The sequence below is a fragment of the Poecilia reticulata genome, linkage group LG21 (assembly GCF_000633615.1).
Source record: "Poecilia reticulata strain Guanapo linkage group LG21, Guppy_female_1.0+MT, whole genome shotgun sequence".
In the NCBI taxonomy this organism is placed as follows: Eukaryota; Metazoa; Chordata; class Actinopteri; order Cyprinodontiformes; family Poeciliidae; genus Poecilia; species Poecilia reticulata.
In genome coordinates, this window is record NC_024351.1 from 13685723 (window position 1) to 13757476 (window position 71754).

The 71754-nt window shown below is 38.9% G+C and overlaps 3 protein-coding genes across 6 annotated transcripts; 1 reads left to right on the plus strand and 2 right to left on the minus strand.

Annotated features, from left to right (window-relative positions):
* Positions 1 to 12050: 12050 nt before the first annotated feature.
* On the minus strand, positions 12051 to 16169 carry aldh8a1 (aldehyde dehydrogenase 8 family, member A1). Its single transcript, XM_008397964.2, has 7 exons — positions 15906 to 16169; positions 14776 to 14923; positions 13966 to 14121; positions 13730 to 13879; positions 13382 to 13638; positions 12789 to 12950; positions 12051 to 12703 (listed from the first exon to the last, which is right to left on the minus strand). Exons 1-7 carry the CDS (start codon positions 16050 to 16052, stop codon positions 12251 to 12253), a joined length of 1473 nt encoding a protein of 490 aa, XP_008396186.1. The 5' UTR covers positions 16053 to 16169; the 3' UTR covers positions 12051 to 12250.
* A 1187-nt stretch (positions 16170 to 17356) lies between these two features.
* Positions 17357 to 42518, minus strand: hbs1l (HBS1-like translational GTPase). 2 transcript variants are annotated; one of them, XM_017302295.1, is made up of 18 exons: positions 42352 to 42505; positions 41678 to 41743; positions 40279 to 40410; positions 39910 to 40161; positions 27738 to 27846; positions 26690 to 26940; positions 25916 to 26081; positions 24538 to 24655; positions 21971 to 22117; positions 21367 to 21441; positions 21124 to 21241; positions 20449 to 20517; positions 20238 to 20342; positions 19880 to 19970; positions 19607 to 19715; positions 19312 to 19412; positions 18518 to 18662; positions 17357 to 18392 (listed from the first exon to the last, which is right to left on the minus strand). In XM_017302295.1, the coding sequence occupies exons 1-18, from the start codon at positions 42392 to 42394 to the stop codon at positions 18381 to 18383; spliced, it is 2109 nt and encodes a 702-aa protein (XP_017157784.1). In that variant the 5' UTR covers positions 42395 to 42505; the 3' UTR covers positions 17357 to 18380. The 2 variants fall into 2 exon arrangements, with proteins under 2 accessions (XP_017157784.1, XP_008396188.1); XM_008397966.1 differs by lacking the exons at positions 17357 to 18392; positions 18518 to 18662; positions 19312 to 19412; ... (9 more) ...; positions 26690 to 26940; positions 27738 to 27846 and adding an exon at positions 35962 to 38321 and having other exon boundaries at positions 42352 to 42518.
* Positions 42519 to 48408: 5890 nt separating this feature from the next.
* On the plus strand, positions 48409 to 58136 carry myb (v-myb avian myeloblastosis viral oncogene homolog). Of its 3 annotated transcripts, none has more exons than XM_008397968.2 (15): positions 48409 to 48554; positions 50372 to 50489; positions 50579 to 50650; positions 51097 to 51189; positions 51775 to 51995; positions 52438 to 52657; positions 52777 to 52845; positions 53763 to 53867; positions 54237 to 54473; positions 54965 to 55080; positions 55167 to 55269; positions 55374 to 55469; positions 55749 to 55847; positions 55963 to 56046; positions 56786 to 58136. In XM_008397968.2, exons 1-15 carry the CDS (start codon positions 48532 to 48534, stop codon positions 56909 to 56911), a joined length of 1782 nt encoding a protein of 593 aa, XP_008396190.1. In that variant the 5' UTR covers positions 48409 to 48531; the 3' UTR covers positions 56912 to 58136. The 3 variants fall into 3 exon arrangements, with proteins under 3 accessions (XP_008396190.1, XP_008396189.1, XP_017157547.1); XM_008397967.2 differs by having other exon boundaries at positions 48410 to 48554; positions 55749 to 55859; XM_017302058.1 differs by having other exon boundaries at positions 48410 to 48554; positions 55749 to 55859; positions 56789 to 58136.
* Positions 58137 to 71754: the final 13618 nt, after the last annotated feature.

Here is a 71754-nt window from a genome sequence, read left to right on the forward strand (position 1 = left end):
GGGGTCTGATCCCCCTCTGAGCATCATCGCTGTTTGGAAGAATGGGACAGCTCCGAACTTCAACAAGACTGGCTACGGATACCGACTCAAGAATGGGGCCACCATATGTCACCTCCTCTACATGGATGGCATTGACTTACTGATCCGCACCACCAGGATCTACAGCACTGACAATGGGATGTCATTTGGACTAGAGAAGTGTGGCAGATGGTTACAAAGAGAGGGAAGGACATAAAAACAGAAGGAGTCTCACTCCCACAAGGAGCAATAGTAGACATAGAGGACAGTTGCAAGTACCTGGGAATACCACAAGCAAATGGCAACCTTGATGAGGTCACAAGGAAAGGAGCCACAGCCAAATACCTCCAACGAATAAGGCAAGTCCTGAGAAGCCAGCTCTAAGGCAAGAACAAGATCCGTGCAACAAATAGCTACGCCTTACCAGTAATCTGGTACCCTGCAGGAATAATTAGCTGGCCAAAGGAGGAGATGAACACCATGGATATAAAGACACTCGGAAACTACTAACCATGCATGGTTAGTAGTCCCACCCCAAATCCAACACCCTGACTAAACACGACCCGCAAGGAAGGTAAATAAGGCAGGTGATTCATTGAGTTTTGGTTTTCTAAACTGAAGGAACCAAACCTTTAAAGAATCCTAAAGACCTTTATCTGAAATAAAGGCCCCTCTTAGAGGATTAAGAGGCAGAGTGACCACAAAGTTGATTTGTTGGATTCTGTAAAAACGTTTGTAGTCTAAAGAGGATAGGCCACCCAATTCAAGAAGAATGGATCTAAGTGGTTCCAGCACACAATCTCCTCCTCAGGGTGAATTGTTTGGAATAAATGCTGAACATAAATCTTTTGATAAATTACAGGCCTTAATATGTTTAATTTTTCTTTTGTGTGTTTGAATAAATAAAATAATTTATTTCTTAAAAGGATCAATCAATTAATTAATTTTATTTATAAGGGACCCTTTCATACTAAAAGCATCTCTAAGAGCTGGATGAACAATCAGCCCTCAAGTTTCTCTGACAAACTGATCCACAAACAGGAGCCATAATACTGGATAGATAATAAATGACTAAAACTATATGATCACATAAAAGGTTAAAATAAGATTCATAAATATAAATGTATATGTATAGAAAACTACAAGGAAAATGACAAAACAAACACTAATCAATTTCTATTTGCCTTTTCTCTTTCCCTCTGTCTGAGCCTCGCGCGGTACCTCTAACCTCAACTCCTCAAACCTGTCCTCCCATGGACCAGATGATGTCCCTTCTACAAAACCAGCCGATGAAAATGATCGAGAAGAACTGGAGGATCAAGAAGACTGAAAAGACCTCCATCACCTCCAGGGGACAACTGTCAGTCTCCTGTTGGGCATTTGGACTGAAAACTGTGTGAGACTGAGCTTTAACAACCTCCGCTGGTCTGCTGTCCAGTATCAGCGTAGAGGAAGAAAAGCTAAACATGCTTCGGAGCTGTGAGAGAAGACGACTCTGAACTGTTGACGCTTGTTTCATCTGTGAACAACATGGACATTTCCTGAGGGACAATCTGGACAACTCAAAGATCCAACGCCAAAACCAGTTGGACTGACAGGAAGCTGGAGGAAAGAGATGGGGGAGGATTTCGCTGCAGCAATGCCGAGACCGAGTGGGGGAGAGGGGCGAGAAGGAAGGAACAACMTGAATCCACATCAACCACTGTGAAGGACGACCTGTCTGTAATGTCCATCTARATCACGACTTTAAATCTGAAACAACAGAGCAACAGAGTGAGCAGCAAAACTTCACTCTACCAAGTATCAAATATTTCAACTTTTGACACCAAAGAGGACAATGTCCAGAGCAACAGCTAGTTTAGATGTTTCTGAAAGACTCTCCACTCTAAGAACTATTGCTGGTCCACTGGCGAGTGACCGAAGAGGAGAGTGAAGATTTACACTTTTCTGACAGGATTTAACAAATCCTTCTGAGCAGGCAGATGATCAGTATTCCTTTTCCTGTATTTTAAGAATATGTAATGTCTTAAAATGTATGGGATAATTTTTCGCTTGTCACCATAAAAATTGTAGAAATGTCCTTTTATATAAGACTTATGTCTTAAAGCACAGGTGTCAAACTCCAGTCCTGGAGGGCCGCTGCCCTGCAACTTTTAGATCTGCCTCTGCTGCACCACACCTGAATAGAATAATTAGCAAGGCTCTGGAAAACGTATCTACACAAGAAGGAGGTAATTAAGCCATTTCATTCCGGTGTTTTGTACCTGTGGCACATATAAAAACTGCAGGACAGCGGCCCTTGAGGACTGGAGTTTGACACCCCTGTCTTAAAGCCTGGCAGAACTTTCCATCCAGAACTGCTTCATGATTGATTGTCCTCTGAGTTTTGCACAATTCATAAATAAACCTGATTGAGTGATTTTACCTGAACAGTGCTTGGTAATAGTTTTTTTTCCACAACAATGGACAAAAATATTAAAGGATCTCAAGTAAAAGGCGTGGCAATTTTAGCTAATGTTGGACCTATGAGCCCATGCTAATATTAGCATATTAGCCTGCAAAGACTTATGTGTCATCTTTTTAAAGAAAAATTAACCTGTAACCATATATGCGAGTAGTAAAGGCATACATGACACATGAAAATATACTCAAGACAAATAACTCACCTTTAAAGAAGCTCTGCTTCTTCCAATGTGCAAATCCACAAATGCTCTGGAAGCTTCCCTCACTTTCCTGCGCAGGCGCACTGCTGAGCTGAAGCATTCACTCCAGTAACAAAAATAGTCAAATCCAGTTTACTCAAAATAACGTAGTCTTGTACTTTTCTCAGGCCAAACATGTACATTACTCACATTACTTGAGTTGAATAAACAATTTAGTGAGACTTGAGTACAGCATACAAACCTAATTTACGTAAGAATAGGTATTGTCTTTTAGAGTGTTCTAGGCACAGCCAAGATACAGCGCAGAGCCCTCAAGGTCGCAGGCCTCTGGTAGAAAACCGAGTTCAGAGGAAGAGAGAGAGCATTAAAAGATTTTACGATGATGGTTCTGGAGGACCCAAAAGAAATGCAGAAGTAGAGCAAGTAAAAAAAAAATTAAACAATACAAAAATAAATGTACAAAAACCAATCCCAAATCCCAAAAATGTAAACTGACAATAATGAAACCAATTAAATCTAAAAATAAATCAGAAGCAGTATCAAGCAGCATAGAGCAGAACAGGCGGATGAACTAGTAATGAACAATGGAAACCGGTGACTTTATACTCTTATATTGAGGGGCTTATAGAATGACATTGAATGCAGATGTGTTAATCAGGGGGATTAGGAGAGCAAACTTGCAGACTATGGGAAAGGCGTGGAACAGAAGTTTTCATGCACCGTTTCGTGTACCAAATGTAAATGCTTGTTTATGTAACTTCAGACATCTGATCGCTGGGTATGTGTGGCATGGAATCAGCAGCCAAACTGAGCCATCTGGTCCTACAGACTGGAACTGACCAGTCAGCAGTTAGCAGGCAGTTCTCGACCTCCCAGCCCCGCTCCCCCCTTCTGCACACTCATATCCACCCACGCACTGACAGACAGGCCTCGGCTCTGTGCGGTCTCCGTGGAGCCCTGATGGCCTTTGTGAGGCTGCCATGCTGGAGGCGACAGGCCTAACGTTCTGTTCCACCCTGACATGCTGGCTTCATTATTTCTCCGTTCAGGGGAGGATTTGGCGTTATCTGTCCTCCTGTGCATAGAAAAAAAATGAGCACTATTCCAGTTAGACAACAATGGCATTAAGCATTTTTTTTTTCTTTTTTCTAAAAATTCTCTAAAATTAATAAGGAGTCATGTATACAGCTCTATGTCGCCATGACATCCAGTTTAAGGCTGGATGAGGACGATAGTCTTTTCTGTTTAGAGCTTGTTATTGTTGACCTACTTGATGTGAGTTTTTTTTTATACTTTTAAAAAAGTTAAAATTCACTTAATTTACATACAGTTGTTGCATCAAAAGTCACAAAAAATGTTTCTCATAATTTAGATGTTTGGAGCTAGCTTTTAATAAACCCCAACAAACTGAATAAGGTGAGATTATAAACAACTATCCTTTCTTTATTTCTTACATATTTCAACCAAGTAGAGTTAATGTTGCACATCATCACACCATTCAACACACCAATATTTAGGGCATTAGAATATAATGAAGAATGTTGTTTAGTAGACAAAAACGGTTTTTCTGCAACGTTTGAATGGTTAAAATGGATTAACCGATGCATATAAACAACGTACTCTAACATTAACAACACAAATGCATGGAGTTTTGCACTTAGTGCTCAAATGGTAAAGTTAAACAGGAACAAAAGTTGTATTTGCTGCTCTATCCGTAAAGCAATTTCATTTTGTTTCCTATTTTTACACCTTCTGTGTCCAATGTTTTGTTTTGTTTTTTCCCCATTACTTTTTGTAGTTTATTAGACCATAAATAACCTTCTAAAAACTCTTTCATTTATTTCTTTGCTGACCTAGTTTCATTTAATTATTTGCTCTGCAGTGGCTGACCCAAGCTTTCAACCTCCTCCCTTGGTTACACAACGCTATGTAAACCTCTCTTACAGCATAAGTTGTCATAATGTCAAATCTCCCAACATTGGAAATCAACGAAGAACTATTAGTAGTCAAAACCTCTAGATCAACAGTGGAGGGGAGCACAAAGCGGATTTTGATACATTTATAATATACAATTCACTCCTTAATCAATTGTGCAGCTTTTCAGAGTTAACACCTCGCTTTCATGCAAACTGCAGCTGCTTATCTAGCTTTTATTTATGGTGACAGTTTGAGATGTAGAGACCATATCTTCTGGGGTTGGTGTGAAGAGCTTCAAACACCAACACCAGAAAGATAACGGGGCAAGGAAATGTTTCGAGGATGCAGGAACTAATTATTCAGGCATGAAACACAGCTGCCTGGGGATCTGAAACGCATTGCTTAAGATGCCAAGTGTGAAATCCTTCTCCCATTAAAATGTCTCATGCTTCTTCAAGAATATTGCAATCGGTGAACCTCTTCTGCATCTGTCGTCAATCCAGCACAAATGCAAAACCCTTTCAAAGGGGTTATGACTTTACATTAATTTAAAATTGATTTGTAAGTACAAATTGTTTGAAAAAAAAATCAAACAAAAAAACATTTTTACAATCAGAAAAAACAGCTTTTATCCAGACGTTCATCCATTTTCCGTACTTGCCTAATCTTTAGAGTTTTGTGGCAGGATCAGTGGTCTCTAAAGGAGAAGCAAGCCTTGGGCATGTCACTAGACAGTTACAGTAAATGATCATTTTCAAACAAATGCTGTATTTGATCATCTATAATATGGTTTCCAACACTACAATAGCACAAATAGCATACTTAATAAGCATCTCAATGGCTTATATGTAAGAAGTATCACTCACATCCACCTATATCTGCCTTTAAACCCAGTTCACCTTGATATATACAGCAATACTGGCCATTTTTTGTTGTTTTTTTCAGATCCAGTTATTAATTGGTTGATCATTTATAATTCATATTTTCTTCCTTGTAGTTCTATGTCATTTTGATACTGCCAAAGCAAACACAATAAGATGCATGATTCATGTTTGTCCATATGCATACCTTGCATGTGTTTCTTCACATTTTTGCTCTTTCAGCTGTTAAAAAGTTTTTGTGTGAGAGTTTTGTTTTGTAGTATAACATTGTGTTACTCATGAAAAGTTATATATATATATATATGAATATATAAACGGATTTTGACACATTTATTTTCAGACTGCTGGGTACATTGCACCTTGAAGAGACTGACATCTAGATGAAAACATTTGGGCTACTGTAGCTAAGTAACTCTCTCCGCCCATACTCCTCTCTCTCCCACTGTCTCCTTGCACACTTGGGGTTTTATTGGCTGAGTTTGCTTAACCTGCCTGAACTGCGGTATTTTCTCAGGACTTAGCTTCATCTGGGGGGGGCTTATCTACAGCGAAATCCAGGCTGAAGCGCTGTGGAAAATTCCCCAAACCAAAACGTGACAGAGTTTTTAGAAATGGGAGCATGGTGAGAGAAGCAGTGGGCACTGCTAGTTCAACACATCACTGACGCAGAGTCCAGGAGAAAAGAAAGGGCCCCGAGAAAGCACTCGTGACGTCACGGCCGTGAAGTTTTAATACATCTTATTGTCCTCTAAAGGCCTCGGAGGTTTGTTTGAGAACATTAGAGATCAAAAAGAACTATGAAGAACTAAAACCACAACAAACGGGTCAGAGAGAAAGCTGTGGAGAAGTTTAACTAATGGTTTGCTTATGAAGCAAGATCGCGAGCTTTTAAAGAACTCGCAAAAGTCTTTTATAATCCATCATCCAAAAATGGAATGAGTAAGCAAACCAAACAAAACATGACCATGTTGTCCTAGTACTAACAGACAACTATGGATCACGAATCTGACTTTTGTGGAAGAGTGTCACAAAGAAAGCTATTGACCATTCGCAGTTTGTTGCAAGCTGTGTGAGAAATACATCAAGCATAAAAAAATTTTTTCTGATGAGATCAAAATTTACATGTTTGGTGTTAATGCAGCAAGCAACATGCAGCGAAAAGGCAACATTACCCTTTGAACATTCCAACCTCACTTTAAAAAAATAGTCATGGCTGCTTCATGCTGTGGGATATTTATTTATTTTTTTATCACTTAGAGCAGGGACGTTGGTCAGACTTGACAGGAAAAAGGGTTGATCCGATCACATGGGATCCCCTTTACTTACTTAACGGAACCTTTCTATCTATTTGGCTTTTCACAGTATTTTAGATAAACATTAACAAGCAAACCCAATGATTAAAACACTTTATTGACTTGCTGCTCTGAATTTTGCTCTACAAAGCCCCAAAAAACAGCAGTGACTTTGCAGAAAAAGGGGCCTTTCACATCCCCGCATGAATACAGCTTGTTTACATTGACTACTGGTCCAAATTTTCCTGTTTACCCACGGATATAAAGCGGAAAGATGCGCTATCGTTACTCTTCAGAGAGCGTGCTAATTAAGGGTACGTTTACACGCTCGGTTGGGCTGAAATCACGGCCTCGAAGTCACGTACAGCCGGGCGAGACCTCCTTCAGCGAGGCTTTTCCGTCTCACTTAAAAGGTCCGCGAGAGGGGAGATGTGAGATAAAACCAGAAAAGTCACAGAAATGGAGGAAACCAAAACAACACCGAGGGAATGTGGCCCTGTTCTGTACAGAAAGTGGGTCGGCACACAATAAAACACGTAGCTGACAAAGCTTCTCGGGTTGTATCGATTTTATAACATGCTGTGTTCTAAGAAGGCATATCACTGTGCGTGCGTGTGCAATCAAGCGGCGTGACACAGTACAATACCCATTCCCTAGCCAAAACACAGAGGGTGGGACGCACTCTGGGCTCCGTGGTGAACCTTGCAAAGAGCTCACCAGTGGACGTGATTTTACACACTAGCTTATCAGACGGGGCACTTCCCCTCGGGTGCCCTTTTTTCCTGAAGCAGGCACGTCTGATCTCTAGTGAGGCACAGTACAGTATGTCCCAGTCTGCTTGCAGAAGCAGCCACTGTCCGTCTCAGATGACATGATAGGATCAGATTTATAAAGAACTTACACGATAAAATAACAGGTGCTACAAAAGGGGAGTGCTTATAAAGGATGATGCTGCAAAACAGTCCATGCAGTTGCAGTATTCTTGCGATTTTAAATCTATGCTTTTTATTAAAAACTGCTTCCTTAGTGGATTTCAGAGGCTTACACAGACTTACTGAGAAGCCCTAGGTTAGTGTTTTATTGCATCAAATGCTGTTTTCTGTTAAAGTTTTAATCCAGAAGGTCTACTCTCACCCAATACTTTTTTACATTTAATCTGGAATGTCTTGCAGAAGTATTCAAACCCATGGAACTAATCTAACACTCTGTCACATTGCAATCACAAACGTCAATATTTGCCTTTTTTTTTTTTTTACTTTTAATTCACCAGGAAATCCCACTCAGCCTCTTCTACAAGGGAAACCTGGTCAAGGAATCTGCCAAGTATCAAGTAAATTCAGGGACATTCCTTCTTTGCTACCTGTTTTATAATAATCTTGAATAATTACTTATCGTATATTTTTTTTTAGTCTCCAGAAAATATACTCAAAGCCATAGGAACACTGAAGAACGACCTCTTGCATTTTTTTTCCCAATTGGTAATGTTTAGCAGTGACGTATGTATTGCATACACATTATGAAGCTTCCCGGAAATTCTGTGCGCTGCAAACATCCCAAATGCTGAGTGACACGTGCCGAGCCCAACAAGGCCGCTGTTAATGTTAATTCAATATTTGGAAGAAGGGCCCACATGGACTCAACGACTTTGTTCACCTTCCACCACTATACAATTCTAAAACAAAGTGCAAAAACTCACAACCTCTCCTTCTGGTCCCTGATTGGCCCGGTAAAATTTCAACCACAGAAATAAGAAAAACATTTTCAAAACCACATATCATGCCATTTCATATTTACTGTATGACATTTAGTTGGTTTGTCATTTAAAGTCCTACTAAAATATACTAAATTTTAGAGTTATGACAAAATGTGAACATGTTCAAGGCGTATGAATACTAATACTAAAAAAATCCCTTATATTACACATATAACTCAAACACAAGATAATGCAACTTTAGAGCAACCTTTTATATACACTTACCCTGCAGAGTGAAAAAATATAACTGTTAGAGTTGACTTGCTGAGTTAGAGTCTGACACTAACCGGTCCTGGCTGTTGTTTTTACACTGAAACCGAGGTCACGTCAGATGATATATTACCTCTACAAACAGGAACCTGCTGAGGAAAAGTAGGCAGGAGGGAAGATTTTATTACAAGAAGATTTACAGATTCCATTTAAAGTCAGAGTAGCATGAACCGGTCATGTTTAATTGGATTTTTGGAGTTGATAAGCAACTAGAGGGCCTCATTTCCAGCAGCAAACAGAAACTACCGAATGTCGTAGTTTAGTTTATGTTTTCTTAGCTCTTAAAGAATGAGCTGCACTTAGAACTAAAAGTTCTGAAACGTTGTTGTTGTTGTTGTTGTTTTTTCTCCAAACAATGGCCTAAATCTTACTTACTTACTGGTTTTGGAGCGCTTAGCATCACCTTAGTTCACTTATGATTTGGGCTGGCTCTGCAGGCCAGATGTATAACATTTAAAACTATGCTGAATATATAATTTAGCAGGAAACTTTCACCACTATACTTGATTCATCTCTGACAAACCGCAGTTTTTTTTTTTTTTTTTGTAGATAGATTGTAAATTTCAGAAAGCCATTTATTAAGTTTATTTCTTATTAGCTGTTGTTCTACCCTTTGGTTCACCCTTCATGCGTCAGCATGTCTGACACGAGGATAAGTCAGTTTGAAACCGTTACTTGTAGGTACATACTGTAAAGTTTGGATGACGCACAAACCCCCACAGACTTTGGCCGTGTATGTCGTCACCTTTGAGAAACTTCCAAGTGGCTGCAACGGTGTGAGTCTTGTTTATTGTTGTCCCAAATTAAAATGTAACATTTCAGTTGGATTAAATAGAAGCTTTACACGTTGAGAATTGTGTTTTGGACACATTCTCTTTGTTTATTATATATCCTTACTGAACCTTTTGCTTGTTTCCATCGCCAGTTTCACACAGACCAGAAGGCTATGACGTTGTTTTTGTTTGTTTTTTTTATCCTCTTCATTGGGCGCTTAGATTTGATTGCTATAACTTCACATATTTCTGTATGTCCACTGCGAACTTTGCATAAACAAAATCAGCAATTTATGGGATCAAGCACTAGGCTTCACATATTTTAATCTGGGATTTTGCTATTTTTGTTGCTCTATAAAAAAGCTTTGAAATAATGAAATGAAACCACAACAGAATATCATGCCTTTCTCTGACGCAAACCTTTTTGTTAAATGTGTTGAACAGCAGCATATGAAAAGAGGTATAAAAAATAACAGCACTGACACTTTGTCGCTCATCTTCTCTGAGTGCTCTTCGGAGTTTTCGTTTTTGTTTCCTGCAAAGTGATGGAGCGTCAGTCTTTCACTTCTCTTAGATGCGCAGAAATGTGTCCTGAAACTCAGAATGTGAGAGTAAATTCTCTTTTCCCATTTGCATTTAACTGGTACACAGGCAGAAGTAAACAAGGAAGTTACGTCGAGCGAGAAAGCGGTTTCCAGCTACCAACAAAATAATCAATGTGAACTATGATCGCCATCATGTGGGGAAAACGTGGAACTACACCCTTTGGAGCCAACGACATTTTTAAATTTAACAGACAGTTGGTTTCTTTTGTTGATCTCTGTCGAAAACCAAGGATAATGCGCCCATTGTAGACAGAAATAAATTTTTAGCAACAAAAGATTTCCACAGAACTACTGAAAATCAGTAGATGATTGAATATTACAGCTCCTGTGTCTGGTCTTTCGTGAAATCCATTTCCTTTTTCTTAAGACGTGAATGTCAAATACTGTTCCTGATGTTGCTACAGGGTTAACATTTCATTTTGTCTTTGTGTTTTTACTTTCTTCATGTTTTAAGAGTTCACGGCACAATGCATCTCGGTCACTCAGGAGCAGAGACGCATAAACATGCACTAGATTATTCTACAATCAAGACTTATTGCTTCTATGATGATAAATGTAATTAAAAAGATTTTGTTGAGATTCTATTTTTGACACTTAAGAGAAACCTAATTCTAACTACCACGATATTTAAAGAATGATTTCAGCACGTGGGTCTGCTTTTGTGCATCAGAATGTAACAAAAAGCCAACAAAACATGTTAAGTTGCATCTGTTTCATAGCCCATTGTGAAAGGCATACTATTGTGCAAGTGTGTGCAAGGCAGCAGCGTGACTCAGCACAATACCCATTATCTAACCATAACACAAAGGGTGGAACACACACCGGCCTTTATGGTAAATCTTACACAGCTCACCACCTCGTGTAATTTTACACACTACGGATGTACCACACGCACACCCACGTGTGTGCCCTGTTTTTATGTATCTGGCACACTGGCCCAAGGAAGATCCAGTACAGCATGTTCCAATCTGTAAGCATAAAGTCTCATGTGACATTACAGGATCACATTTATCACCAAGCAATACAATGAGAAGGTTCCTGGGTTTAAATTTAGCTACAGAGGGCTGTATTATTTTTGGAGAATTGGGAGATCCATGCAACAATTTTACCAACTTTATTCCATCTTAAAAAATAAAATACAAAAATCACAGTGTGTCATCAGACAAACTCCAGCCATCAGCCATTTGAAAATTGCTGACCCAATTATATCTTTGCAAGACACAAACAAAACCAACTCATTTTTATTTTTTCTCCTCATACTATTTACCAAAAGATCCTGGTAGCTCAAAACTTTGCTCTTTTTTAAATCAGATCAAAGCATCTCTCACAGAGCTCTGGGTGATTTAAGCAAGGTTTAAAGGGCTTTTTTTTTCTTTTTTTTGGGACTTGTTAGTCCAGAAAATGAGAAAAATTATTGTTGTCATATGTTGAACACAACCAGTACTAAACTGAACATTCTGCAGCTATTTCAGTGCTGCTGTCTGCCTCTTGGCAGTGTCCATGCTCATTTTCAGTGTACGCAATATCATGGTTTCCTCTAATTAACTGCAGCTTTCACTGTTGCAGCGTATACAAAGAGAGGCAATTGGTACACTTGGTGACACATTTGACTGAAAAATGTTGCGCAAATAGAATCAGATTCAGAATCAACTTTAGTTGCCAAATACGCAAAAAAGGAACTGGCTCAAATATATGACTTTTGTAAAAACCCAAAAGTTTTTACAAAAACACATGCCTACTCTCTGAGATTGGGTAGCTCTCCCACACTTCTGAAAACACCCGGTCCAAAACTTACTTTAAAAAAAAGAGAGAGAGAAAAAATAATAATTAAAATTAAATAAATAAAAAAACTTCTACCTTTTAAAACAAAATTATTTATTTTCTTTTCATTAGACATTAACATGTTACAGTGTACATTTCTGTAGTTTCAACATAAGACCTCAATCTTCAACTGATTTGATCGGATTGAAGGTTCTAGAAAAGAAGCTCACAAAAGCTGATCTACACAAAGAAAAAGAATAAAATATCTCCCTGTTTCTACAAACCACATCTTATGCAAACACCCCATGTATTCTTACTTAGTGTTTGATGGTAATGCTTTTCACCTCTGTGAAGAAGTGATAGGAATCTTTCCCTCCCTCCCTGCCCACACCGGAGTGTTTCATTCCTCCAAATGGCAGATTCAGATCTCTCACCAACCAGCAGTTGGTCCACACTAACCCAGCTTGAAGCCTCTGGGCCAAACGGTGAACTCTTCCCACATCCCTGGACCACACAGTGGCTGACAGGCCATAGCGGACCCCGTTTCCCCTGGCAACAGCCTCATCCTCTGTGTCAAAGGGGCAAACGCAAGTGACGGGGCCGAAGATCTCCTCCTGCATGACCCGGGAGCTGTCAGGGATGCCAGAGATGACCGTAGGAGGCATAAAGTAGCCGGACTTGTTGACTTTGGGAAGGTCTAGGTGATTGACTCCTTCGCCACAGTGGATTACGGCTCCTTCTGATTTGGCAAGTGCCACAAAGCTCCGAACCTTGTGAGCAAAAGAGAAAAAAAAAATGTTTCATAATAAAGCACGCAGACAAAAAAAAAATACAGAAAAGAAATGAACAGCTCACCTTCTCTAGGTGCTCTTTGCTGATGAGAGCTCCGTTGTTGTTGCTTGGGTCAGATGGAGCGCCGGTCTTCCACTTCCTAGCTGCAGCTACAAATTTCTCCAGAAATTCAGAGTAAATGCTCCTCTCTACATAAATTCTACTAGTGCACAAGCAAATTTCTCCCTAGGATTAGAGAATGACAGAGAAAGTGAAGAATTTCATTTTTATCAACCCACAGTATTACTAAATGTGAGCTCTCAAGTTTGGACACTCGTACAGCAAAATAATTACAACCCGTTTTTGGTGTAAACTGCATTTGGTATGAGACAGTAACATTACAATCGGCCAGAGGGTATTTCAGAACAAGCGAGTTCTCGCCTTAAACCAACAGTGATGCAAGATTATTTTTACAGTAATGTTCAGGAATGACTGAAAGCATCAATTATTAGTTTTCCCGAAACAAATGAATTACACTGTTCTGGGATGTTTTCTGAATCCGTATTTTGAACTTGTATAAATCCTCCATACACTTCTAGGTTCAAAGTACATGGAGAACATCGCACAAACAAAAATATTTGAGTGTCTTAAGCCCGTCTTCGTCGTGATTGCCTCACCTGATTGGAGAAGCTGGAGCGAATGGTTGTCTCGACGCACTGCTCCAGGTCTGCGTCAGCGAAAATAATGGCTGGATTTTTGCCCCCCAACTCCAGGGAGATCTTTTTACAGTAGGGGGCGCTCCGCTCTGTGATGCGTTGAGCAGTTGCAGTGGAGCCGGTGAAGGAGATCAGCGGGACATCTGGGTGCCCAACAAGGGCGTCTCCTGCTCTCTGACCGGTGCCAAACACGACGTTGACCACACCTGGAGGGACGCCTGCAGAACAGAAAGCAGAAATAATAATAATAACAACAAAAAAAAAGTATTTTACATGAGAACATCTTAAGTTTATCACGTGCAGTCCTACCAGCTTCCTCCAACAGCTTGCACATCATCCACGCGGTCACAGAGGTCATCTCGCTCGGTTTGGCCACCACCGTGTTGCCCGTGGCGATTGCCGGTGCAATTTTCCACGTCAGGAGGTACAGAGGGAGGTTCCAGGGACTGATCAGGCCAGCTAAGCACACAACAATTACGATCTAATACACCCACGAGTCAAGCTAAAGCTCTGTGAGCTTTGAGGGAAACAAGCCAAACTCTCACCAACTCCAACTGGGCAGCGTATGGTGTAGTTCAGGCAGCCCATGTGGTCCATCTGGCTGCAGTCGGTGGTGTGGTGGAGCACAGACGATGCAAAGAAGCGAAAGTTGTACGCAGACCTGGGTATGTCCACAGTCCGAGCAAATGTCACAGTTTTACCTGCAGAGTTGAAGTAAAACTCATCACCAGTACTCGCTTCCGAACACAAATCGAATCCTGATAACCCAAATTGTGCGAGAAACATCACTATCAGTTTATCCAAAAAACTTAATGTCGCATGCTCAATATTGTATGCTATAATACAGCACTAGATGTTTGAAATAAGTTTCAAACATTCTGTTTACATACGTCATTATTAGTGTAATTTTATATGTTATTCTTGCATCTGGCTCAAGACAAGTATTTTGTCTTTGCTTTAGTTATCAATTATATATATTTTAACCTTTGGCCATACTGTGATCATGTAGTTAGGAGGTGAATGAACAATTTGAAAATAGGGGCTAATATATGCAGTCAATTGCACAAACCTCCTCCACCAGTTGCTCAATAAAGACACCCCAAGCATTATATTGTCAAACTTGCAATTACCATATGCTAAATTATGTAGCACAATCTCAATACATCTGATCTTTAACATGGTGCTGGCTACAGCTGCTCCTGGGAGGATTGGGAATGTGTTCTTGGAAATATGTCATCAATTTTCCTGGAGAGAATTTGATTATAATTAGTTTTAAACATTTAACATATAATGAAGGTTTTAAAATGGTATGACTTGATTCGTGTTGATAAAATGATGACACCACTATAAGTCACCTTGGTCCTTTGACTCGGCTTGAACGAGATCCTCCATGTTGGCTTCGATTAGATCGGCGAGCTTGTTGAGGACGTCTCCTCGCTGCTGTGGACTACGAGCTGACCAATGAGGGAAGGCTTCTTTAGCCGCTGCCACGGCCGCATCTACCTGCAGCCAAAAGACGGGCAGAGAAATGGTTAAAGATTAAAGGTTCCATTATCGGCTGCACATACAGTACAGCAGATTTTCTAGTAGGCTACTTGGTAAAATTAGAGATTGTTAGGATTTTTACTCATATTGCCTGACAAAACTAAAGTGAGTAAGTTAGTTTTTATGGTTCTGAAATCAGGGCTTTGTGTTCTTAAACTTGTTGTAGTTCATTTTGGAGTTTGTGTAGTTTAGTTTATTGTTCATTAAACCTCTTTGGTTTCTAAATGTATCTATAAAGATTTGATACAAAGACATTTTGGACGCTGCTTTCAAAGACTGAGTTGTGTGTGTGTGTGTGTGTGTGTGTGTGTGTGTGTGTGTGTGTGTGTGTGTGTGTGTGTGTGTGTGTGTGTGTGTGTTGAAGAGAGACCTAAGAAAACAACTTTCCTGTAGCTCCCTGCTATTGAGAGAGCCCTATTGGATTTTACAGACACTGCAAAAGCAAGTAAGAAAATACCTCAGTTGAATATTTTCTTACTCAAATATGAAAAGCTTTGTTTTCAAAACAGTCGACGAAGCAACAACGGAGAGCACCCTTCAACATTCCCACCCAGGGGGGCAGAAAAGTCAGCGTTTACTGACATGGGTGTTTAATGATTACTTTTGCGTCAACTCTGCAAAGAGCAAAGGTGCATCTTGCACCCTCGTTTTACAATGTCTGACATGTTTTACAGCCGATGTCTGAATTAATCTGCTCTTATGGTCAAAATGGTTCTGTTTAACAAGTTTCAGCTATCTTATTAAATATCATTAGCAACATTTACGATGAGGTCAAATTATTACAATTATAAATATACAAATGATGCTAAAAGAGGAATATTTTTACAGTTATTCATACATGTGGAAAAGAAAAAAAAATAATAGGATATTGCACCTGGAGAACGAAATGCATGTTAGACACACTAAAATACATCATGATCTTTATGTGACACTTTCCTACCTCTTCTTTGCCGCTGTCTGGTACTTTGCAGTAAACCTCACCGGTGGAAGGGTCATAGGAGTCGATGTGATTTCCACAGGACACAAACTTTCCCCCAATGTAGTTCTCCAGAACCAAATAAGAGCGCGGTTCCGAGCTTTTCGGCATGGTTGTCGTCAAAAGAATGCTTCCAAAAGTTAACTGCAAAAATGACAACAGGCTGCAACGGACTGGAGCCTCAGAGGCAAGTTTTACCTGAGCAGGGCATGTGCTGACCCTCCCACAGAGCAGCTTTATCTCTCGCCAGAGAGAGTCGTGTTCGCCAACATGACTAATGATTCTTCAAAGTCAAAACAATGGTGAGCGATTAACAACGAAGCTGCTAGCGCAATACGTAAAAAAATAGGAAAGCTACAGGTTTTTCCAAAACAGATCCATATGAATTAAGAGGCTACTGATGTCGCCTGAATAGAACAGAGTAGAAAACATAAACCCATTTTACAGACTGCCAAGATTCAACCAAATTCAAATTAATGGATGGGCAACTCAATAGAAAGCAATTCTAAACAATTTGGAGTTTTGTTGCAGAAAGAGAGTGACGTTTAACCAGCAGGATTCGAAAAAAATAATAATAATAATCTTAGTTGGCCTCACTGATCTTGACCTTGTGATAACAGAGGAAAACAGCCCCAAACTTTTAGATAATGTTTAGTGTCTGACTAGCAAAGCAAACACTAAACATTAGCTGCAGCCATTGGAGCTGCAGCTGAGAATATATAACAGGAAAAAACACTGAGAATTAAAAATAATTTTTCTGTCTTCTCCTCCAAACATTTAAAGAAAAAAAAAAGTGCTAGCAAATCATGTATGTATTAGGGCATCGTGGCTGCAAAGTGGCACAGTTGGTAGCACTGTTGGCTTGCAGCAAGAAGGTCCTGGGTTCAATTCCCAGCCCAGGTTCTTCCTATGCATGTGTAGGTACTCTGGCTTTCCTCCCACTGTCCAAAAGTAATGACCTTCAGGTTGATTGATGGATCTCTCTAAAGTCTCTGTAGGTGTGTTTCCGTAATTGTTTGTTCTGTTGCTCTATGATGGACTGACCTCTCACCTGTTTACTGCTGGAGATGGGTACCAGCAACCCCACCAGGGATAAGCATGTTAGATAATGGATGGATGAAATACTGCATCACAAGAAATGATACAAAGCACCATCATTTAAATACTACTCTAATTATAGTTTCTTTTATTATAAAGTCCTGGGTTTGGAGTTCTTGCAGCTGAAAGGCCCTGTGAAGACATTCTGGAAGCAATGTACAAAAAAAACAAACAAAAAAACTAATGGATAAGTGATTGACTCTTTAGACAATGTGTAGACCTTTTTTTTATATAATGAAACCAACTTAAATCTTAGTTTTTTATATCTGCATCTGCAGACCAACAGAGAAAAAAAAAACAAGTAGACAGGAATCAAAAAAATTAGACATGTTGAAATTTATTTTACCCTGGAAATACATAAGCCTGTTGAATTTTCTGGACGTTGTTGGTGGTAGCTCTGATGACTGGTTTCCAGTTCAGTGAAGGAAGGCAAGCGGCAAAACCCAGCATATTTCCAAGTGCTGAACATATTTATTCAAATAAGAGTCTGAAACTGACTTTTATGCCTTTTTTTTGTTTGTGACAGCAAAACCTCTGATGCCCTTATTCTGTTGCCATTTCATAGTAGGTTCAGTCTTTAAATCGAAACATTAACCACAAGCAGCTGATGCAGAGTTCATTTCACGTCGTTTCCGACTAAAATAATTTAACCTCCAAAGGTAAAAACGAAAACAAAAAGCCCTTTAAGTTGATGCCTTACTGTTCATTTAAATAAGCATTTGAATTATCGTGTGTCTTCTTCTTTTAGATAACCCTTTTTTCTTTAAATTAAAAACCATTCAAATGCTTGTTCGCCACCCGCACCCCCCTGAGCAAACTTGATATGCAAACAAATTTTTAGCATAAGAAACTGTTGTTTTTTTTGGGTTTTTTCCCCCATCATTTCCAAGATGATGTATTTTGAACCTTGACATTCATTTTTGAATAGAAAAACCTAAAAACAAACAAAAAAAAAAAAAACAGCTGCTGTAAACTGAATTATATTCAAATACGGAGATACTTTTGGACTTGTTCATGAAGCTGCATAAAGGAGAAGACCACATCAGTCAGGGTTAATAATCAGCTGCAGCTCCTTCAGTGTGAATACCTCAAGTCGAATTGGTCTGATTACTTATTACTGTATTAACTTTATTAGAAAGGTGCTTGCTGGGTGAAGTTAGTGTTGATCGCGATGGTCGGGGTCAAGCAGCCGCCGCAGCGATATATATGGGAGCACAGGATGGGTAAAAATGGTTCTCTGACTCAGAGAGTGGCATCTCTTGGAAGAACTGCTCAGTGTCTCTGTTTGCAGCAATGCTGTCGAGCACGATCTGAATGGCTCTTTGTTCGTGGAAACGACCTTCATTCTTTGATCTGTGGTGAAGAGAAAATCCCAACGGAACAGATGAGACTTTGTCTCAAAATGGAAATGATCTGTATGCAATCTGAGGTGTGCAAGACACAAATAAGTTTACGGCGCCAGAATAGCTCCATCTTACCTCTGTGACGACACCTGCAGCGATGGTGGAGCCGACGTATCTCAACATGAAGCGGCCCAGTTCTTTGTAGTCCTTGTACAGCTCCAATGACACCGGCCTCTGGGTCTGAATCTCCACAATCGCATTCATGCCCTTACTCAAACACCTGAGCGAGAAACACGAGCAGGAGACTTTCTAACCTGTTTGGACGTGTGTGTATTTAACATAAAGTTTGACAATATGGGGAAAAAAATAACCACATAACTAAAATTGAAGCCTTTGTTTATGTAAAACGTAATGAAAACTAAGGAGAAGCAAACATTTGTTGCCACTTAAAATGGCTAAAGATCACAACAGGCCTGTTGCAAAGAAGGCGACACCAGCAGATAGGGGCTGGAGTGTCGGATAGAATACACCTTTTTGATTCCCTCTTTTGTTTAATGAATAAAACTAGATTACATCTAATGAAACAAAATTCTTTTCCAGAGATATATGAAAAAAAACACTATTAAACATCAATATGGCAACATTTGTTTAGAAGAACTGAATAATTGATAGATGTCATATTTTTCTGACTATAAATCTAATTCAATGTTTTATACAAAACATAGAATTTACATAATTTAAGAACCAAAATAATATATACCGATGAATTATTTTAACCAATACAAATCAACCTTAACACACGCACTAACGCACACGATTATGTTGTGGTCTTAAATGTACGAGAAGCAGAATCAAAGTAACTCTCAGTGACTGAACTTTACATTAATAAATGTAAAAGAAATGCAGTGACACTCTTCCCAGAAACTCACTTTGGCTTCTTCTTTAGGACTTCACCACTGCTCTTGTGCAGAACGCTGATTAGTTTCTTAATAGTGGCCGGCTCGCTGACTGTCTGGTAATGCAACAGTACCTGTGCAAAAAACACAAAAACAAAACAAAACACAAAAACTCATTTTTAAGATGCTCGCACAAACTGTCATCAATGCCTTCCAGAGAGGAGAAGAACACAATGTCTCTATGAAAACAAAAAACAAAACAAAAAAAAAACCCATACACATTCATCGCCAGATTAAGAATAAGCTGTGAATGTTTTGTGACACTTACTGGAAAGCCTTGTGTGATGGGAACCTCGATATTGAAGAGCAGGATTCTGGCTCTGAATCGAGTACAGACTCGAATCGCCTCCTTGGGGTCACAGAACACACAGCCGACACTGTATGGAAGCAGAACAACAAGCAGGCATAATGCTTCGAGTTAAGAACATACATGTGGCTCTGTAAGGCACCACATACACCCAAAAAGTGATGCTCTGTAGGTGGATTAATCATAAAAATTAAACAACTTTTGTTTAATAAAAAAAATCTTCTGTAGGTTTACTTAATCTTGATGATGTCCATTCCAGTCACTGTGAGGCTGACGTGGTCTCCGGCTACGGCCCAGTCCAGCGCCTCATCGTGAAGAGTGATTCCTGCAGCACAAATACACAGAGCGCAAGTCAGTCGGTGGCCACAGGGTGGCAGTGTTTATCTTCAGAAACTCAGTCGCAAAACAGACAAATGAACAAAATCGAAGCTCAATAAGTCGTGTGAAATTAATTGAATTTCCTGCTTCCAAACAGAAATGTACTTCTAACGTATGAGAAATTTTAAAAAGGACTAACTGATACAGATTCTGAGGGAACACGTTTTGGTTAAATAAACAGAGTTCAAGAGGAAAAATATGACACGGTGCTTACCTTTAACTGTGCAGGTTTCATTGGGAGGCATTGCCAGTATTTTGTCTCCTGTCTGAATAAAACCAGCCTCAATCTTCCCTGTAACACAGAAGCCTGATCCCTGGTCTGCAAATAGATTCACACGTATAAGGACATGCATGTAAAAATATGAAAAGAAAGAGACATCTGCAACATTTTTAACACGCAAAAGTGATATTTTTAATTTTTTTACCTTTGAACACATCTGAGACGCATAGTCTGAAAGGTTTGTCTATTGACCGCTGAGGGGCTTTGAATGCATCTTGAGGGCAAAAACAGCAGACAGAAAAGGAGGAAGTCAAAACCATCAGTAGTAGGAAGAAGACTGGTAAATATTATGAGAAGTCTGATAACATATGGCACTGAATCATTTTCTGTGGTTCCAGACAGAGTCTGAATGGTCAGCACTTTGACGGACACAACTCAGTAAACAAGCACGCAAAACTCGAAAGAAACCAGACTTGATATATCACTAAATTTAGCAATGTGCTCGGACGAAACAGTAGGCTGGTTTCTGTTTACTCAGTTAAAAAAATAATCAAATTTGCTTGCAAATTTGTAGTTTGCGATGTTATTTGACAAAATAGAGATGTATTAAAACCCTTCTAGACCGGAACGTGTCTCTGACGACACGGCCAAATTTGCAGTACCGTAATTCTGCCACACGTAGAATTACAAGAAAATAACTTGCTGGATATTGAAAGTTCCAGTTGTTATGGATACATGGGTAAATATATCATCTCACAGGACATTTAAAGAACTACTTACAATTAAAATAAGGAAGAAATATATAGGTAGACATTTGAAACTTAGGCGTAAAAGGGTTTAAAGTGCCAAACTGCTTTATAAGCCATTGAGTGTGGATTACCAATCTGCTCCAGCAGGCTGTGTCCGCTGTACCAAGACTTCAGCTCTGATACTGTGCTTCTTGCAGTGAGATTTTCTCCTGAGAGGCCGCTGGTGGGGACGAAGAAAACATCGGACTCCTGGAGAAACACAGGTCCGGGATGAAACCAAACAAGGACCGAAAAGCACTTTTTTTCCCAGCTCATTGTTTATAGCAGCATTGGAGCAGTAACACCGGGTGACACAGGTTTGGTTCAAACCCCACCTTGAATCCCGCCTGCTTCAGAAAATGGCCAAGTTTTGAGCTGATTTCTTGGAAACGCTCCTGTTGCCAGTTTACCTAAATCAGAGACACACACAAAGGAAATAAAACAAGAAGAAAGTTTCCCTGTCAGCAAAGCGGTGAAATTGAAATTCGTCAGCAACATACCGGAGATTGTAGGAAACAAAAAAACACAAATGCAGTTTCATAATGCTGCTTTTGCATCGGATAGAAACACGTCAGTGTAAAACTGATTGTGCTGAAACTCAAAAAATATATTTTGTCAACTGCAATTGTAATACAAATGCCAAATTAGATCTTTTGCTACCTTGTGTTTTCTTCCTGCAGAAATAATAATAAAAAAGAATATACAGTAATTACTAGAAAGCCTAAAAATCTAAGTGAAAAAGCATTTTTTTGCTTTGTACAGCTATTGAAATTTCAGCATCCCAAACATCCATCTGTAAATATAAATCAATGTTAGCCTTACAAGAGCAGACGTCTCGCCAGTTTTCACAAACTGTAACATAAAAAAAAAACAAAAAAAAACATAGAACTATTCCATGAACTCGTTCAAATGTAGCTCCGTTAGAGCAGCAGATGTTACCTGGTCCATCTTGTTGACAGCTACGGCCAGCTGAGTGACACCCAGCGAACGCACCAGCAGGGCGTGCTCTCTGGTCTGACCGCCTGCTTCAAAGCCCGCCTCGAACTCTCCTCTGCTGGCGTCCACCACGAGCACCGCGACGTCGGCCTGGAGGAAGAGACGGCGACGGCCATGAGAAACATAAGAGGCTGCAAAACGTGACAGTGTTGCGTTTGGCTTTAACTCCTCAGAGGCCTTTACAAAACAGGTTAAATTACACACACAGGTGGATTCTACTCACTAACAATGTTACCTCTACTTGTTTGTAATTGATTTTTATTTGGGGGTGTCAGACTAAAGACGGCTGAACATAAATGCAGACCATACGTGCAGGCTTTGATTTGTAAGAAATTTGGAAAACCCATGTCTCCTTTTCGTTCCACTTCATAATTATGTGACACTGTGGTGGTATTTGATAAAAAAAAAAAAAATTTAAACTCATGTAAAACATCAAGGGATACAAATACTTTTTACTCTCTCTTAACAAAAAGACAGCACAGATGTGCAATATTAAGTTCAAACCAACAATAAATTCTAATATTTAATTGTAGTGTTTAAAAATGACAGTGGTGATTTTTGATTGTTCTCCAAATTCAATCACAGCCTATGGTTATCAGGATTATTTATCCACCAAATTAAAATAGCTGTGAGAATATGAATGTAAACAGGCATAAAGAACAATAACATCTGTTTGCAGGTGAAAATAATAATAATAATAAAAAACAATAACAACACCTCAAAATTGCATTTTATTATCTGTGCTCTCTATGATTTCCTTGGCATTTGTTTTGGAAGAAGTTCATGTTTTGGTGTCAGATGCCATATTTCGCAGCTGACTTTTTTTATTTCTTGATAACATGAAAAGTGTTGCACGTTTTGCTGCTACACCTCATTCTTTGTGGACGTAGCTTTCGCGCACTCATTTTTTGAGCCATGAGTTGCTGTGATGCATTGTGGGATATGTGCAGTGTGATTGGTGTGACTGCAATCTTAATAACTGGTGGGGGTCATTAAAAAAAAAAAGACTTGAAACTATCTAATGGGTCAGATCATCGTCAGCAGCAGCAGCTTTATTTATAAAGAGCTTTAATAACGGCTTCAGCTGAACAGAGCCAATAGCATGGGAGATCAATATGAGAAAAGGAAACATCAAATAAACCTGTACCAATAAAAGCTGAGTAAAATCAAGTTTCAGTTGGGTTAAAGGCTGATGAATAATATTAAGATGTAGCTTCAGCGTGACTCAGCGTGTAAAACTAAACCATTTCCTGGTACTGGCAAAAAAAACAATTAATATAAAAGCATAGTGAGGCTGCTGCAGAATTTTGGTAGCTGTGTATCAAAGTATTCTGGTGGTTAATGTCGAACAGCTAAAGTTTCCTTTAAACGAGGTCGTGAAGCAGGACGATAATCCCAAACTTGTACGCAAATCTAAACTGGAATGTCTGAAAAAAAAAATAAATGAACAAGGGCGATTACTCACAGTCTGACTTCTGATGTCAACCCAAATAAAATGCTGTGAACTGAAAAGTGTGTGCAAACAAGCTCCAAAAAGCACTCAATGAATAAAGGCCCCGCCGTAGAGAGGTAAAATCCCCAGATAATGTTGTGAAAGACTGATAAGATCTTGCAGAAGTTGATTAGTTCAATGTCATTCAGATGGTTTTATAAGCTACTGAATCATGCGGTCGTGTTTTCCACACACTATTTCTGCATGTAAACACATATCGCAGTTAAAATATATGTTCTCAAAGTAAATTCGTAAATTCAACCCCTATATTGGCTGCAAAAACTGACATTTACCCAAGAATTTATAAACAAACATATAGGACACAATAAACGTCTTCTGAGGCCCACATATCATGGACGTGATCATGACTAAGGAGTTTGTCTGAAACAGAAACCCCTTACTCACTACAGAAAGAGGCTAAACGTGAGGACAGTCATACAGAAAAAAGAGAAATTACACAAATTCTTCACGAAAAGAGACAGGAGACAAGCACACCCATGCCTGCAAAGACACCTGGTGACACAGCAGCAAAAACCGCAGAAATGATGCTGACGGGTGTGGCAAGATGTTGGTGAACGGAGCACATGGGAGGGGCAGAAAAGATTCAAATCAAGAGGCTTGTTGAGATATGAGAGGAGTCATAAAACAAATTCTCTTGTAAAAAAAATATCCCAGGTTATTTAGCTAACAGTTAGTATCCTAAGTAACCCATAAACACCTAAACATTCTAGTAAGACGTTCATGCACTAGAAGCAGACATTTATTGTAAAGACATATGTATAATAGTTGCTAATAATCCAAAATTCATTAAAAATGCTACTAGTGAAATTGACAGAATAATCAAAAAAGAGTAAACTGTTGTATATGCTATTCTTCTGAATGTCTGCTGTCACTATCACAAAAAAAAAAAAAAAAGATTCAATGTTTTTTTTCCCCAGTGTTCTCCAGTAACAGCAGTGAGTTAATGGCTTCATTTATATGTAGCGTGCAGGCTGCTTTGGAGTTTGGCCGGGTGTACCTGTGCAGCGCCTGTGATCATGTTGGGAATGAAGTCTTTGTGTCCCGGAGCGTCCATTAGAGTCACCACCTTAGAGTTTGTCTCAAACTTCGTCATGCCCACATCCATTGTCACCCCTCTGGAGTAAAACGGCAAAAAAAAAAAAACAATGCAGAGGCATTTCAACCATCTGTTCTTATCAGATTAAAAATAAATACATGTACATGCGTATCAGGTGTAAAAAGTGCATAAACAAGGAAATCCTGCTATCAGATTGCTGAGTCGTCCAAAAACCTTTTGATGCAGATTTAAAACTAGGCGTGGCTCTCCGATATTGTGCGTCTACTTCAGATGTTACTGGTGAGTACGGATGTATTCCCACCCATGTCACTTTCTGTTTCTGAAAATATTTCGCTTCTGTTTTGCTCTCATCATAAAAACAGAGACGCCGAGCGAGGACATGCAGCGGCTCACAAAAGTATTCACGCCCCTTGGACCTTTTCGCATTTTGTCAAGTCACAAATGCAAACTTTATTGTACTTTATTTGCATTTCACACGATAAACCTGGTTTTTAACACGTTTTAGAAATAAAAAATAAATTTAAAGCATGACGCGCAGTGGTATTCAAAGTACTCGGCTGCAGAGTCAAAACTTTTAAGAGCCAAATTTTCCTGCAGTTACTTTTGCAGGTTTCTTGGGGTGCACATCAATAGACTATTTGCTTGAGCTGGATGTTTATTTGCTGAATGGAGAGAAAGAGTAATGCATTCATCAACTGTCAAATCAGTCACAGGCTCTGAACTAGGTTCAGGTCAGGGGCATCTTTATGGTCACCTGTTTCCCATCCTCAAAGTCTTTTGCATCAACAAAAAAGCTTTTCTTACAATTACCCTAATATTTAGCTCTCTCCACAGATCTCTTGCAGTGTCACTCGAAAATATCGAAATTATTTCTAGACAAAGAAAGCATTGCTTCTCAGATTTTACAAGTAAGAAAATACGGAATCCCATGCATCTTTTTCTTCCACTTCACAATAATGTGCTGGTCTATCACACCAAATCCCAACTTTATGCAATCAGTTTTGTGACCAACGTGACAAAATGCAAAAACGTTCAGTGGGTATGAAATATTTTGCAAGACATTTTATTTTCATATATTAACTGTTATTACAACATGTTGTCTTTGTAATAATTGTTTTGCTGGGTCTGTTCGATGAACAGGGTGACCCTTTGTCTGCTGTGGATCAAAGAGAAGTTAGACGGCAATATTTTTTACAGCATTGAGTCATGCTGGGCCCTGTTCACGATCATCAAAACTATCTGTGTGCGTCTCAACTTTTTTTTTTTGCAGCTTTTACTCAGCTTTGTTGGGCCGTTTTAACAATCAAACGGTAGCTACCTGTCCCTCTCCTCGCCGGTTTCATCCAGAACCCAGGCGTAGGCAAAGGAGGCCTTTCCAGCCTTTCTCGACTCCTGTTCGTACTTGTGCATGGTGCGCTTGTTGACGTTCCCCAGCAGATAAAGCATGTGGCCCATCAGGGTGCTCTTACCTGCGTCCACATGACCTGCAGAGAAGAGAGACAACAGATGAGGCAAGGTAGTTCTGAAACAAAGCTGAAAATGCTGAGTGGATGCTGAGTGGATGCAGGGCGGTGAGGACAGATAAAGAAAGGAGGAAGAATGTGCTAATAATGATAAGCTAGGTAGCAGAAGGGAGAAGATAAAGCATGGCAAAGAGAAACCACAGGCGGGAGAAGGAAACAGAAGAGTTGTGCAAGTGGAGAGAGGCAGACAGAAATGGGAACAAGGATGGAGGGTGACAGGGGGAGGGGGGCCGTGGTAACACGAATGGTTTCATTCTCTATGGGAAACTAGAATCATCTGCACTTCTGAAACTACCAAGTCACTTTTTCTGGTGTAACTGAGAATGAAAAGATGATTGAGCAACTGTGCTGGTCTGAAGTCAACACATCCATGCACACCAAACATGGGCAAAACTAAAACAGCAACACTGATAATAAAGGTGCAACTAATCTTCCTCGACTTTATTGCTCAGCTTCTTGCACAAAAAACAACTACATCTGTACTAAAGGACTTTTTTTTTTTGTAACTCTTGTGTTTAAAGATATTCGCTCCCAAGTTACTTTTCCAAACAACTGTGCTTTCATCCTACCTATTACTACTAAATTTAACAGAGGTTTGCCCCCTTGTCTCCTCTCCAGCTCTGCCTTGATGTTGATCGCCTGCCGCGTCTTTCCGGAGGAGCGTCCTGGCGTAGCAGCGGCGGAGACTTCGTCTCCATTTGACGCTTTGGATGGAGTCTCGGGTCGTTTGGGTGTGACCTCGGGGACCAGAGTCGCCTTGGTGTTTTCGGGGCTGTCACCTCGCCGTGCTGGGCTGGCGACAACGCCGTTTTCCCCTGAGCTGAGGAGAACATTTCATGTTTTGTCAGTGTAAAACAATGAATAGTCTGATCTGAGTCACAAATATGAGATCACAGCATGTAAAAAAAGAATCTTGTTTAACAAGAATATCATTGAAAAGTTCATGTTTAGTAATTCAGTTCATAAGGTGAGACTCCAGGTATTACATAAAAGGTTTCACAGCAGTCTTGATAGTGTTGCAAAGCAAAGCTCATTCAAGAGTTTGAAGGACATTCACCAGGCAAGGACTTGTTGCTGAAGTTAGTCCTCCAAGAGCTGGATAGTCTTCATGTCCAACTAACTATCTAGGACATGAAAAAATTGTCACATCGCTTTCTAAAGCAAGAATCCAAGATGTGTGAGGTTCATATTATGGTTTGCCAAAGTCACTGATGATTTGGGGAGTGATGTCTTCACCTGGTGTTTGGTCTCCTGGTTTTTGTCAAGTCCAAAATCAGCTCAGCCATCTGCCATCTGGACATTTGTTTATAAAGATGCTGCTTCCTTTGCCAGCAAGACTTGGTATCCGTTCAAGAAGACACCAGGCCTATCCATTTAGGAAAGCTAAAGCCCAGCTATACCAAGCTGGGCTTCTATTACACCTTAACAGAGTGACAGGGTGATCACTTCTTTGCCACGTTGCATTAACGCAGGAATTCAAGCAAATTGAAGCCTAAACATGAACATAGTGAGCAATATGAGTTTTACATTTGGAATAGAATTACTGATCTTAACCTTTTGAGAGTAGTCTGCTTTACTAATTTATACCTGCTTGAGAGGGAAAAGGGTTTAGTATACCTGGGAACATCGAAGCCCATAGTCTGCTTCTTGCCAGAGACGGTCATTCTGGCCACTTTGGGAACCACTTCGGAGTCCAGTTTATCGGGAGCCGCATCTCTGCTTTTAGCTACGAGAGTAACGAGCAAACAGAAGCAACCATGATTTACCTGCAACAAAGAATACAACTGGGAGTAGACTGCAACTGAGAGCGAGCTGCAGTGCATGCTTCTCTCTGTTCACTTTGTCAGTTGAAATCAGTGAGGAATCCATTTGTATGGATTCAGAAAACTGCACACTAACATAACCTAGATAATTTAAGTCAGATGTAAAGCCCTGGGGCTGAGACTTGATAACGTTGATAACTGTACCGGTCACAGTTGCACATAGGCGTGTATGGTAGATATTTGAGAGAAGTGAGAGTGCACCTTGGAACCTGCTGTGCTGTGAATCTCCCGTCTATCAGATTGGAAGCTCATATTGTGCAGCAGAGAGACTCGTTGAGGTCATTGCTTTGTCATCCCAGTCCCGAATGGCCACCGGTCCCACTCATATCAACAGGTTTCTGATTCATTCAGACTGGGTTGCACAGCCAAGCCTACTGCACACTGTGTTCATGTGTGTGACATCCTGGCTCAGAAAGGGTTAATTTCAGAAGTGGCCGTTGCCTCCCGTCTCTACGTAAATAGATCAGCGTGACGCAGCATTTCACAGAATGAATCCTTCTGAAAAGGTGTCACCTCAGCAAGTGCAGAAACGGAGGTGAAAGCATTTTTTTTTTTTTTTACTCACTACTGATTAAAAGACAAATCTAGTCAGTTAGTTTCTATTTTAAAAAGCAGCCAGAAAATATATTTCTCCTTTCATATATTTTTTTCAGTAAAGCCATCAACGGTAAAGAAGCAGCCTTTAGCTGTGACTTGTTATCTTATTCATACTGTAGATTTAATTAAACACACACATCAGTAAAATACCCCTAGGGAAAATAAGAGGAGTGATTCAACAGAATATTAATGGACTTTCTCTAACCAAGCAGTCTCTGAATGACTTGTCCTGAATTAAAGAAAAAGTCCCTTTCTTTCTGAGAGATAGATATGCAACTCGCTGCACTCTGATGAGGACTTTTTTCCCCTTCATAAAGAAGGAGCACATCTATGGCCACAAACTGAACCTTATCAGTATGTAAAAGAAATCATTATTTTGAGCACAAAAGGCTTAAGATATTTTATTTTTAATTATTTTAAATAACACTTTAAGGGTGATGAATGTCACTACATCTCATGTTTCATCTCCCCTCGAATGTGTAACATGACACAGAAAAAAGTTCACTGGGGAATTTCACTACTTCCTGCAGCTGGGTTTTTTTTTCTTGTCCATACAAACTAAAACTTCAGATGTTTCCATAACCTCCAATAAAAAGAACAGTAGCGAGTCCACATGTTCAGTCCTGTGAAAGGTTTTTGTCTAATTTTAGATCAAACTAAGAAAAGGTTTAAGAAAAACTTAGAGTACACACAGCTTACTAAATACTGTAGCTGTATGTGTGGAGTTTGTTCCGAGTTAATCTGGGGTCTCCTGCATGTGTCATTGTTACGCTCTGAGTAAATTTGGTAGACTGGCCACTCCTGGGAAGGTTCTCCAGTCTTCCATGATTTCTACCTGTGACTTGGTGGGGTCCCAAAGCCTCAAAAATTGTTTCGTAACCCTCATCAGTGACTTTGATTCTCATACCTTAGTGATTTTCTTTAGCTAAAACCATAATGTACTGCCACATAGAATCTGTTGGCCCTCTTCTTTTTGTCAGTCAGATTTTATTTAAGAGACTCTAAGTGACATTAACATTTGTTTGGATTTTTTTGAAACATGCATGCATGACAAAATCTGTTAGACAGTAAATACATTTTTACAGCATTTTTACATTTGAAAAATATTGGAAACTATCTGAGGTACAAAGAATTATCAGCTAAAAACTTATTTTTGACAGAACTTAATTTAACATTCTTTCTTGTCCGTCTGATGCCATGCTATCTTCCCCAGTATCTTAAGAAATAAGAAACCTTCTCCATGACCAACGAACATTTTGATCTGTGAAAACGTGATAATGCTTTAGTAAACAATGAAGCACTAAGTTTTTTTTTGTTTGTTTTTTTTTCAGCAGCTTGCCTAAGGGCAACATTAACTGCTCAGTATCTTAAAAAGAAAAAACGCTCGTATACATATCCAACCTTTGACGCTTGGAGCAGGATCTCTTTTCACTGTTTGGACTGTGAAGTAGACATTTGGCATGCTCCCATCCAGGATTTCTTTAGAAAAGGGGACCCTTGCAGTGAGTCATCTGCACACTTGGCCTGAGGGCCAAACTTTAGCAGCATAAAAGGAGTCCGCCCAGGATATGCAAACACTGAGCATCCCTTCCCCCCTCAAATAAACACAAGAGTGCATATAAAAGTTACAAGAGGCAGAAGTAAATTGGTGAGAAAATGTGTAGACACGAAGCTACAGATGTAAAATATGTAAGGAGGGATATATATATATATATATATATATATATGGTGAAAGATATAAAAGTAAGAAATTAACAATATCCTACATTGTATGTTTATGTGCATGTAATACTAAAATCAACTCCATGATGTTCTTAAATTCAACATTTGAACATTTTAAATCTCTTAAGTTTGCTTTCAACTGTATTTTTGTCTTAATAGAAAGGTAGGAGAAAGGAGAATTCAAAAGATGGACTGGGCTTACCACTGGAGGCCGCTAAAGACTTTGTAAGACAGGAACTGATAAAATATGAGTCTTTTCAAAAGGGGAAAACATGTGGGGACAGAAAGGGGGAAAACACCCAAATCAATATGTGTACTGAAAACTTGATGTTTTCACTACATAAGAAAAGTTTATTTTCTTACTTTCCAACCTTTCAAATCACACTAAAACTTTATTGCTGTACAGCAGTTATGATTATCCACAATGTCTGTACTTTCGATCATTTTTATTTGCTTTTTTTCAAAGTCTGAAATGTATTTACACACACCAAGATCCCTATGCCTAACCACAGTTTGGAAAAGCCCAGATGATTACATCATAGTTTTATAAGCTTAATTAAAGAGATGCAGAAGCACAAGTATGGATGTGTTTTCAGGCAACACCCCAAGAATACCAGATCCTGGTGTGACATTATGAAAAATAAATAAATGAATCAGAAATATAAACCTCAACATCTTTAATTCATATCTGATACAATTTACCAGATACCTGAAGGTGCCACATTGATCTGTTCAAACAATTATAAACAAGCATAAACACCACTGGAATGTCCAGGCAGTATGCAGATCAGAGAAACACCGGTTCCATTCCCCAGAGATGAATGTGTTTCAATGCAAAATGTGGGCATCAATTACAGAACAAAAGACCATGTCAAGATACAGGCTGACCCTGGTAAAGGTCATCGTCCAGAGTAAAATGACCTATATGGACATGGGTTGAAAGGCAGCTCAAAGTTAATGAAGCTAGAACTCAAAAAGCAACATGAAATGACAGATTAGTTCTTGGAAGATGTCTGATAGGAACTAAGCTTTAAGAGTTTTACAATAACGATCTTTCTTTTCCCATTTGGAGGAAGAAGAGAAAACTTGCAACCATGAGAACACCAAAAACTAATGGCATCATAAGGAAAGAACATAATTTGGAAATATTGAAGCAATATCTAAACATACCAGCCAGAAGGTGTGGAAGCCTGGGTGCAAATTAGTCTTCCAAATGAACATTTAGCACACTATCACATTGTAAATGAAATGGATTAAGGACAACAAAGTCAATGATTGGGAGTGGCAATCACAAAGCCCTGATCTCAGTCCCTTATGTGGGCAGAGCTGAAAAGGCATGTGCCGGCAAGGCAGTCTATAAACCGGACTCAGTTGTGCAAGTTCTTTCTGTAGGAATGGGCAAAAATTCCAGCAAGATGTTGTGAGAAGCTTAAGATAGGACACTCAAAAAAAAAAACTTGACCAAAGTCAGAGCATATTAGGGGAATACTATCAAATACTCAAGGAATCCATGTAAACTTGGGCACCCTAAGAAATGTATTAAAAGTTCTCTAAAACTCTAAAATATGTACTTGAATCATCTTTGCCATTTAGCAAAATTACATATTTTTGATAATCTCGACGGGGGAAACAAAAAAGATTATATGCCTTTTTATAAAGTCCATGTAAATATCTGGTTTCAGCTGTACAGTAATGAAATTAATCTAATTCCTTGCTTGTTTTGTTGACATCGATGTACTTCTTGAAGCAAAGATATTAGAGAATCTGTGACATCGCCTGGGAATTCAATTTCATTCATACTGAAATACTGAAGGCATGAATGAAAATGATTGCTAAGGAAATGAGACTGGTACCTGAGGAAAAAAGCTTTGACAGGGCCTGTGTGACCCCTTTTCAAAATGAGTCACCCAAAAGACATAACCATCTGTGAACATGTCAGGGGTTATCTTAACATCCCCGGCTCCCACCTACTTGGCACACACTCATCTTTGAGTCATAGCAACTTCTTTAAAACTCACACCTACTGCTTTTAAATGTGTAAATAAAACTTAAATGAAAGTGCTGCTCCAAAACAGCGCTTTCATGTACAATGTCCCCCACCCCAACGTGTACAATGTCAAGGCACAGTTTTATTTATGTTTACAAATAACACAAAAGGCTTTGAACGGGATTCTAATCAGCTACTTTCTGCTATGACCTTTCAACTTTTAGACTACCACAAGTGGAGGCCTATCTCTTTCTGAAGATTTGCAAAAGAAGCTATTTTTTTCCACCTTGGTAAACTCTTTAGCAACGACATCCCAACACTCCCAACAGCATTAGAAAGAAAGAAAAAAAAAACACAAGCATTTATTTTCTGAGCTAGAGAACCAACACTGACCAACACATTTAATCCTTCTTCCATAAAATTTGATTCACGGACAGTTTAATTACAAAGATGACACTTTCCATATTTTCATCCTTCCAAACTCCTCTCTTAACATCTGTCTTACTCATAAGCTGAATTTAGAAGTTCTATTTTAAACAACCAGAAGAACTGATAAACTCTCTTTACCATTTTGATCAGAATTTCTGGTATCGAGTCTGAGTTTATAAACGGCACAAGAGTTCTCCGCTGTGTTCCAAGCGCGATTTATAAAAATTAAATGGCAATGTTAAAACACAGCACAGTAATAAATGTAGTATGTGCAGCCGCTTTTGCTATTGCATTGCTTATCCAACATTTTATTCATAAAAGGTCAGCGTTTTCATCGTAAATTAAGCAACCAATAGGAGAAACTAGTGACACACTATACTTGGAAATAACCCCAGCTGAAGGTGGAGTTCTACACTGGAAAGTCAGATGTTTCCAACCGAGTTCAACCCTTCTTATATCTGTTCCCACTTTTGTGACAAAGAGGACACAACACGACTCCAGAGATTTAAACAACAGGGCAAAAATATTGTAACAGAGCAGAAAAAAAAATCCGCTTTTAACGAGTCTTTGAAACTATTGCTTTGGCACCAATGCTTAGATCCAAGGCGAGCACTGACCCAGCATTGGCACCCTTCTTTCTAATTTATTTTCAGAAAACTCCTCAATAGGAAAGATACTTACTTACTTAGAATAATGCTGTTGAATTCATTTATCTTACGTACTCTCTGTATGACAATGAGAAGTTACAGAAAGTATTTAGTGCCAACAAATCTCTGTTGTTTAAGAGGTCGGCCTGACATTATTGATGCCAACTAAGGACAGCAAGACAAAATAAAAGAAGTAATTAGGTCTTAATTTTGCATAACTGAGTTGGTTAAGCTGCATTAAAATAGTTGGACAAATCTAACCACAATCTCATATTTTCCATATAGTTTGCGTCGCCATGCTCATTTTCCACTATGATGATTTAAACTGCTCCTTTCACAGTTCTCATATACTAGCATTTCATTTGTGATTTAGACCGTGGCATAAATTATGAATTGAGCTGGAAAGCTAAATACCCCTGCACATCCGCGAGATTTTTTTGATCTAAAAACAGCAACACACAAAAACATAAAAGGTGTCTTGCTAAAGCCTCTAACCTAGAACTACCAGCAGCATCAGTTGAACAGAGAAAGACATCTAATATTTTGTCAAACATGGCTGTGAAAGCTCCTACTGCATAAAATTACTCTTTACACAATAACCCTAGATTTTTTCCTGACAATATATAAGATTTTTGAAGACTATTGGTATTCAAGCATCTCTTTTTCCATGTAAGTCAAAGCCCATGTTTCCCTCTTAGTCAATTTGTCCTTTTGCATCATGCACCACAATAAAGTAGCAGCACTGCTGACATGTAAGCAAAAATGCACCTGCATTCCTTTGACCACTTGCTGAGAGTAAAAATGGTATTTTCCAGTGTTGGCACCACTTCACAAACAGTGTTTGTGCAACAGATACGCCTTGCAGAAATGCAGAGCCTGTAAAGACGCTAAATGATTTGATCTGCCATAGCCTTTGTCAAAGCTGTGAAAGTCGAGAGACATGATCAGATTTTCCTACGTAGGTGGTGTAAAAGAGACACGCACACACATAAAGCAGGCTGATCGGCTGCTGTGCGGAGCCGACGTGCACTCGGGGTGACATTTTCTCCAAGACTGCAGCTTCCTGCACAAACCCACACACCGACTTGCCTTCAGACTAAAGGACAGAGCACTTGCTGGACACACCCACTTATTAATGAGGTACTTGCTCATTTCTAGATTGCCGATGATAAAAATGGTAAAACAGACCCACCCTTACTCACTAAACAGACTTTATCTACCATCAAAATGACTTCTTTCCAAACCTTGACCCCACCACCTCCCTACCCCCTCACATGGTTACACTGTTCTTTGAAAAAAAACCTGTTTGACAAGTCATTTTTGCCCCCATAAACACTTGAATGTGTTTATTTTTTTCCTTGGCCTCACTAGTCTCAGTCTGACATCCTGAGGGTTGATTACACTCAGATTACTTCTCATTCTAAAAAAATAAAAAATTACATACGCTAAAGTACACCTGATCTTCTTTATCCAAATACAGTTTTCTTGGTGCAAGAAAAGTTTGACATTAGCCTCCATCTTCATAGCAGACCAAAGAATAAGGGAGATGGGAATAAAGTGGATAAAGTTGAAACGGTGTTAGATTCACAATCTGAAAAAGAAAAAGTATGGCACAACAGAAAACCTACAAAGTCATGACTATCCACCAAAACTGACCGGAAAGGCAAAGAATGTGTTTACTGGAGAAGAAGCTAAGAGGCCAATAATAACTACAAAGGAGCTTTGGAGAAATACTGCTTAGGTTGGAGAATCAGTTGAAACCACAATGGTTAGTCATGTTCTCCAGAAATCTTAACTATTATGGAAGAATATGTGCCAACGTGTTTGGCAAAAGGTGATCTCTTGAGTCGAGACAAAAATAAAAAAAAAACTTTTTTGTCTCTAAATGTCATGTATAGTATGCTTCACATAATTCTAAACACACCAACCCCACGGTGCTACGTGACAGTACCACTATGCTGCATGAATGCTTTCATTCAACAGAGACAGGAAAGTAGTCAGAGTTGATGGGAGGATGGATGAAGTTAAATACAGGCCAATCCTGGAAGAAAACCTACTAGAGTTGAGACGAGAGAGATTCAGCCTTCAGGTAGAGAATCCCGATTAAAAAAACAACAACAAAAAACAACCAGAGCTATATTATAATAGTTTAGATCAAAGCACATTCAGGTGTTGCAAAAGCCCAAAGTCTAGCCCTAAATCCAATTACAAATGTGTGGCAAATCATAGAAAATCTGGAGGGTTGAGTACAAATGCATGCCACACTTTGAAGCCTTTGTCTTTAAAAAAAAAACCAAAAAAACTTGCACTTAACAATATCTATCACTTTGTGTTGATTTGTCAAATTAAATTCCAACAGAATACACTGAAGTTTGTATTTGTGACAATATGCATTTCTGAAGAGAGAAAATGGTAGTAAAACTTCTGCAAACCCTCGTGTTGGTGCATTATGTTTATTTTAGTAGTCTTGTGTCTTGTTTCAACTGACCGGTACGGCGTGTTTCTATACACTATTTTGTTTATTTCCATTATAAATAGCTTTTTTTTGGTTATGTAGATAAAGATATGTTTTGGCATACTCCAAACTGCAAATACAGAAAGATGTGTGTTAGGCATGAACAAAACTACAAGACATGTCTAGGTAGGCATGTTTAGGCAACATGCAATTCTTGATCTTTATTTCAAAATTGGCATAGTTAATCAAGTGGTAAATGAGAGAACACCCAGTGCACATCACAGTAATTGTCTTTAAAAGGCATCAGTTTTGCTCGACAGTGTCTACATTCCAAATGAAATCCGTCTTTCAAACTAAACACTTAAAGGCATTCGCTTGTCTGTTCCAATATCTGTATGCACGTGTGCTTGAGTGTCTGCGTTCTTGTTTGCTCATGGGAAAATCTCCAGGTGTCCCCTAAACCAAAAAGTCAACCTCATGATCTCGAACGCAGGCAGTAGTAAACCAGCACAATGGTTAACTGATCCATATTCCAATCGCTGCAGCACACCTGCAAACAAAGCCAGCCCCTTCTTTCCCCTTTTCAGAGTTTACGCAGGCTAGAAAAAGGGTTTGTACTAGAAGAGAAAAGCTTTAGTTTTCACTTGCAAGGATTAAACGTTTTGCAGTCCTACAAAAATTAAAAAGCCATATGTCACCAAAAAAAGTATAAAAGTAAGATTTAGCTTTTAAATCACTGAAAAACAAAGGCTGCCATAGGAAAGTACTGAAAACGACTAAAGGTCTTTTAAAAGATGTGGCTACACAAACTTCATGCACAAAAAGCTGCCACCGTTTTCAAATTTAGTTAGCATTTCTGTTCTGTATGCTAATACTATAAAAAATTACATAGTACAATTTTAAGTTTCGTCTGTTCAAATTAAGTTTTTCATCCTTTTGGTCCCAAAGGTGAAACTCTAGCTGCTATGCTTATGCAACATTTTAAAAAAAGTTTGTGAGAGCTAAACTTTGTCTTTTGGTACTTTTTACCATAAAAAAAAAACAGTAATGTTCACCATTAAAAATAGGCTAATTTAGCACCGACTCAAGTCTTTCCATGAGTCTACCGTGTGAAAGCTTTGCTTTGATTAGCTCGAACAATATCGTCAGGTGAAGGAGAATCAAAACGGAAAGGTACAATAGGAAAAAGTGGGGGGCAATGCTCTTTGGACTTGTTTTGTGGTTTGAGAAGGAAGGACTGATAAGCACTTTTTGTCTTCTGGCCTTGTATTTTTCCTTTTATTAGCTTTCTCCTCGTCCTCCTTTGCCTGTAACTCTGAAACGACAAAGCGATCGCAAATACTGAAGGTTTTGCAAAAACAGACAAATCTTGTCCCAAGCCAAAAGTTGGAGTCGGAGACGACGGTGAGGAGAAGTCGCAGTCGAGGTGATGAGGGCTCATTCTGTTGGCCTGCTCCATGAGTCTGCTCAAATCGATAGCTTGACCTGGCTTAGATGGGCTGAAGACCTGCTGGGGTGGTTTGTGGTCAGGCTTGCGCTCAGTTCCACCCTCTTTAGTACTTTGTGCCAACACATCAGCCCTCTCTGGTTTTGCTGGTGACACAAGGGAGCTGAGGGTGCCTAGCGACCCATTTGAGGTGGTTGAGGTTTCGCCTTTATGTTCAGATAGTAAATGTGACGAAGAAAGCAGCTCCGAGAGGCCAGGTGCTTGTTTCAGTGCACTTGCTCGAGATTCAGTGCCGGCGGCCAGAAAGGAGGCAGAGGCACAGTTGGTTTCATGCTGCTGGGCTAGATCTGACAGTGTGACAGTACCACCCAGATGAAACGGGGAAGAGTTCGTGTTTGGTGATCTTCCAGTGCCTTGAGATTCAGAGTGAATCCCTCTTTTTTGATGCTGAAAAGCTAGGTCAGACAAGGAGGGTGCAGCATTCCCCTGGTTAGCAGGGGTGAGCAGTGAGCTTTGCAAAGTTGGACTGCGGTTCGAGTGTTCTTGGATTAAATCGGCCAAAGATGGGCCTCCTTTAGGGTCTACAACTGAGAGCGGACTGTAATTCCTGACAGAACTGAGGCTTCCGAACCCAGGAGGAGGAGCCAGAGTGGAGCTTGCTGTAGACACGTTTGGACTGTTTAGCGACAGATTACCGAGCGAGACAAAAAGGATGGAGGGAGTCGGTTTTTGTGGCGTTGAAGTTGTTTGTAAAGATGTCAGTGTTCCAAGTGAAAAGCCACTCCGACTAGACGCAGTTGTCATTTGGCAATTAGATGCTAATGGTAAAGTGCTCAAAGATGAAACAGCCAACCCTTGCCTTGTATCACTAACTCCTGTTTTACTCTTGTGCTCATGCTCAGACATGAGCTGAGCCAAACTGGTACCACAACTGATGCCTAAACGATCACTTTCAGGGTGAATGTTTTCCTTGACAGAGCTGCTGTTCGCCGGGTCAGGTTTATGTTGCAATAAGACGTTCTGCATATTGACTTCACTTGGTTGTGTAGCTTTGTGTGCCCTGGGTGTGTTGTCTGTGTGAAACAAGCAGGCTCCTTACCTTACAAAAGCCAAGTAGAGAAAGGACAAGAGGGATCACAACGCAGAAGGCATCGACGAGGAGGGAAACAAGAAGAAGGCAATTCGTTAATCAATTGCATGATTTAAATGCATCATCACCTGAGCCTATGCTGACAAGTTTCTAAAAACCACTAAACCAATGATTGTCTGAAAGCTTTTTCTATGCATCTGAATACATTTTAGCCTCTGAAATATCAAAACAAGAAACATATCAATTCACTTTTGTGTATTTAATAATATAATTGATAACAGAAACAGGAAAATTCTTTAGTTACACATAAAAATCTTAACATGCTGCAGCAACATATGAATTAGTAGAGACGTAAGAGATTGACTGGCGGTGAGAAACTGGTGATTTTCAGCTTTACTGCAGACACTCTAATATCTGGTCTCCAGTACAATATACTCATTTCAGAAAGTGAAACTCATATTTTATTCCACACAAAGAGAATATTTTCACGGTGTCCTCTGCTGAGGTTTTATATAAATGTTGATTTCATTTGCAAAAACTGTACCAAAAGCTCTCCTACAATGACCAAAGTGTTACTGTGCTTAACTGGCCAGCAAATCGGCCTGAGTGCAACCCAGTACAGAGTATTATCAAAAGGAAGATGAGAGACCAGACTCAATAATGCACATGACCTGAAGGCTGCCATCAAAGCAACCTGGGCTTCTTACACAGAACCACTGGTTGATTGCCCCCATGCAGTAATTCACCCAAAACCAAGTACTGAGTGCACAGAAATTAATATAATTTTAAGAAGCTGATGTTTTTGTTTAAAACATTATTTTTTATTGATATTATGTAATATTATACATTTCTTAGACACTGAATTTTGGGCTTTCATTATGTATAATGAACATCACTTTCTGAAAATAGTTTAACTTTTTCACAATATTCTAATTTTGGGAGCTGCATTATAATTAAGAGCTACCAGGTCACACTAAGCATAGTCCTTAGCCTGAAAGAAATAATAGTAGAAGTGAACACATTTTGCTATTTTCAGAAGACATGTGAAGAGAGATGAAACACATTAGCTATAAGCAGCTTTTTCCTGAGAAAACTATTTTTCACTGTATTTTCTCAGGAGGCTATTCAGACTGCAAAAAATCGACAGCCAACATAGACTGGTACTGATCATTTTGATTTTTTTTAACATTTTTAACAACTATTGGGTATGATGAATATGCCAAGGGACATAAATTCATATCCGACCTGAGGGATGTTTTCACAGATTAACAATGGGGTGACTTCAGAACACACCAAACAGGCCAATCAAGTTGCTCTGTTTTTATTCCTCTGAGCTCTCTAGTAACCGTCTTCCATCTAGCACACTGGATTTGGAAGCCCTGACAGCTTTTCAAAAATACCAGATTTATTGTAAGGATCTGCAATCCCTGTGGAACACTCACAGAAACCGATGTGGCTGCAGTTTGTAATGTTAAGCAACGAGTACTAATCACTAACATAAGATGCTAATTTATCAACTTCAAATAATTTTGTGTTCGTAACAGTCATATTTTGAACACAGAATTTCAGATTTTGATCCAGTACCGGCGTACCTTTCTCAGCGACGGCCTCCTGCTTGGTTCTCTGTGGAAGAGGCGTCTGCTCTTGTGCAACTCGGCCCACCGGCGTCATGTCTTCAGCTGCACTTCTGGTAACCGGTGCTGTTTTACTGTCTTCAGACAGCACTGCGTCCAGAGCCCTCTGTGGATCAAATCCGTGTTTCATGGCAGCCTGGGTCAGGACGGAGTCGGGCACTGCATCTCCCAGTACTGCTCGCATGTGGTCCAGACAGGAGAACAGCTTCGCTAAGAAACGAGGGAGACGAGACAAATGTAGAAAAAAATAACAGTATAAAGATTATGACAATATAATTCATTTATGTCAATAATAGTTGGCTACAGGTTATTTTTTTTTATGAATACCTTGATTAAGAGGGTCAAGGTTGAAGTCAACACAAGGGGACATGGGAACATCCTCATCTTCAAATTCTTCCTCCTCCAGAGGCTCCTCTTTAGGTGCTTGAAGCTCTCGGCGTGAATAGATGAACTGATTGGCTAAATAAACAGAATAAACAGAAATACCTTCACTTAAAGGCTGATATACCTTTTTTACGGTACACGACAATCAATCATCAATGATTCAATGGAAATCTCTCTCCACTGTTGGACATACTGTGAACTGGACTTGTTTTATAAAACGACTTTAGGTGACATTTTTATACTGAATATATATTAGCAATTCTTCAAATACAGTCAGAAAATTAAAACAGCTGTAAAATATGAAACAAACAATGCAAACAACGTCATTACTTTCTTTGCTTTGTATTTGAAACATCAAAATAAGAAACCTGAAAGTACAAGGTGCAAGTCAGAAAACAGTGAAACTTGGTAAAAGGATGTCAAAGAAAAAGTAGGATGATTGGAAAGTCCCTGCAATGAATCACAAACAGCTTAAATCCATCACTTTCATTAATGTAACTCTTTTTTTGTTTTTTGTTAGTAGAGCTGGGAAGCCAAGTGTGTTATTGCTGTAAGTAGGCTGATTGCAAGATGGCAACCCCAGCACCTGGTCCAGCTTAGGTGTTGAACTCCCAGAGCACAATGACAAAAATGAATATTCTGTGCCACGTTTCCATAAAACTGTTAACAATTCAACTGAAGTGTGTTCTACATTTTTCATATCTTCTACCACTAAACATTTGTTTTTAAAAAAAATCACTTGCAACTAAAGTATGATTGAAACTGAAGCAGAATTTAATACTTGAATTTCCAAAGTAACTTCAACTGAAATTCATTGGAAAATCAATGTGATGAGTAGTTTAAACAGTGACTGTTAGCACACTCAGTTGTGTTCTCTCACTTGCTCAATATGCAAAGATGTCTCAAACTCAAAACACCAAAGAAATGTCATTAATTATTATTATTATTATTATTATTATTATTATTATTATCATCATCATTATTATTACTAGTGTTTCAGCAGCTATAATAGACATTGATTATCTGTTTAAAATACAAGTGAAATTATCATGTTTCCATGTTTCATTTTAAATCTGTGTGTACATATCATGGTCCTTTGAAAATGTAGCATTTTTATACTCAAGTTTATCACACTAAGAGAATCGTACCAGTTTATGACAACTTTACAACTAGTAATCTTTAAAATATTTTACCAGAATAATAGATTTCTAAAAGTCTTCTCATCTTGAAAGTAACAAGCAGTTTTTGTTTTTCTACATAGCTCTTTGCTTCTACATGTGAATAGATGATGTGGCTTATACAAATATTGCGTATAAAATCCCCCTGATTATTTAAAACCAACCTGTTGCTGGTGAAATGCAGTAGTCATCCTCCACAGACTGTCCATACACGTCGTCATCTTCAAAGTCTAGACACATAAAAAAAAAATACAGTTAAAAATTGTTTTGTTTTTTTATCATTTTAATTTTGCTTCACAATATACTTGTTTATTGACAAAAGCTGTTGTCTTATCTGACAGCTGTCACTGCTTTGTCAGCAGTTCTTAAAAATCCTCAACATACTGTAGCCCAGGATTATGGATGTTTACTTTCATCAGCCATAATAGCCACATATTGGTTTCAGCCAACATACTCAGAAGATTTCTAACCTAAAAGACGAATCTACACAACAATAAATAAGTGAATCCAGGCGTCTTTTACAAAATATTCAATAGTTAGCAGCTGTTAGCAGCGTTTGCAGTGTTATCATTTGTTGAGTCCTCATGATTGCAGGTTTTATGATACCTTAGTTTTAAACCATCTTTATAATTTGGTGGAAAAGCATATTCTAAATGAGCTGCATTTCCTACCAGGTAACACGACAGCAACAATATTTTGGCAGCTGCATAAGCTAGTGTTAGCTGTTAGCAACGCAATTGTAAACAGTAAAGTTTAGCTTAGCGGCTAGCATGCTTAGCATGACGAGGCCCGGCATTTAGCTTAAAATATGAACCATTTCTGTGTGAAAGGTCTCTACCTTCATCGTAGTTGTAACCTCGAACATTTCTGTGGCGAGACATTTTGCCTGTGAGTCCCCCCTATCTGCCCCGGAGTGAAAGTTATTCAGCTCGAAGACATGTGCATCACCGCACCGACTGCCATTGGAGGTCCTTTCAGTGCAGCAAAATATATCGGTCTTAATTTGGCAACTTTAAAAGTAAAGAAATTATACATAAAACTCCTATTTATTTTACAACATTAACACATTTAAAGTTTTCTTATCAGGTAAAATAGCTTATTTTTATTTTAAAAAGTAAAATTTTATTTTTATTTTTTATTTTTTTCAATTACTGACGTAACTTCCTCTTACAGCGACGTGGCCTGGAATCAGTTTTAGTTGAACAGCTTCACAATAATCCATACAGTTTATGGCGTTTTTCATACTGATCTCCAGTCAGAATCTGTTTTGCAGAGCCTAAGTATAAACTAAGATAAATAAAGAAACATCAAATATATAGGAGAGGGATGTAATAATTCCAAATATACCATACATAAGTATGCAATATCCTTCATTTGTATGTACAAGAAATAAATAATAACTAAATAAATAAATACTATTTTAATTTTTGAAAACGGTTTCAACAATGCTCTGTTATATATCTACAGTACGGAATATTGTTATATAATCCAACATTTATTTACCCTTCTCTGCAGCTCTACTCTTGACTAATCTGGAGTATTCTTTGGTCACTATGATGGTGTTTAATAATGTTCTCCAACAAACATCTGAGGCCCTTCAAAGGTCATTGTCACAATACACTCATTTGCTAATTAATGATTCGTGAAGACATTGAAGACACTGGCTTTCCTTCAAGTGTAAGGAAGACTGTATACATGCAAAACCAACACTTTTCAGATTTTCCTTTATAGATCTCATTGAAATCAGCCTCTTTCATCCACTTCATGGTTATGCACTACTTTGTGCTAATCTCTATAACAATTCTTAAACTGTTATAGAGTTGAATTGAATTGTATAGTTGTAATGTGAGAAAGTTCTATCTGTATGAATGCTTTTGCAAGGTGCTAGAAACACTGCCAGTTCAAGAGGTCATGAGTGCTGAAACAAGTTGAGAAACACCACCTGCATGCAACACTCTTATTAAGCCACTACGATTTTGGGGTGTGAATGTCTCAACCATTTTGCCAAAGGTTATGCCCTCTGGTTAGAGACCAGCCCATCTGAGCTCACTCTACACCTTGTACACAAACAAGTCAGAGTGACATCATTTTTTTTCAGCTATCTTTGCACTAAAAGAAACATAAAGCCTGCTTACCACAAAAGGAAGAAAATGGGCTGATAGTATAGTAAGATAATTGCATGCACTTGTTTCACTACTATTCTAGCATTTTACAGTCACAATTTATTGGAACAGAGATGGATGTGTAATTAGAGAAATTAAAATGTATTTATCCGCAGTAGCTTACATGTGGTGATAAATCAAGTAGAAAACGTCATAGAATAACATGATATGATCAGTGCTGCAGGTGAGATATGCTCCTGCACATCTGCACTGTGACATGGAATATGAAGCTTGGCGTGTCTCCCTAAACTAAAAATAGAGCACAAAGAAAAGAAGGCAGGCTTTTAGTGAGATAACTGTGAATAACCTCACAATCTACAGCTTTTGTCTGAAAGGTTCGGATGGCAGCTTGACAAACGGCACATTTGACCGACTTAGTTCACCAGGAGGTAACTATTATAGGAGGATCATTCATACCAAGAGAGGCCGCTGGCTGAGGTGTTTACTATGTGTTGTGCACAGTTCACCTTTGGTTAAGAGAGCATGTGCGCGTGCGTGATCACCCTCTAGGTGGGTGGAGGTTTCCCCTCTCAAAATTCCACTTCCTGCTCTTTTGAAGATGCACATCTACATGTGAAAATAAACAACTGCTCTTGCATATATGGAGCACATGCATACAATTAAATCAGACACCAGCCTTGCTCACTTTACAGGGTCACACAGGTGACACGACGGGGAGAAGTCTTCCTTGTGCATAAGCAAAATGTTTCTGGGGCATTTCAAAACACCAACTGCATGAGAGAGAACTTCATAGGATATGGAACATATTTCCATATATATAAAAAAATGTAAACACTGAATTTATAGAGCTGTTTGTAGCTTTAATCTCAAGTTGTGTTGTAAAAATCACAATTGAGCAAACAAAACCCAACAAAAAGCACAAGGCAGGATGAAAAATATGTCCATTTTATTTAAATGCTTTCGGGATTACTTTGAAGTCTCTTATGGGACGATAAATGAAAACATGCAATGATTTTGTACGCCGTGCGCTGCAACGAGGCAGAGGTGTGATTTTTCACACCTACGTTCATCTGAACATTTGTTTCCCTTTGAACAGTTCTGAAACGGTATCTGGTCAAATCTGTGCTGCAGACGTGGCCACAGAGTTCAGGGAAAGCCTTATCAATGAATCAGTGGTAGGAGAAGAAGAATTCCTGAAAAAAAACAATAATGCGATGATGAATTGGATTAAACAGATGGAACAACAGCTTGCTAGAAGAATGAGCGGATCAGTGGCATATTCCAGTGTATTGTTTCACTTGTAGAAACGTTTCTAAGCTGGCTGTTTAAGTGGCACACCAACAATTTTATTTTCCCATGAATTTTAGAGGTATTTTTTTAGGGGTACAATTATTATCAACAGAATCAAGTGAAAGCAGAAGAAAATGCAAATCCGTCCACAACAGCATGTAAATTTGATCATGCATTAATCCTGTTGCACTAGCAGAAAACAAAGCTACTGTGCATGCAGTGGGTGAGGGGTAAAGTCTGTCTAAAGAGCTAGCACTGGATATGAGATAATGTTTTACATAATTTGCAAGGGGCAGCAGGCATTATGGGAAGTCTTTGACAGGAACTCACCCAAAGGAAAATGCAAAACAAGCTCTACTGGTAGTCAGGTTCTGACAACTATTCATTGAAGGAAAAAAATATGAGGCACTCAAGGTTGCAAGTAATAAAATTAAATGCATAATCATGTACTTTGAAAAGAATCCTCATAAGCTTTCAACTTTTCCATGTTTTGTGAAGACTTCACCAAAAAGGTGAGGAATAAAATTGTGTAGAAGTTTAAAGCGTTAGTTGTAAAACAATACTGCAAAATTAAAAGGAGCTCTGGGTATACGGCCACACATTGAAAGAAGATGAAACTTTTGCAAATCTACCAGGAGATAGCTGCCCACCTAAACCGACTGGCCAGCCAAGTGGAGTAAATTAGAAAACTAGCCAGCCATAGTATCTCAGAAAAACCTGCAGAGAGTAACAACTCAGGTAGGACACTCTATATAGAAATCTTGGTCATGGACTCCACAGCGGCTGATGTTTTTGAAAGAGTTGCAAGAAGAAAGCCAAGTAGTATTCACAGTTTGCTACGGGCCATTTATGGAACATGGCAAACATATGAAAGAAGGTGATTTTATGGGTAAAGATCTAAATTCTACTTTTTGATCTGCATGAAAAATGCTTGCGCTTGATATCTTCCTGAACACACCATCATCATTGTAAAACATGGTGGTGGTAGCATAATGCTTTGGGGTTGCATTTTTTTTTACTATAAGCACAGAGAGGAAGCAGGTTTATGTGGGATAAATACAACAAAATTCGCACAGCTGTTTTCAGGTTTTTTTTGGGACAAAATTTGAAAACAGTGGACTTCTCTCCTTTCATTTCCTGTTTTTGAACTGGCTTGCTTGTCTGTCATCTAAAATCCTGACACAGTACATTATAGTTTTTGTGGCAATAACAACAAAATGTGGAAAACATTTGGAGGTTATGATCACTTTTGGAAGGCACTGTAAACAATTAAAGTTATGATATTTGTATGCGTTATGTTTTTGCAAAAAGCTATTTGGCCTAATAATAGTGGGGATGATGTTAGCTGCTGAGAACTAATAAACATCTAATCTATTAGTAGTCTTTCATTAACACTTATCAGACAGAAAGTTGATCTTTTTAACCTCACAACGACGCACAATCACATCTACCAGCTGTTTGACTTGGAACGAGCCTTCTTTCAGTGCCCTATTTCACGTACACATACAGGTAAGCATATGGCATAAACGCAACCAACAAGGAGTATGTTTTGCTGTCCCAGCTCTGGATTTCAAAGCTAGATGGGATGATATCTCCGGAGGCAAGGAGTTGTCATTAAAATCATTCAAATGAGCCAACCTGTGCACACAAGGCTTTGCAAAGTGGTCAGCCATTATAATGCCTGCCATCAACCTGTCCAATCGCGCCTATGCAAATGTCCCAGGCTGAAACTTCAATGGGTCTGAGGGCTTCCTGTTTGACCTACTACGAGCAATTTGCATAGCCTCGTTCTCTTGTCTCAATTTGGTTTCAGATAACTATGTGCAGTTTGAAAATATTACCCTCGAGGGAAAGGTAGTATTATGTGAATATGGGGGTTTGTTCAAATTTATAGAGATAGTCACGTGAGTCAATTAAAAACAGGATTAAAAGTTGGTAAAAGTGGGATTTAACTAATTTTGACCTTACATGCTGAACCACTTTATCAGACCCACTTTATTTTATATGTGGGGAATTTTGCATTGCGATCTCACATACCTACTAATAAGGAATTTGAATGCAATAGAAATACCACCTCCTCGAGGCACAGGTGGTAATGCATGCACACACAGGTGTGCATAGGAATTGAAACCTAGAAGTGATTGCATCTAGGCAACAGTGATGCATTACATCATGGATCTGTGATGATAATCATTGGAAATAAAAATCTGAGCCAAACCTTTAGAGAGCAACTGTGGATTAGTAAGCACATTTTATGTCTTTAATTTGTAAGTAATAACTTGGCGTAATAATTTGACTGAGTTTATTACAAGTACAGTGTTTGTTGTTGTGCGTAAAAGTGAGACTTTCTATCCATGGCAACATGTACAAGTGCATGTGTGTACCCCATTGTCAGCCCCCTATTATAATAGTTTATCCTGGGACAATAGACTGTTCTGGGGTGATGGTAATTACAAGTGACCAGGACAATACGGTCGCGTATGGAGGAACTAATACAATGAGAAGACACATTTATACAAATAAAGCATTAAGCCCCCTCCTTCCTGCAATGAATGCTTGAGTAAGGACAGTTTTGGCACATGGAGAATTCAAAAACAACACAAAAATAATCAGAACAAAAAACGAGCCTTGCTCTGGAAAAAAAGAGAGAGAGGAAAAAAATACAAGTTATGCAAGATCATTATTTTCTTACTCATCCTCTTGAGAATAGCTGCAGAAAAACAGGCTGAACTTGCTCCGTTTTGTTATATGGGTCATATGCAATATTTGAGAAAGAAGAACTCAAAAAGAAACTGTAGGAATAGCTCAGGGAACATGAAAGCACCAGAGCTATGAATTACACGAGCAATAAATTTCCACAAATAGTTTTAGTGCTACTGGATTTCTTTAACTTTGTTTGTGTAGGCGGGTTTTGTCGCGGCATGATAAGACAAGGTTTTGTTGCGAGTTTTATCACAGGAAAACATCTGCAACAACACCAGCGGGGGCACTCCGCTGAGCAGGTGGCTGAACGCTGGAAATACTCTCAACTTAATTTTCCTGGAGTGCAAACCTATTCTTGTTGGTCCAAAGACTTCTTTTCCCCTCTTTTTTTCTTTTTTTTTTTTACGGGAAAAGAAGAAGCAAGTAAATTCGCACAAAAAAAGTTTAGCGCTGATGATAAGACAGAGAGCGCCTGAAACAAGGCTGTAGCGTAATGAGCACTTCAGTAACACTTTGTAAATATGAAAATATCTACTTTTCGTGCATTAAAACTACAAGTTAAAACACAAAATGTAACTGCGAAGATATATATAATTTTTATTAGAGCCAAATAAACATTTTAAAACAATAAAATTGTATGTCTTATGCGTATTTAAAGTCAGTCGGAAAATAGTCTGACTGCAAGTGAAGTGTACATCATTGTGAACATGCGCAGTGGAGCGAAAGCGCCGAGGAGCGCCAAATTGACCGGGATGAGAAAGGGAGGGGAGGAGCCCCCCTGCGAGTCCGCAGCAGTTTAAATTAATGTCAGCCTGCCTGATCGCAGTGAGAACAAACACGGGGTAGATAGCGAAAGTACACGCTCGGCGCAACCTGCTGCAAGCCCCTGGCTACACTTTACCATGACTCGGCGGCCGAAAAACAGGTAAAAAGCAGATAAACTATTACGAACTCTCGCTTCTACTCACAATTTTCCTTGTTATGTGCAAGTTGTTCTCCTCCATTTATTGCTGTTATTTCTGTGTGAAACCAGAGCGTTTAAAGCGGCATCTTTTCTACAGCGCTCACATGGCTTTTTTTTTTTTTAAAGCTAAATTATCTGCTTTTTGTGCGACTTATGTGTGAAAGCCTCTGTGTTTTCTTGGCATTTGTTGATGGTGAGGTTGTCGCGCTCGCGCCAATGACAGGTGGTGGTCATCTGGCATGTGCGCTCCTCACTGCTGTCAGTGACACACACACACGCTCGCGAGTTAACGCCACGCTGTGAGCGAGATGGTGCGTGGACACCGGTGGAGCTGCGCTGAATAATCGCCTAATACACTTAATTAAAACAGCCTGCTTGTCAATATGTCATTATTTGAACGGCAGAAGCCCCTTTCGGATCTCATGTTTAATTAAAAGAAAAAGTTTTGAAGTGCAGTCATTGTTAAGCGCCTCACGGTCTGCTGGGCACTGGTCAGCGGTTTTACGAAAACTGTTACTTTCGTTTTTATGTTTTTCTTTCTGTAAATTACATTAGTATCTACATAAGATGGCATTTCTAAACCCGGTTTGATTCAGTTTGCAAGTATTACGCAGCATCTCTGAATGTGTGGAGCGCACTCAGCTATTTTGGAAACTGCGCTTTCACAGCGTCCTCTGCAGTACCTGCGCTACTTTTTTTTCACGTATTACCCTATTCTATTTATAGATAAATCATTTTTCATAAATTGAATTGAATAGTTGTATAGAGTTTTCCCACATATTTATGCTGATTAACGTATGTTACACTTGCATATGGAGAGTTTTTGTTCTGTTTTACAAGGTTCTTTGGTTTAGAATATTAACGTGAAAGCTGCATAGTTTAATTTAAACGGAATTGCAAAGATCGATTTTTTTTTTATCAGCTTTACTCATTCTATTGTGAATTGTCAACTAGCTCTATTATGCAATGCTCTTAAATGACACAGAAGTTTGTATTTATTGCTTCAAACAAAATCATAAACTGTAGTTAATCTTTAGGGTTTATTTGTGTACTTCTCAATAATGTTAATGCTGTATTGACAAGCATTCAGTCACACCTTATACATTATGAAAAAAAAGAAGTGGAACGAGGAAGATAATGCACAATAAATACCCCCCTCTCTCTCTTTCTCTCTCTCTCTCGCGCACACACACACACACACAGTGGGATGTCTGTTCACCTGTTGCTCTTTTCCAAGCACCCTACCTGACTTCCACGTTAACACTGTTCATCAATCTGATTGGCTAACCAGTTCCTTGTGAGTGAGTGAGTGTGTGCGCGCGTGTGTGTGCATGCGTGCAAGATTGTGATGTACAATGCCGCACAGGTCTGAACATGTTGGGGTCACAAAATGATGATCACACATGCCAATCCCAGTATCTGTGGAAACCAAAAACACTGGAACCTGTTCATCCTTCTCCGTTTCTCATTCCCTCCCTTTCTCCCTCCCTCCCTTCAGCTTACTGTTCTTCCCTCTTTCTTTTTTTTTTCTTTCTTTGCTTGTGAGTGTCTTGGCACAAAGCCTGCACCCAAACCTTCAAGAATGACTGGTTCTCTGTTTTTGACACCTGATGAATACAGACTGGGTTTTCCTTTTTCTTTTTATTAACTCTCCAACGTGATGATTAGAGAGAGGCATGTTCATTCTTCCAGTATTTGCCTAATCTAATTTCTTACACGAATGCTTTTTACACTGATTAAACTGGGTTACATTTTTTTTTCTGTGTGTACATTCACAGTGTTTACAGTAGTGAGGAAGATGAGGAGGAGACAGATGTTTACGAACATGACTACGACGGAACTCTTGCCAAAGTAGGGAAACGCCACCTCGGAAAAACGCGCTGGACTCGAGAAGAGGTATGCAAAAAAAAGTTTAAAATTCCTATTTTTAGACAAAACTAGTGTCTGATTATTGCAGTGACAATCATATTTTGCCTTTTATTCAGGATGAGAAGCTGAAGAAACTGGTTGAACTTCACGGATCAGAAGATTGGAAACTAATTGCAAGTCTATTAGCTGTAAGTTATAGATTGGGATGGAGGGCGGTAGAGGGCATGCACAGGTAAAACATTTAAAGAAAAGACGTCTAAATAAGAAGAGTCAGCATAGATCGGCCCTAACCTTGAGTAAAAATAGTATTACAATTACTACAGTGATTTTCACCTAACTGGTTACCAGTTATCAGCAACAAGTGGGGGAGGGGCCATGGTGCTATGTCCTCAATACATCTAAGGAAAATCCGGTCATGCCGACAATCTCCCATTTATCTAATTTTAGGGCTTTAATTGGATAAATTAAAGCTTTTGTTGGGGGAAAAAAAAAAAGAATGATTCTTGACTAATTTTAGTTGAGTGTTGGTAAAACGACATTTTTCTTCAATACTCGGCTTGATTTGATTAACATGTGCAAGTTACCCTATTGCAACAGTAAAATGATGATGGCATTTTCTCTCCAAAATTCCCAGAATCGAACAGATGTGCAGTGCCAACACCGATGGCAGAAGGTTCTCAACCCAGAACTGATTAAGGGGCCCTGGACCAAAGAAGAGGACCAGAGGGTAAGAAAACACAGCATTTTATGAGACGTATTTAGCATTAAGGTCTGTTTGAAGTGAACAGTTTTTTACTCACAGGAAACGCGCTGTAAGAATCAAAAACAATTACTTTATGTTCCTGAGTGATTATAGCAACTACTCTGAAGCAATTCAGCCATCTGCTGTTGCACGTTTAAAAGGTGCTATTACACAACAAATAACTTGGTTGGTCTTAATCGGTGGCATGTATCAAAGGAGTTATATATCCACCCACATGCTGTCAGGGTGATGATTAGCAGACAAGCTAAAGTTCCACTGGAAAATCCCTCACTGCTCAACAGCAGGTGCTCCCAGTCACCCCCACTGGTTAAATAGAAACAATGAATTGTTTACTTTCAAAGAGTTAAAGTAATTTCTCCTTTTTGTGTTTTCTCCCTCCCTCTGCCTATCATATCTTTACCTTTACTTCTCCCTCTGTTCCCTGTGGTTACTCCATCCTTCCCCTTTCCCCATGCCCATCCTCTACTATTGACTTCCTTTTCACGTTGTTCCTCCTCCTCTTGTTGGCTTTGCACTCTTTCTTTTTTTTTTCTCCCTCAAACACCAAAGGTGATCGAGCTGGTCCAGAAGTACGGAGCCAAGCGCTGGTCGGTGATCGCCAAGCACCTGAAGGGACGCATCGGCAAGCAGTGCCGCGAGCGCTGGCACAACCACCTGAACCCAGAGGTCAAGAAGACCTCGTGGACCGAGGAGGAGGACAGAATCATCTACCAAGCCCACGAGAAGCTGGGAAACCGCTGGGCAGAAATCGCCAAGCTGCTTCCTGGCAGGTGAGGCGGAGAACGAAGAAGGCTTTGGGGGAGCGGGAGGAAAAAGAGAAGCTGGATGAATCACGGAGCCCTTGCTGGTTAGCTGCGCAACGCTGCGGTTAGGAGGCCGAAATAGGATACTTGAGAAGGCAACGCAAAATGAGAAATAGGCATTGACTGTAGGGTAGGTTGACTTTTATTGAAACAAATGTGTAGAAAAGAATATCAACAGATAAAGAGAAAGCTCTAAGATTATTGTAATTGCTGTGCTCTGATAACTTTATCAACTACACGCATGGGCTTGTGTGTTTGACTGAGACTTTGCTTATCTGTGTCAGCCCGCATGTGTCTGTGTTGATAATATGTTTGGAGCACAACTCTTTCGGACACGGGTCTCAGTAGGTCATGGGTGTGTTGAATAAAACATCTCTCATTTAATCTGTGTTTTCCTTGCAACCTGCAGGACTGACAACGCCATAAAGAACCACTGGAACTCCACGATGAGGCGAAAGGTTGAACAAGAGGGCTACCTTCAGAACACATCGAAGAACAGCAACTCCTCGCTGTCCATGAGCCACGGCTACATCAAGACCACCAATCACGTCATGAGCTTCCCCCACCACTCACCGAGCCATGCACAGCTGCCTCCTGTGACCTACAACTACATATCTGAAACACACAGAGTGAGTAAACTTAAAATCTTGGAGCAAATATATATCAAACGGCCAAAAAAACAAAAAAAAAAACGAAAGTGACATCCTGAAATAAAATAATAACGTAATGTCTTTCCTTGATTCAACAGCTGCCGTTCCCGATGGCTCTGCATTTAAACATCCTGAACATTCCCCAGCACGGGACTGCTGCTATACAAGTAAGAACTTTAAACAACCTATGATAACAATTTTCATTAATATCTTAAAGCAACATGTCTCATATGGTGGTCATTTTCTCATTAAGTTGCCTGTATAAAATAAAATCTACGATTTTATATAAAGATTAAAAAAAAAATTAAATCTTTGAAATTGTTTGAAGCATCTAAATCTGTAAAAGGTTTGCCTTAATAGCCGAAAAGTGTAACAGTCTTCTTTCAGCCAGTCGACTGGCATTGCCCAGCAACATGGCTGTTCTAGTCTGCGGAGAAAACACAAGTCACGCCAGAACATTTGCAGGCATCTCATTAGAAGCACATAAGGTGTAAAATTCAGCCGTTTTGAAACTTTAACTCCTTTAAACCAGTCCATGTTTATCTGCCAGTCCTCTTGCAGTTTAGTTCAATTTGATTCAATTAATTTCATTTATAAAACCCCTATTTTATGGTCATCTACACTCCAAGACAAACTAGTCAACTTCAATAGTATCAGATATTATAGAACCCAAGTGAATCCAAATTCACAAAATATTCACCTAAATATTTTGTCTCATGTAATCCAATTAAACACAACAATTATACTAGTAAAATTAGGTCATGTTTTTCACATTAAAATAGTGCTATATTACCTAACAGTATAAAAAACTGTTTTAATAATGTGTTTTTGTTGTTCATCTGATTGAAATGTGAAGAAAATAATATCAAATTAACTCCCTGCTGCTGTGTATGTCCCATTAAAAAAAAAAACAACATCTGCAGCACTTCATCTGTGTCTGATGCGTATTTGTCACATTTCCACATAAGCAAAAGACCTGGGAATTTGTAACTTACACATGCCACCAGCGTGTTCGCTTACTATCACTGCAGTCTGAAATATAGGAATGTTCTAATTTGCTCCCCCAATGCCAACTTCTTTCTAGAGACACTATGGTGACGAGGATCCTGAGAAAGAGCAGAGAGTAAAAGAGATCGAACGGCTGCTCATGGCGACGGAGAATGAGCTGAAAATCCAGCCGTCCCTATCAGTAAGTCAAGACGTCTGTCTGGGTGTGAAATTGTGACAGCACGATTTATGCGTGTGTATTTTTGACCCTGTCTTTGAGGACAGTGGTCGGACGTGTGTATTTGCGTGAATAAGGAGGAGGAAACATCTGGGGGGTCTGTTTCTGCAAAAGTGACGAAACAGGACCTTATCACCATTTCTCTACTGTGTGTGTGACCCCTTGTGCAACCTTCTTCTGCTCAACACTTCTGTTGCTTTTTAATTTAAAGTTCCCTTTCTTCTTCTCTTTTTTTCCCCTTATTTGTTAAGCACTTATTCACATTTGATTTCCATGCATTTTTTTATCCCTCAACATCACATTTTATTTATTTATTTTTTTCCACTTCTCCAGATGAATTTGAGTTTTCCGTCTTGGGCCACCCAGAGCTCTTTGACCAGCAGCTCGGATGGTGCTGCCACGTCTTTATCACACTTCCAGACCGCTGCCCCGGCACTGCCTCTTGACCAGAGCTGCCTACCTGAAGAAAGTGCCTCAGCAACACGGGCCAGCAGCACCGCTGGCAGCCATCACAGCAGCCCGACATTCACAAACGCAATCCCCGACTTCATGGAATCCGTCATTGATTCTGTAAGTTTCTGCATCACAATTAAAGAAACATACATGTTCCTGCATAGAACTGTTTCCATAGGAAAGGCAAGGCGTGACAATTTGCTGTGAAGATTTTCTCAGTCTCGGGTCTTGACCCATATTTCACTGCCCTGTTTCCAGAGCCTCCCCTTAAAGGGCGAAGGCGCTACCAGTCGCTTCTTGGATCTGAAAACAGGCAGGGTTATCTGCTCAACTCCAAAGTCCTTTCCAGTCAAAAATCTGCCCTTTTCTCCCACGCAGGTAGTTAAAATAGTTGAAAGCGATCAGAATCCGTCTAATCACCACCCTCCTTCCCACAATAGCACAAATCATTTAGATCTAGTGTTTCTCACCTTGATCCGCCTCCAGTAGTGTCACCACTTTTTTTTTTTTTTCCTTAGCAGTCATTTTTTAATTCAAGTTCCTTCCACCCTCAAGGACAAACTATTTTAAGACTTTGACTAACTCGTTTTCCCTCGTCTGTTTCACAGTTTCTCAGCCAGTCAATGAGTCCAGAACACTCCGATGACAGTCTACGAATGAGCATGGCTGTAGACACCAAACCTCTCGTCGACCACTCTATCAGGCCACAGAAAGAGAATGAAATGTAAGTGCAGTTGAACTTTCATCGTTTTAATGTACAGGTTTGACCACGCGTCTCTTTTCAAGCACCGTTTATGTTTTCCTTCTCAGATTCCGAACTCCAAACATCCGTCGATCGATCCTGGAGTCGAACCCTCGTACACCCACTCCTTTCAGATCAAATTTGGGCCTTCATGGATCTCTCAAACTACAGGTGAGGCAAAATAAAACCAGTGTGTGCGTTGTCACTTTAAGTACTTTCGCACAAGCAGTTTTGAACGAAAAGATTTAATCGACATAGTGGTCTTTTTCTTGTAGAGTCCAACTTTGGAGCAGCAAATGGTTGAGTCTATCAAACAAGAACCGATGGAGTGCGCCATTGACCAGCCTCCACTTAAGAAGATAAAACAAGAGGTACTTTCCACACATCCTGATCACGTACACGCCTACAACAACAGAAAATAAATAAACTAAAGACAAAAGTAGCAGGTTAAGTGTGTATGTTTTGAAAACATGTTAAGAATGTTGTTTTGGTTTTCTCCTGTTGCCTTTAATGCAAATACGTGTAAACAGTTTGCATGGAGTCTGTTTTCTTGCTTGCAAGCATTTGTGATCAGCACATACGTCGGTCGCACTGTTTTGTGGTTGCATGATCATGTGCGCTGTATGACATGGATGTGTTTCGGTGCAAAGGTGGAGTCCCCGTGTGAGAGGAGCCCCTGCATGCAGTGGGAGGGACAAGAACTCAACACACAGCTTTTCTCCCCCAACGCCTCTGCACAGGAAGTACCTGTAAGTCCACATGTGAGTTTACGACACTGAAACCTTGCAACTTTGATTACTCAAATGTTACCTGTAACCTCCATAAGAATTTTCGTACTGATTTTGTTTCTTAACTTTTTGTCAGGATCTACTTACCAGCTCACTACTAAGTGAGGATGGACACAAGCCCTACCATCTTCCTCACAGAGACATGAACAGCCCACTACAGGTATGTAAATTAAGCTCATCTAGTAAATAAATGATACTCTCTTAAATAAAATAGGGAATTTATTATGCACAAAAGCAGTTTCTATACAAACATGAAATAATAAAAATCAAGTCTACGTCACTGGCTGCACTCTGAAAAATTTGTTCTAACATTTTTCCTATTGATTAAGTGGATGAAAACTTAGAACTCCTTGACTTTTAAGTTTCACAAACACATCAGATAATAATATTTACTGAAGTGCTTTTATGAAAATGAAAGATGGGGATAATCCTTTTGTATTTGAGTTGGATAACAGAACTGCTGTCAAAGCAGCCGCAGCATATTTCTTCTTTTATATGTTGAAGCGTTCAGAATAAAATTTAGAATCTATCAAGACCGATGAGAAAAACAAACATTGGCATTGAGGAGAAAAAGCCTGATCGGTGCATCTCTAACATGCAGCCTACAAAGCTATCTTTTTTTTTTTTTAACCTCTGTCTATGCGATGATTTTGTAAATTTGATTATTTGTGACAAAAAAGGGGCATATGAAGTTTTATTAATCAGTCTCTTCTAAACATTTCACAGTTGAACCACAACAGAATAATGTCTGAAAACGAAATTATTCTATTATAACTTTTATAACTTCTGTATGCACACATTTAACTCATTCATAATAAATAATGTAAGCACAAAAAATATGAATACGAGTTCTTATAAAGATACTCACCAGTGCCATTTTTTTCCCTTTTCTTCCACAGCAGCAGCAGCAGCAGCTCAGTCCTTGGGAACCAGCAACCTGTGGGAAAACGGAGGAACACATTCTGGCCTCTGAGCAGAACCACAAGTACATCAACACTTACCCCACGAGGACACTGGTGATGTAGACAATGGAGAGAGGCGCAATACAAATGGGGAGGGGGGGAACAAAAAAAAAACGCTGATCTGGAAACGTCAACACTCCCTGCGCTGGACTCAGCGTCGCAGGTTTTTTAAAATATTTGTTGTGGTACAACAGTTGGGAGAGGCCTTTACGCCATTTGTGTTTTTACACTCAAACTTGTTGGATTTCAACCAACCAAAGACTAAACACGTTTTTTTTTTTTGCCTTTTAAGTAGAATTAGATTTTTTTAATATATGTATATATATAAAATTGTCCATCCTTTTTTGTCTGCTCTATGTTTTTATAACTGTTGTATTATAAATGGGAAAAGGTTTGCGTTGGGCTGTATTATTGGTTACAAATTTTTGATATTAATATAAAGAACAAGTTAATTTATTTGTTTGTTTGTTCCTGTTTGTTTTTTTTTTTTGTCCCGGATTATGACTATGTAATTGTTTTACAATCCACCAATTGAGCAGTGTTGTAATTTTAAGTATTTAAGCCCTGTTAGCATTATCATATATCCAAAAGGCATAATAAGAATTTCCGAACTGACCTCTGAATTTTACTCTTGAAATTATTTCACGTTTTTCTAACGGGTATGTGGGTCTGCTGAAAATTTCAAGTGTTTGGTCACATAAACGCTTAAGAACCGTTACGTCTGTTCTTATACAATGGTTCAAATCTGGCCAGCTGTAGTATTACCACATTGCGATCTTTATTTCACCAGGAAATACGTTTTCATTTCAAATTACGATGCATTTCTGGCTTTTAAATTAGGACAAATGTATGAACAAATGAATATGTTTATGGAAAGAGGTTAAGAGAGACTACACTATGCATTTCAAAATCTGAAATGAGCTTCACCGAGTAAGAGTAAAAACCAAGCTGCTCTTGACTTTCTGTAAAACAGAAGAATTAAACACTGATGTTTTTATATCCTACTACAAACAAAAGCCCTCTTGAAACTTTTGTATCAGTTCAAAAGAAAACTTTTGATAGTTTTGTATTGTTTTTTTGTAAAGTGTACTTCATCAGCATTTTGTTTTCTTTCAGAGATTCAAGGTAGCCCTTGTCAAACACTTAAACAGACGTTTTTTTTTTATACTTATGCCTTTTTTGATACTAGCTTTGGACTTTTTTATGAAAGCATTTATAGATGCCAAGTTTTCATGTTTTTATACTTTTGTATACCGCCAAGCAAATAAAGTGTGCTGTTTTTATTAAATATTTGTGTTATCGAGTGTTATTTGTTTGAAGTTATGCATTAGTGCTTAAGATAAAAATAAACAATTCAACATATTTCCCAACATATTTCCATATGTTGGGAAATATTGTAAAAGTCCCGTAATTGTCTAAAGTAAATGAATGATTCCTGATCTTGTGTTTCCAAAGTGCGACCTGATCTGTAGTATTCAAATTTCTGCCAGCTTTGTAGTATTCAAATACCTTCTCCACCCTTTCCCCTCATACGGTCTTGTCAATACAAAGGTTTGTTGTCATAAAACTGTGTAGTGCATATCATAAAACTTTTCTTCCTTCTACTGTTCACTAAAAGTTTGGACCGTTTATCAAGCAGAAAATAGGCAAATATTCTCAACCGTTGCCTTTTTTTTTTAAAGAAAAAAAAATGAGGATAAGAGGACACCGCGTGTGTATGCAAAAGCAGATGTTTAGCATATTCTCATCTCCCTCACGTAGAGGCCGCCAACACGTGCGGCCATGACCAGAAGAAATGCGAAAAAGTATAAAACACACACGCTCAAACCTATGAGCTCCACATTCAGTCTCTTGAGGGGACTGTCCTTCCTGTGAGGGCTAGCAACCTAAGGGGCCCTGACTCAGTCCAGTAGCTATATTTACACCCCCTCCCCTCCGCGCTCCCTCCAGCCATCTGCACACCCACCTCGCCCTGATCCACCACACTGCCCTCAAATATAGATTCCTATCTCGAGTTGAACTCTCGGAGGGACACATAAACAGAAATGACATTCATGAAGACGGACACTTGTGGCAGGAACTGTACGTGATATTTAAGGAAGGCACCAGACAAAATTGTTTTATCATGAGTGTAATAACCATTGTTGACATTTATCTGTCATTCAGAATTGAACTTACTGTAACAACAGCGCAAACGGACAGCGACAAAAAAAATACGCTATATCTTCCAAAAGTGTTACCGTTTGACTCTTTCCAAATCTTGTCACATTACAACAAAACTTACTTACAGTAATATCAAATATCAAAAATACATGGTAAGAGCTCATCCATACCCTAAGAAGCGTACTAGGATAATATACAAAATGTTCAAACTATACTTTTGCATATCTGTGCAAAGACAAGATTATGACCAAGAATATGTAAACCTGTGCAAATAACAGCAGGGGTGTAAACATTATTAGGTTAGTTGGGAGCTGTGATGGTTATGCCGGGTTCCAGATACTGGGAGGAACAACCTATAATGATGCCATTTTGTGTATTTAGGATGTAGCAGTCAGCCACTTCAGAGCCTCCAGTTATACAGCGGTATCAAAGATGGGGTGGAAAATATGGTCCTTTTTTTTTTCTTCCTCTTTTGTTAAAGTTCTACCTTCTCCCACTACTTCCACTGAGTTGAAGGAACATAAATACTATGACGGAGCCGGCTTTCCCTATGAAGTCATCTAACTGTTTACTTTGTTGATAAGCTCCTGCTCCAGCAGACAACACCACAAAGACGACTGATTCCATCACAGAGTCCCCTTTGCACTCATGAGACCTCAATCATTGTTCAATTTTGTAAGTTTCTTTCAAGTCAACACCTTCAAGAACTACTTTTTACTGAAATTACAGCTGCAAAACCTTTGCAGCCAAAGCTTCTGCCTGCTTTGGTCGTCTGGCTGAAAACGTCATTGTTTTTTTTGTTTAGTTTTTTTTTTTTTCTCCAGAGCAGATCAATCTTTAGTTAGAGATAATCTGAACATCATTTTTTTGAGAATTGCTACAGATTTAGATTTTTTTTTTCTTAAGTCCTGCTGGGCTACTTAACTCTTGAGCATATCTTTTCAACCATTTCATTTTAGCTCTGTCTGTATGTTTATGGGTGTTGTCCTGCTGCAAAGTGAACCTTTGTCCCAGTCCAATGTCTTTCACAGCGTCTAGCCGGTTTTCTTCAAAACATTTTTATGTATTTAGCTCTATCTTCACATCAGGTCTGACCAGCTTTCCTTTCTCTCATGAAAAAGAAAGCATATCCAAACCAACATGTTTCAGAGTTTTAGATTTTCTGCCACACAACGTTTTGCATGTGGGTCAAAAAAGTTCAATTTAATCATCATCTGACAAAATGATTTTCTTCTGCAGGTTTGTGTGTTCTGATGACTTTATTTCAAAACTTTATTCTCTTCTGCTGCTAACCTTTATACTGATACTAAAATCTGACTGAACCATATTAAAATTTGTGGTTCATATGTGACAAAATGCGCAAAAGTTTCACAAGGTACTCAGAAGGTTAAGTTGGATCAGTTTTGGCTCAATTTGATAGCTTTGAAATCTTCTGTCACTGAATGTGGTTTTGTGTCTGACTGCGTGTGTGTGTGTTTGCGTGTGTGTGTGTTGTAGTAAGAGGAAAGAGCAAGAAGCAGACTTTCACATTGGGAATTTCACCATCTTCTGCTTCACCCCCCTCCCTAAAAAAAAAAAAAAAAGACCCCAAACCTCATGAGATTCACAAACACCTGCTTCCACTCTCTGAGCTGACAGCTGCCTCTGTGTGTGAGCGTGTGTTGAGAAGATGGTGGTGTATTGACAAAAACAATATAAAATTATAACAATCCACTAACATCATAGTGGATTGGGAAATGTTTTTCAAAGATAACTTGTGGGAAAAAAAAAAAAAAGCTTAAACCTCCCAGACGATTACTACAGGTAATGCGGTAAAAGCTTAAGAAAATTCAAGATTTTTGTTAAACAAACAGCCCCTCATAACTGTCACTTTTCGAAAAGGTTCGGATGATGACGCAAAACATCGTGACCTTGGCCACGGGTCGCCAATGTGGCAGAAAGTAATCTCACATTTCAGTTGTTCAGGTGTTTCTCAATTAAATGGACTCAAGTCAAAGCAGAAGTTCGCTTTCACTACTATTGCTTTTCATTCCATCCTCCTTTCCCTTTTCAAATCAAACATGTCTGTCGCAAGCAGATTGGCTCATAAATTCAGTTTGCGTGTCACAATAGATTTATAGTCGGATGTTGCAGAAATGGCAGGCTCCTGGGCACAAAAAAAAAAAAAAAAAACAAATAAAAAAACACACTTGTGCCATGTATTCACAAGGTAGGGCTGTAGTGCCCCCCGTTCCTGCAGAGCAGACTCTGGGCTGATTTCTTCCTTCCCTGGCTAATGTTGTGGTCGCAGATATTCAGGCGAGGGCAGCCGCTCCCTGCTGGCAGCGGTCAAGTAGGAGGGCCGGGCAGGAGCTGGCCAAGCCTGATAACTATATGCGCTCTTCCATGTCTCAGAGACGGGGAGAAAAAACACAAAGAGGTCAAAGCACAAAAACTAGATGAAAAGGACCAAAACAAAAAGAAACAAAATGGATGGTCAGTTGGTTTTTCTGTACTTTTATTCTTTGAACATTTGCGTGAAAATTATGCCCTTCATATTAGTGAAATCTTCCACTGAACATCAATTAGATGTTTTTTGGGAAACTTTGCAGTGAAATACATAAAACATCTGGACATCCAATTGTTGCAACTGTTGAGTGTGAGATTTTTTATTTTTTATTTTTTTAAACGTGCACAAAATGTAATTCTCCATCAACACCTTAATTCTTGATCATAATCCATAAAAAACCAAAAGTTTTAAGACTTTTTTTTAAAAGAGTTAGACGTATACATCGTTTTGCTAGATTTAAAATTGACTGCTGTTTGTTTTTTTTACTTAAATATGCTTAATTAGAGGAGAAACAGAGATCCAAACTTTTCACTTCTTGAAAAAAAAAAATCATGAAGTTTTGTATGCGAGGATTATGATGTCTGGCTCTGTCTCTCTGCAGCCGTTCAACATATGGTTTCAAAACCCGTGATCATGTGAGTGTTGTTAAAATATTTAAGAGATACTTGACATTTTTCATAGAAAATGTCAAGCCTATTGTGAAGTCCTTTTAAGTCTTAGAAAGATGACATCAATGTAATAGCTGTCGTAGCTCATTTCAAGCGCTGCAATTTCCGAGATCCTCAAATTGAACCAAATTCAATCATGGACTGCTTCATTTAATGAGCTGTTGAGTAATTGCAAAATATTTTCGCAACTTTCCAGAGAACTAAACAAACGAGAGATTTTCAGGCATAGTTTCAACATTTGTAAGGCAGGGTGCGTGAGGCACACATAGGAGAACAGAAACCTTCAGCAGTTAGTTTGCTTTCCTTAATTTTAAAATGCTGGAAACCTGACTTTTGGGTTGGTTTGTACTGTTTCTAATGTCTGTTTAACATTAGAAACAGTCTAATGTTTCATGCATTCTGTGAAAAGTGATCAGTTCTTGTGAAACAAATGAGCTTTTAGCGGATCCACACAAATGCCAATTTTGCATGATTTTGTAAATAATGCCAATTTAATGCAAATTTGGGATTTTTAATGGACTTTTAGTGCAACTTTGCATTAAAAGTGTCATTATTTACCGAATGGCACTTCATTACAATTGTCATAAACATTCATAAGGACTCCTTCATGTTCATAACAGGTGTTATGTCATGTTTATGACAGTGTCATGTCAGTCTTAGGCACACGCCTTCAAATAAAGTGTTACCCTCTATTTTTTAATAGATGAGAGTATTTTTTTTTACTTTTCCAGACTGCTGGCAAATAAACAAGTACTAGCACACATGATTTTATGAATCCATATAGAATCATACAGTAATCTATGTATTTGAATAAAAAAATATAAATCAAGTTGCAAAAAAAAAAAAAAAAAAAAAGCAAGAAGCACAAATCTGTCTCCTAAAATTCCCCAAACTTTGTGCCAGATTTAAAGAAGAACCAGAGGTTTTGATTTGTTGGCTGTGATGATGATGATGATGATGATGATGATGATGATGATGATCAAATTTGCTACATTTCAAATTCCAGGTAAAGTAAAACAAGAAAGTAAAACAAATATACAGTAAATAAAGAAAAAAACAAACATGAATAATGAAAGGTTTGGTGAGCATGAACATATTTTACTTATATTTGAAGTAGGACAATATAAGAAACTACGTTTGGGTAAAGAAAGTGTTTCAGGCAAGATGATGAAGATGATACAACGTCCCTGTTTGATTGCAACCATTGCACACGGATAGTGCATACTGTAATTTAATTCCAATCATACAGTCCACATGCATGCACTCTCACACACACACACCACTTTATTGCACAGATATGCACTGTAACGTGGATTGAGAGTGACTAAGGGGGGAGGTTATAAGCACACACACACATACAGAAAGGAAGAAAAGGAGATACACACATGCACTGATGTAAACATGTACACACAGTGAGTGGTGCTGAGGAGATTAGACTGCTGCGTAACAGTTTGGTCCGCTCAGATTTGGCTGCCTTTCGTTTGGCCGTTTGTTTGTTGTTCTTTCAGGAGCAAAAAAAATGGCTAGATCAGTGTGCCTGCTGCAGATAACTCAAAAACAACTGCAAACATTTCAGAAAGTGGGTCAGGGCTGTCCAAGGGGTGCCAACAGTGTCAAAGAGCAAAGAAGAGATGTTGGGGTTGACTTAAATCGGTGGATGCACACCAATAGTAGGTTTGTTTACATTTACGTCTGTTAAGATTAAGAAAGTCACTGAAAGTGAATGGTACATTTAAATCACGACAATATTTCACAGATACACTTTAATGTCAAAAGTATTTACTTGTATGCCTTCACACACACACAGACACACGTATATAAACTTAAAATATGTGACTAATAATCGTTCATATTTTACTTTGATGTTGCTCCACATCTTCTTAAATTTGATCAATTTTCCCCTCATTTTTCGATCCAAAAACTTGTCAAAAAGTCTGAAATGTTACGCTACGCTGAGGCAGTAGGATTTTTGGTACTTATGTCAGTATGGAAAATAAAATCAGCGTCTGTAGAATTTCCTGGTAGATGATTGTATCAACTGCAGACTTCAGAGAAAACAGTGGATGATCACCATGAGATGACAGAGCATCTTAGACGACCTCTTACTGTGAAGACATCAGATCGGACTTCTACTCACCTTTCTGGGAATATTAGTGAGTAGAGAACTCTGCGAACAACCAGATTCTTTAGTAATCACCTTTTGTGTTTTAACCCTCTTTGTTGACAGTGTCGTGACTGTCTTCTGGACCGCTGTCTAGTCAGCAGACTTTTGCGTGATTGTGCAACCTACTGATCTGGACTGAGAGATTGTCTAAAGGCTTAGAAAGTTTTGTGTTTATTGGCCAGTTAGGATTTGACATCACAAGTTTCTGATTTCTAGCTTTTTCCACAATATTCCAGTTTCCTAAGAGACTTGATTCTTGGTTTTCACTAATATACAAGCCACAGTCATCAAAATGACAGGAAATAAAGACGTGAAACATTTCACTCTATGCAAATTAATTACCGAAGATTCGAGAGGAAACGAACACAAACTCCTGCTGTCACATTACACAACTGCAACCTGTTGTGTTCAAAAGTGGAAGGTGTTCAGTGCTTTGAGACAGTTGGGTAAAATCAAACAACCACCAAACAGGACACATAACTTAAAACATCAAGACCAGGTCAAAAAAAAAAACAATAACTCAAGACAGATTTTTTTTTTTTTTTAAGTTGTAATAAGGGATAAGATGAGAAAGATTTCTCCTTGGCCAGATGGATGGCATTGTGGCACAACAGTACTCAAATGCCAGCAGGATAAAGATGAGACACTTAAATAATTAAACGATTAGATCAAGTCTTGACCCATGTGTTTACACTTGATTTTTATATAGGGGTGTTAGAGTCAAAGGGAGTTGGATACAAATGCATGGCGCACATTAAAAGTTTTCAAATAAAAAAATACTGACAACCATTGCATGCATCATTTTCCATCCACTTCCCTGTAATGCAATACATGTTCACATAACGCACAAAATCCCCAAGCGTATACACAAAACTACATGGCTTTAACATGACAAAGTAAAAAAAAATGTATAATGTATATTTTCAGAGGCGCGCTCATTTGTTTCAACACCTTCTGCATCATCTGGTTGTAACCAGCGAGTGCCCATGTAGTTCTTGTAACGCAGAGCGTGATGTCTATGGTCTTGAATCCCACTGTGTCGTGAGCTAAAAAGAGTTTTGATGAAGAACCACAAACAGAATTGAACACACATCCTAGCCCTCTGGTGTTGAATGTGCGGTTGAGTTTCTCAGCTAGGTTTCTGTTTTTCCCAGTACGGCCCTTAAAAAAAAAAAAAAAACCCAACATACATGCACACTTGTGGCAGACACTTCCCCCTAAACCTCATTCTGTCTGCTTTCGCACTGGTTAAGGTTCCATCATTTACACTCAAAAAAAAAAAAAAAAAAAAGAGAAGTTTTTTTATTTTTTTTTATAAAATTTTGGAAACTTCTCAGCAGAAAGTGCACAATCTAGTAGATGATGCGTACTATAGGGTATAAGTGTTTGGTCATGCATGCATGCGGTTGTGGGTGTCGATTCGCAGCAAGTTTGTTTGGGTTTTGGATTGAGGGACAATCGTGTGGTGACGTTTTTTATCTTAAGGTTTTTTTTTGTTTTTTTTTGTTTAGACAGACTCACAAGTGTGCACACGTTTATTTTACACAAATTGACATGTTTTCCCGCTTAGGCTTGGTCCAGCTTCCCCATTCACCTGGGTAAATAGAGCAGAAGGAAGAGCCTTTCAATGGAGCCCACCACACATAGACACACACACGCACGCGCGCGCAGTCAAGCAAACCCCCCCCACCCCTCTGACCACCACTTCCCACCTCTGCAGCAGTGCACCAATAGACACTTAAATTCCTCGTCATTTTTTTACATCCAAACACACACATCTACTCTCCTTTCCTTTCTTCTGTCCACTTTATTGTTGCCTCTAAGTGATTCTGACATGTTAATTCACGGGGCATGATCATGCCCGATTGCCTCAATTTATAACACAGAAACCCCCATCCCTAAGTAAATCGGCTCTCCATCCCCCTCCTCCGCAGCCCCTCCTGCCCTTGGAGGCAATAGAGTGAAAGTTGTGCATTTGACCATGTTTAGTGGGCAGCAGTGGGCATAAATTGTGCCAACAAGATGACAATAGGCAGACCTCAGGCCTGTTTGTGGTCTGCGGTCCAAAGAGAAGCACCGGCTGGAAAAGCGGACTCACGTCTATGAGCACGCCAAGAGGCACGCACGCTTTCCCCTTTGTGTGTGAAGACACCTGTTACGAAACAAACGTGACGGAGGCATCGCTGCCACGTTCTGACATCATCCTCAGTTCAAACTTAGACAGCTGAAGCAGGCAAATGTTCTGCTGTGGGGTCAAGTCCATGTTTGTGTGATACAACTGCCAGAGAAGACATATGGGCAGGAAGGAAAGCTCCCGATGGACAAAAAAACAAAACAACAACAAAAAACAATTCAGCTGCTGATGGCAGGATGCAGTTTCTGCAACACAGTAATTGTGGAAAAACAATCTGACAATTATTTCTAAATTGACTAGGTGTTTGGCCAGTGAAATGTCAAAAATACTTTACTGCAACTTCAGTGGTCTTTACTTCTCTACCCTGTTCTGTTTTGGCCTGAGGCTTTTTTCATTCCGTCATCTCTGGTGCATTTCACCAACAATCAGGGAAGGGTGCTGAAGTCCAACAAAATTTATTTTGTCACAACTTCCATAATTTAAGAAAACTTTCTCTGTTCATTAAAGCTTTCTCCCCCTTCCCCAATGTTGACATCTTGATGCCACTGGCAACTAAATCAAATGACTTATTGCTTGGGCCCTTGGGGGTTTTAAAAATTAATTTCTAAATAATCAGATTTGACCTTTCCCTTACAAAAATGACTGAGACACCTCCAGCCTGTCACAAATGACAAACAGCACATTCTGTCATGCGGAAACCACAAACATCAATATATTTTATTGGGATTTTATGTGATAGATAGACCAACACATAGTTGTGAATTGGAGATATAAAGACCAAGGAACACACAAGACAGGTCAGTTATAAAGTTGTAGGTTACTCTTAACGAGGGTTTTAACATAAAGCAATATCCCAGAGCTTTGTTCAGTCCATTATCTGAAAATGGAAATAATGTGGTACAGCTGCCAGGACTTGGTTACCTAGCTGAAAGGAGAGGCCAGAAGAACTGAATCTTTACCAGAGAAGCTACCAAGACATGATGATGTAGCACTCATCATGTAGTGAGAAGGTTGAAATTATGCACTGCTATGGGGGTCGGGGCTGATGGTAAAAAGCTATTTACCAGTAGGAATCTCAAATTTGTGTTGTTTTACAGATTTTGCTTCTGGGAAAGCATTGTTTACAACCTGCTTTCCACCTACTTCCTTATTATTCACATTCTTCTGTCGTCTTTCTTTTGACAAACACAACACCTGTTCACACATGTACAAATATTTTTCTACCTCCACACGTACATAAGTGCCTCAAGCAGATTTATTTTGGAATGTGACGGAGCTTGATTTGTTCTTAAACTCCACTATTGCTTAGTAAAACCTTCTCTTTTTTCACCAGGCAAAACATTAAGAACAGCCTCTTATGTAGAACATTAGCATGAACGCGCTAATGCACTTCAAAAGGGAGAGAGAGGAAGACGACAACTACATTTACTAACATACAACGAGCTATGTATTCAATCAGCAAAACAATGACAAAAATCCTTAAAAAGATCCTTTAGTTTGTGCTTAACATAATAATAAAAAAAACAAATTAAAAAAAAGACCATGTTTTGAGATGTAGCGTATTTTGATAAATGTTCCAATAATTTTCTGGACCAAAACAGAAAGCCATAAGGATAGAAGAAGGCTCTGGTTTAGTGACTTTAAATTGAATAAGTTGGAAGGAAAGAGTAGTGTAAAGCTGTTGAAAAATAATATTTTACAAACTGTGTATTCTATAGCTCTCTCTGTCTCTCTCTCCAAAACCGTGACAATGCGATTTCCTACGAGCCCCTAAGGGGACATGGAGAAAAAAAAAAGGAAAGAAATCCCGACTTATTCTCTCGAGATCCCGACTTATTATCTCGAGATCCCGACTTTCGAGATAATAAGTCGGAATTTCTTTCCTTTTTTTTTTTCTCCATGTCCCCTTAGGGGCTCCGTAGTTTCCAACCATCGCGCCGCGAAATTCAACAATCCGTATTTCTCCCCAAACCCTCTGCTAGCACTTAACAACAATTCATAGGCGGAAGTAACAGCGCTGCCCACCGCAAATAATGATCCGGGCAGAACACGGTGCACTACATAATTAAACATAATTTAACGAAGCTTCGAGGCAGACACATTTTCCTCGAGGAAGAGGAATTTTAATAATCAAGGTACTCTAATTATGCAAGGAATCGTTTCAGCTCTAGAGTAATGCACACTTGCTGAATGGTCATTTGGATTTCAGATGACCATTAATACTGCTTAGGCTTAAACACAAATTAAAAAAAAAAAATTCTATCTTGTTCAAACTTTATATAAAAATTAGACATTTAGCTTTTTTCAGACCTTTTTTATTGACTGCAGTTACTTATCAGAAGTTAAATAATTTCCCAAACTTCAGACCTACATGATGTAACTGTATATATATATATATATATATATATATATATATTTATTTATTTATTTATTTATATATTTTTTTGGGAGAATTTGTTGATTTCTCAAACCCCTAGCTGTTTGCGGAAGATGGTCCCTCGTACTGAGCAACGCCATGCTGGAGTTTTTCCTCTCCACTGTTGCAACGTGCTTGCTTGGTATGAGGGATTGATGTAAGGTCAAAGACACAAAGTAGCCATTGTCTACTGTCACTACATGCAATCTGCCAGGTTTTCTTAGACATGAAACATTTTAATGTAATTTGAATAATCAAGCTTGGATCAATTGTAGTGTATGTGTACTTGAATTGACGTTACTCATTTTGTGTGTATAGACCAAACTTGAATTGAAAATACTATTATTTAAGAGCAACAATGCAGACAATGCTCCTGCTGTGTGTGATTAATGCTCCTTTAACTCTTTTCTCTCAGATTTTACCGTATGTCTTCAATATCTGAGAATTTTTCAAACTTCCATTGATTATGAAGTGATTATAATTCAGTTGCACAGTGTAAATGCTGTGAAAAGATCACAATTGAAAGAGTGGACCAACCTGATTTAATCCTGACCAGAGATGCATCTCCTCTTCTCTCTGTTGTTGAGCCAAAATGATGAAACTCAGAAGCTTAACAAATCAGCCTGCCCTGCTTAGATCTAGCAATAAAAAAATAAAAGTCAGAATGAAACTATTTATGTGTGTGTATGCATATATGAATGCGCTTTGACAGTCTGATGATTAATAATCAGAACTCCGTCATTAATCTCATGTTTGTGAGCTGTCATGGTCTTCTGAAAAAGGACACGTTATATAGCACTTTTAAGACCAACGTTAAACGGGAAAAAAATATATTAAAGTCATAGAAAGTTTGCTCTCATGAAAAAATGCAATTCCAAGAGCATCGGAGCTTAAGTTCACAGACTGATGGCTGGACATTCAGAACTCTCTGCTGGAGAAAACTCTTGGTCCCACACATTAAGGCAGAACTCCAGGTCACCACACCATCACCACAATGCTTCACTTTTACTATTGACATACTTCATGTAAGGCGAGGCGATTGTTTTTGCATTAATAAATAAAATCATGATCTGAAAAAGTTTAATAAGTCTTTAGTATTTTTGTTCTATTAACCTAAAACTGTAACCAAAAAGAAAAGCAAAAATAAGATTTTTCTCAGGAATGGTATTTATTTTCTTAACTCTAATTCTTGCATCAGTATTGGCAATCAGCTGATTTTAAACATCTCAGGGATAGAAATCAAAGTCTGTGGATATTTTTTCCAGTTGCCTCTTGCTTCAAACTGAAATTGATATAGATTTAACAACAACTTAACGTGCTCCAATACTACTATGGGTAAGACCGCACTAGAGTTCTTGTTACAAGTAAGCGAATGTGCATATGCAGCAGCCCCTTGATGTACAGAGGTCATAGTGCAGGGTGACGCTGAGTAAAACTCTCACGCAATACGTTCATCACTTGAATCATCTTGAATTTAGTTCTAACAGTAACATGTAGCAATTTCATGTGCTCTGCCAGGATGTGATCTGGATTTCTTTTAAAGCACTGCAGATTTCCTTGTATTATGAGACTCTGTGTTAGGTAATAGTACATGCCAAAAATGAATTCTTACAATGAATGCTGATATAATTTACTTTCTTCCTCTCATTTCTTCTGTGGAAGCTGACAGGAAGGCAAGAAAATGCTGACAAAGTACATTCAAAAACCCAGCGCATGAGTGTGCATGGCTCGTGTGTAGTCTCAATGTGAGAATGCGTTCCGAGTGTGTACAAACGTGCCGATAGTGCTGCCTTTGCATCTCGAGTGTTAAAAGGTTGTAAACGGCCTGTAGGCTCAACAGTCACTGTTACGGACAAGGTATATTTGCAAACAAAAGACGAGAAAGACTGAGAGCTACCAGCGAAATGTGCTGGTCTTAAGAAATAATAAAAGAGCTTAGGTGTCAAAAACCCATCCGACAAAAACTACTGGACATAAATGCAATTAAAAAGGGAAAGAAAGAAAAAGGTTTCCGAACCAAAGGAAATGCCATCTAGCAACAGATGGTTGTCAACATTACAACATCTCAAGCCTTACTTCCTGCGTGGCTTATCCATACGTCTCAACTGGCAGCAAAGAATTTTTTTTTCTTCCCTTTTTATCTATGGCGGGAAGACGTAAGCAAATAATTGTATGCGTAGGTTTGCCATGTGTAATACAAAATTAAGTCAGCAATGCAGCCAGTAGGTTTTGAGACACCTGTCACCTTAAGATAAGAGCAACAGACATCAGAGAGATGAGAAAGGTGCGATTCAGGGCCCTTATCTGGGATAACAGGTCTTAAACAAGGACCAACATCAGAGGTGGAGATCCTTTATCTCCCAGCACATTTTTTCAGCATGAAGTAAAATCTATTTATCTATGCTCAGTAGCTAAGTAGGTAAAGTATTTATTTATTTATTTTTAGCCAATTACATCTGACATTTTATTACAAATGTAAAAATGTTCTTTTTATTTTTCAACATCATAAATGTACTCCACTGGCACATTAAGGTTGCTTAATGATGGAAAACAATGCCACTTTTATTTTGGTCAATATTAAAATCGTTATGTAGTACAATTTCTCGTTGAGCTTTGAGACACTGGATTTATGGCAGTTTCAAAAAAAAAAAAAGGAAGACAGCAGTTATGTTTTTTTGTTTACCAAACATTCGGATGCAATCTCACAGATTTCATTAGCTGCATGATGGTTTCATGTACAATAATACTCTGAGGCATCAAAATCAAGTCAATATCTTATATGCAGCACACGATTCTATCAATGATCTCAATCTGGCAAATTTTAGAGTTCAAATTTTCAGGACGGCTCCCTTCTGGTGGATTGATTAGGTTGCCACTAAAATGGGTAAACCCCAAGCCCTTTTGTAAGAGAGACCCTGCTTCAACGCTTAGCACACAGAAATGACCTTTTACTGCACATCACTCTCCCCACTTCCTGTCCTTTTCACTATCTAGTACAGTGCACCCTCATTCTAAGCGTTCATCTTTCTAAA

Excerpts from the sequence above, each read along its gene's own strand:
- myb (XM_008397967.2), top strand. The coding sequence starts at position 48,532 with ATGACTCGGCGGCCGAAAAACAG. Across the intron at positions 55,470-55,748 it reads TTAAGAAGATAAAACAAGAG|GTGGAGTCCCCGTGTGAGAG; the intron begins GTACTTTCCACA and ends TTCGGTGCAAAG. Across the intron at positions 55,860-55,962 it reads AAGTACCTGTAAGTCCACAT|GATCTACTTACCAGCTCACT; the intron begins GTGAGTTTACGA and ends ACTTTTTGTCAG.
- aldh8a1 (XM_008397964.2), bottom strand. The coding sequence starts at position 16,052 with ATGCCGAAAAGCTCGGAACCGCGCTCTTATTTGGTTCTGGAGAACTAC. Across the intron at positions 14,924-15,905 it reads CAGACAGCGGCAAAGAAGAG|GTAGATGCGGCCGTGGCAGC; the intron begins GTAGGAAAGTGT and ends TTTTGGCTGCAG. Across the intron at positions 12,951-13,381 it reads GCTCCAGCTTCTCCAATCAG|GGAGAAATTTGCTTGTGCAC; the intron begins GTGAGGCAATCA and ends CTCTAATCCTAG.
- hbs1l (XM_017302295.1), bottom strand. The coding sequence starts at position 42,394 with ATGTCTCGCCACAGAAATGTTCGAGGTTACAACTACGATGAAG. Across the intron at positions 41,744-42,351 it reads AGGTTACAACTACGATGAAG|ACTTTGAAGATGACGACGTG; the intron begins GTAGAGACCTTT and ends TTATGTGTCTAG. Across the intron at positions 26,082-26,689 it reads GTTAAATTTAGTAGTAATAG|GTCATGTGGACGCAGGTAAG; the intron begins GTAGGATGAAAG and ends TCTTCTCTGCAG.